The sequence below is a fragment of the Henckelia pumila genome, chromosome 3 (assembly GCF_033568475.1).
Source record: "Henckelia pumila isolate YLH828 chromosome 3, ASM3356847v2, whole genome shotgun sequence".
NCBI lineage: Eukaryota > Viridiplantae > Streptophyta > Magnoliopsida > Lamiales > Gesneriaceae > Henckelia > Henckelia pumila.
Window position 1 is genome coordinate 118,744,705 of NC_133122.1, and position 72,089 is coordinate 118,816,793.

The following is a 72,089-nucleotide window of genomic DNA, read 5'->3' on the forward strand; positions in this document are numbered from 1 at the left end:
GCTCAAGCTAATTGGCATTGGGGCCGAGGAAAAACTAAGATGGTAACGCATCCTTTTGTACTATGGCTCATAGGCCGACCGACTGAGTTAAGATTGGTTCTTGACATAGTCATGAGCATAGATACATAATTGAGAGAGTTAAGCATGCTCTATATTATGAGGGGTCAGAGATGCTTGGTCTGATGCGACCACATGGTTTGGGGTATATGAATCGAGATTTGGAGTTTGATGAGTTATGTTAGTTTGGTAATTGACTTAATATAATTCTCCTCAATGTTTGTTATCGTTCGGTCTCACGCTTTACTCCCTGTATGATAGAATGTGCCATAATACGAGAGAATGTGTTGAAGCGAGTGATTTTCACTTACTCAAAATGTGTATGAGTGGGAGTTATTGAATATTATTGTGATCTTTTATATATTTGGTATTTTAGATATACCATATTCAAAAGATTAGATATATCAATATTATTATCCCATAATATATAATTTGATATAGAATATTTGATATATCAAAGTGCATCCACAGTTTGAGGTGGAGTAGAATTCTAGTCATGCCATACTAGGTGTCCTATAAATATAGGTAGCCTTCAGTTGGTAGATACAAGATGAAGTTGAAAGAATTCACAACACAATACACAACTAAATATTCTTTCTGGTAATTCTTGGAGCATCGCCAGAAATCTTCAAGGTTTTAAAGTGTGCACGTGATCGAAATATTCTAGTAATATTTCGACGACCGCAAAAGGAACTAAAGATTGTTCGTGGAATTTGTTCGAGGGATTGCTTGTAGATCGAGTCAGAGATCCAATAATTGTGTGCCTTATTTTCCGCTGAAAAGGTACACACGATTTATTGCTTATGAGCATTAAATTCTAACAATATGTATTCAACTTCCACCAACTCAATGCATCAAAATTTTCTTCTGGATCATACAAATGGCACCTTTCCTCCAAATAAACATCCAATTCAGATTTTTCTGGCTGCACCAATTTAGTTTCTCTTAAATAAGAAGAAAACTCAAACCATCCTGAATTTGAACTGCTACTATCTTCAACATTTCTCCTAACTTGGTTACTACCTTGAGATTCCAAACCATTTCTTGATTCTTGCATGTTTTCAATGGTAGCATCCACATATTCCTTGTAAATCAAGGACAAAGTTTTCTGAACATTTGTGATATTCTCCCGTGCCTCGACATGGGAGTAGAGTTTTGGAAAAATAAATTCAAGTACTCGCATTTTACACCTTGGATCCAAAACACAACTGATGCACATAAGTAAATTGCATTCCCCCCAATATTTGTCGAACTTGGTTTTCATTCTTTGAGTCATTATGCGAATATACTCTTCTTCATCATGAGATTTGTCATCAAATATCATCTTCACTCTAAAAACCTCATTCAAAAACAAATTAGAAGTGGGATATTCTGTTCCAGAAATTACCTTTATTGCACCATGAAACACCTTTAAGATACAAAATATCTTTTCCAATCTTTCCCATTGGTCATCAGTATGACAATCAACATAACTTGGTTCTCTGTCCTTGAATCTTGGAAAAACCTCTTTGAAAGATAATGCAACTTTGAGCATCTCGTACGTGGAATTCCACCTTGTTTTAAAATCATCAATCAATTTCCTTTCATATAAATTTAGATACTTCACAATCTCAGCAAATTTAAGGAGTCTAGCATCTGTTCGCCTTATAAAATCAACACTTCGTCGAATATCATCAATAATATCCTTGATTTCAGTTAGGCCATCTTGAACTATGAGGTTCAAGATATGTGCACAACATCTAACATGAAACAATTTTCCTCCACAAACAATATTATTCTTTATCCTAGAAAGGGTTAATGAGATCCTAGCACATGGATAATACCCAAATCATGTATCCAATTGCTCGTATTTTTACACATAAGCGTAATTAATTATATATTGTTGACGTGACAAATCATGGGACATTAGATCTATCATTGGGATAATACTCATGTGCTAAGTTGAACCCCCTAGAAAGATCATTCAACAAATTTCTTATCGCAACATCATTGACACTTGCATTATCAACTGAAACAGTAAATACCTTACTCTAAATTCCCCAGTCTCTTGCACACTTTAGAATGGCATCAGATATTTGAGGGCCACCATGAGGAGGAGGAATATTAAAAAAACTAAGAACTCGTTTATTTAATTTCCAGTTTGAATCAATCCAATGGGCAGTGACCACCATATATTCAATTTTTTGGTTCTTTGACTTCCACAAATCAGTAGTTAGGCTAATATTTCTTGCTGCTTTCAACAAACTAGACAATCTTTTTCTCTCTGATTCATATATCATAAAACAATTCTTTCTTGCAGTTGCTCTTGATATACTAGTCCATTCAGGCGTTCCACGCCTACAAAACATATTGAATCCTTCCTCTTCTACTATTGGAAATGGGTGGTCATGCATCAAAATCCATGTCGCAGCAGCCTCTTTCATTTTCTCCATACAAATTTTTCCATCATGGAATGGTGGAAAAATGTATGATCTACACCTATAGGCCCAAAACTAAGTTGTTGTTGTCTTAGTTTATCCTCATTCTTCTTCTTAACTTCCAAATATTTTCCATAATTTTTAATGACGCATCAAGTGTGTTGTGGTCCATGTTTTGATTTTTGCTAACTGATTATGACAATGTTTGCACTAGTACCTGATATCACCATTCGAATCCAGAATTTTTGTCATTTCTGGCCATACTTCAGATTTTTTTTGCCTCTTAGGTTTATGAAAAGGATTTTCATCTTCATTCTCCACGGGCAAGTTTGTGTTACACCCACCATTAGGCCCTTGTTGAACCTTATCAGACATTAATGTTGGACTTATTGAATTTTCCATTGAAAGAGAAGTAGACATGCTAAATAAATAAGTTCCCTACAAATGATAAAAATTAAATTAAACTAACTAAAATCATTAACAAATCTTAGAAAATAAATGAAAACCATAAACTATAATATCTACATTGAAAACAAAAATATCGCACGGCAAAACAAAATGCCTACAAATAAAAAACTTTAGAGAAATTTTTTTTGAACTCTTCGTAACAGATATTATAAGAAATTACAGTATTACATCGGAAGAGAGAGTTTTAGACGAAGATTAAGTTGTGTCTTCTTAAACACTTAAGCAAAAATAGATCAGTTTTAAATTTAATCAAAAGAAATATATATCAAAAGAGAAATATATTACCCTTATGTTGTTCGATTCAAGATTCAGTCAACAATAAGCAGCACCGAAAACCAAATAGTGGAAATATGGAAGAAGGTGAGAAGGAGCAGCGTCTGGCGAAGGTAAGGAGACACGATTAGGATACGAGGATGAGAATAGAAATGAAAGTCTTCAGGCTCGAAGCTGCGGAAATCTGAATGTTAGGGTTACGAGTTTTAAATATAATTATGATACTTTATATAATTTATACATATATATATAGTATTAAATAAAGGATATATATGTTGCCCACCTCCCGTGCTCACCTTCATGCCCACCTATGAGGTGGCACTCGTCTATTGGATGAACCATTTGTATATGATTCATCTCATCTATGGGATGATTGCCACCTCATAGGTGGGCATGGAGGTGGGCACGGGAGGTGGTCAGCATAGCAAAACTATATATATATATATATTAAATAAAGTCTCGCGAACTTTAGAACAACATAATTTATGCTCGAGTTCGGCTCGAAAAGTAGTTCGAACATGTTCGAGTTTGGCTCGAGTTAGAAAAATTCAAATCCGAATAAAATATTTGTTCGAACAAGCTCGAAAAGTTCGTGAACAGGTTCGGTTCGTTTACAGCCCTAACCCCAAATGACCCAAAACTTTTAATTATTATAATTTTTATATAAAATTAAGACAGATTTACTATATTTGTATATGTTGTATGTTTGAAAAAAAAAACTTATTGTATATTGATATAATAAAATTTCATCATTTAATGTTTATTTTGTTTTTAAAAGACCTAGGCTTTCCAAATTAATCCTCTTAGCCACTATTTTTCTCACAATTTCATTCCAACAAGTAAAAGAGCACATCTCAAGATTCGATTGAATTCATAAATCACTTTGAAATTTCTTTCTAGCTCAAACTCCAATATTAGCAACATAGCAGAAATCTTAAGCCATAAAAAAAACCTATTTTGCAAGAAATGAAACCATTGAGCAGAAATCTAAGCATTAATCTGACATTATCAATTGCATTAAGCAGTTAAAACGCACACACCCCACATCAATCCATACCAGTTTTTTCTTCAAAGATTAGGATATTCCAAAATATTCACATGAAAACTGAAAAGCAAGAGGAAAAAAACGATCAATGGACCGCAGACAGTGAAGCGATATCAATTTTTTTCTTTTAAATTTTTTTTAAAAAATTTACCTTTCAAGTATCAATTTCTCGTCCTTGGTTCGAAAGTCAGTGAACAGAAGAAATCAAATGGAACCGCAGACAAACGATGAAGTTTGGAGTTAGAGGGACAATCAAAATTTGGTTTTTTTGTTGGGGCTTATAAAACTGGGTCTTATATAAAGCCCAACACAACAAATATCAAGTTTGGAAGGGCCCAATAGAGATTATTAGGGTATTTATCTCATATTCTCACTTGATTCGTACACACATTTGGAACATCACTAGGTATTGGAATGTGCAGCTAAAAACATCTCCGATCATTGTTGTAATGTTTTTTTTTTACAAAAACTTTCTCTCTGCAAGAATGTATGCTTATATATATAAAGAAGTTTTTACTAATATTTTTATTGTAATATAATGTGTCCATAATTTGAAATCTTAAAAAATATTTTTGTATGTGTAGGTAATATATGATGCACCAATAGGGTGTTATCGGGTTCAGGTTCGGGGATTTTTTAAAATACCCGTAGTGGATTGGGGTGGGTACGAGATGCTATCCCCATCCACGATAGACCCGATAATAATAAAAATGAACAAATTAATATTTATATTTTAATTATATTTAAAATATAGATTTGCATTTCACGTATCTACTGAAAACCTAATACCCAAATTTCATGTTATTCGCTTGCTTTCTCACCCAGCGCCCTCTTCGTTCATTCCCTACGACTCCCAGTCTCCCAACCACATCCTTTTTCATTTTTTTTTTTATTTTTAAGAATAAATTTAATATTTTGAGTAGGGCGTGGATGGGGACGGGGACGGATTTGGGATTTATCCCCATGGGTTCAGGGATTCACCCTCATCCCTGCCTCATTTCCATCTGCATAGTGGGGATGGAGACGGGAATGAGGGTTCAATCACCATGAGTACGGGTTCGGGGATCCCTCAAAGCCATAGAACTGGGACGAAGACGGAGATGGAGGTGGGCTTTAATTTTGGGGACGAGGATGGGGACGTCAAACACGTTCCCACCCCGCCCCATTGCCATAAATGCCATCCTTAAGCACCAAATGAAAGAAGATAAAAAGATGTCCGAAAAATATATTCTAACCCACACTATATTAATTGTGGGGAGTGTTCGAATCAAACAGTAAAGCGGATTGAAAATAATCAATGGGAAGGGTTTGGGTTCTTAGGATTTATCGCCTTGAAATTTAATAAATTATTTAAATAATTTAGGCTGGTTACTAAATCGAGAAGCGTCGAAGCACCGGTGTTATATGTGTGGTTAGAATAAATTAATTTAAAATTATTATAATTTTTTCAATGTCTTTGATATTTATTTTATATCTTTAAGTATTTTAATATTATTGATATCAAATAAATCATCATTAAAGATAACTCATAAATGTAAATACTCGGGTGTCAGAGAGCAACATGATAAGGGGTACTTCTTTTCGTTCTCTGTTAATATCCATCAAATATCAAACATTCTATCATATGTTATTTTTATTTTGGCATAAGATGTTTAGAAGTTAATTACTATAATTTTTTTTATGATGATATTACAATTTTGGCTTTAGCAAGACTAGGCATTTTGAAACTTCAACAAAATTAAGAAAGGGTTGACTTATTTACGAATGGTACAAATGAATTTTTATGTTATATTTTATATTTGAGATGCATTTTTTTCATTGATTTTTTTATGTGTTAGCTTTGAGATTATCTTATTTTGAAAGAACAATATAAATATAAATATATATATATATATATATAACAGAAAAATAATCGATTAACTTCGTTCTTGTCAATGGTGTTTAGAAATGACAATTTTCTCCATTGGTTTCGAGATTATTTACAATCGTCATTGTAAAATCAGGTGGATATGAGGATGTTATCCCCATTGCCAAACCCATCCCGATGGCCTCGAAAATAATAATAATAATAATAATAATAATAATAATAATAATAATAATAATAATAATAATAATAATAATAATAATAATAATAATAAATAATTAATTTGATATTTACACTTCATTTTTTGTTATTTTTAATCCATTTTGACTAAATTTGCACTCTATTTTACATTTGATGTGAAGTGTGGATAAAAAATAGAGTATAAATATCAACTCCTTAGTAGGAGATTAGAAATTTTAACGGTGAGAATATAGATGATCATACGTTTTACCATATTTAAAGCTCGTATATTTAGTTTTTTTATTTGTGAAAATAAACAAGTAAATGTATTAGATAAGAACATGATTTATACACGCATATATATGGTAAAACGAAGAATTGAATTTATTTTAAGAATATAAACTAAGAAAGAAATGAAAACACTTATATGCAATAGAAGAACAAAATGAATTCTCACGTAGATATATTTATTTTAATATTTGATACTCAATTTTGAAATGAACTTTTTAACTGTTTATCCAGGCTTACTATATTATTTGTTGATATTTATTGCATTTTGCATTTTTTGTATATGTGTCAAAACTCAACCCAACCTGCCAAATTGGCACGATTCGACCCAAAAAATATCACATTAAGGTTGGGGTTTTTTGAATTTGGGTCAAATCAAGTTGACCCGAAAGCTAACCCAACCAAATGACCCAAAACTTTTAATTATTATAATTTTTATATAAAATTAAGATAGATTTACTTTATTTTTATACGTTGTATGTTTGAAAAAAAATTATTGTATATAATGGTTTCATGTTAACATTTTTTACTTCGTGGCTTTTTGCAAACAAAATTTCTAAGAGTGAATAATTAGATAATTTCCTAGCTGTTTTATTTGTGTAAATGAAAGAAGAACATATATTTCTATAAAAAAATTAGTATTTGTGTAAATAGAATTATTAAATCTCTCGTTTAGTCTATGATTTTTTGGGTGTGAATATTATATGACTATTTTAGTTACAAATAGTTTTCCAAATTTTTCTTTTGGATGTGAACATTGTTAGAGCACGTTGACTCTTATTACTTGTTTGGACCACACTAGTCTATTTCATCAATTATTTATTCCACACAACTCATTAAGTCAAATATCAATAAACTAAATACGTTTGTTTTTCATACCAAATTTTTTTTAGACGAGCTTGTTGTCAGCAAAGGTGGGCAGGGGACATGCATTTAATGCATGCTCCAAAGTCTTCAGAGGCAGCAGAATTATTGGAGGAATCGGTCCAATTTGGTGGCAGTCATCCAATGAAGAAATTTTGTAGGAAAGAGTGAAGGAAACTTCATTCACGTACGAGGGGAGGGAGCTCTATAAATAGAGCTCCCCTTAACCATTCTCATCATCCCTCAGCCTCAAGCATTCTTCTGTTCTTGAGTGCATTTCTTCTCTCCCTAGTTATTTCTATATATTTGTAAGATAGGTTTTCTCCTGTATTAAGAGAGTAAGTGTCTCTTTGGAAACAAAGAGAAGGTTGTAATTCTCCAAATATTATAGTGGAATTTTTGGTCTTGCCCGTGGTTTTTACCCTAATAATTTTTTAGGGGTTTTCCACGTAAATCTTGGTGTCTATTTATTCTTCAATTTACATAGTTTCTATCTCGTGATGCCGCACCTGGGACCAACAAGTGGTATCAGAGCCTTGGCATAAAATTTATTAAAATTCTGAGTATGCTCTGTGGTTGCAGCTGTGACTGATCTTCCACATCAAAAAAGATTTTTTGAGATTTTATAAGGCAGGATTATTGTAGTCAAGATGACGGCAAAATACGAGATAGAAAAGTTCAATGGGAGCAATTTTTTGTTGGAGATGTGCTTGATTCTCAATCAAATCTCCAAGTGGGAGAAATGTCAGCAAAGGTGGGCAGGGGACATGCATTTAATGCATGTCCCAAAGTCTTCAGAGGCAACAAAATTATTGGAGGAATCGGTCCAATCTGGTGGCAACCATCCAATGAAGAAATTTTGTAGGAAAGAGTGAAGGAAACTTCATTCACGTACGAGGGGAGGGAGCTCTATAAATAGAGCTCCCCTTAACCATTCTCATCATCCCTCAGCCTCAAGCATTCTTCTGTTCTTGAGTGCATTTCTTCTCTCCCTAGTTATTTTTATATATTTGTGAGATAGGTTTTCTCCTGTATTAAGAGAGTGAGTGTCTCTTTGAAAACAAAGAGAGATGTTGTAATTCTCCAAATATTATAGTGGAATTTTTGGTCTTGCCCGTGGTTTTTACCCTAATAATTTTTTAGGGGTTTTCCACGTAAATCTTGGTGTCTATTTATTCTTCAATTTACATAGTTTCTATCTCGTGATGCCGCACCTGGGACCAACACTTGTTTCATAGAGTTATTCAATGTGATATACCCAACTAACGTGATATGCATGCTTTTATGTTATCTCGAAAATTTATTCGGTACACATCGATAGATACCAAATACAACTTCCATTATGAAAAAAAAAACTTAAAAACTTTCCGAAACTACTTAAAATTTCGTGATTAGTATACCATTTTAAAACTTGCATTACAACATGAAAGGAGTCTAACATCTTAAGCGTGTTCCTTACGAAAACAAATTTACATACATTTCTAATTAGCACTCCTCATCTGAACTTGTCCATTAATTACCCTCTCTCTTCTTTTCCTTCAATGCCCTCGTCACCGCCGCTGTCCTCCTCCACTGGAAGAAAGTCCCGAACAACAACTCCATTTCTCCAACGTCTTCCCTCGAGTCTCGGGGAATAAAGTGTAAAAGAACACCCATGCGACGCACGCGATTGCGGCATACAAAAAGAATGCCCCTCCAATGGTGATAGCGTTGCTCAAGGATAAAAATGTCATGGAAATCACTCCACTGGTGACCCGATTCACCGCCACTCCAATACTGCACCCTTGGGCCCTCAACTTTAAGGGGAAAATCTCCGAACTGTAAACCCATGTAATCGGGCCCATCCCGATCGAGAAAAGGGACACATAAGTTAAAACCGAGCCTATACACAAAGCTATGGCCCAAATCAGTCTTGTGTTCCGAGTTGGAAATGACAGTCAGCCCAGTACCCAGGCCCACTGGACTCAAAATCATTCCGGCCACACTGGAGAGAAGCAACGGCCGCCGTCCGATCTTATCCAACATAAAAGTGGCCACCAAGATGAACATGGTCTTGGTGAATCCGACGGCCATGGTGGCGAGTAGGTTATCGGTGTCTTTCTTTATCCCGGCGTTCTCGAAAATGTCCGGGCTGTAGAGCACCACGGAGTCGATGCCGCTGGCCTGTTGGAAGAAGTGTATCCCCACGCCGCAAATGAGGATGTGGCGCACGGCGGGGGTGGGGCGGAGGAGGAGGTCGCGCCACACGCCTTCGCCGTGGTGCTTCTTGGGGACCGAAACGACGTCGTCGTGGCAGTCCTCGGGTATTCCGGCAGCCTGTTTGATGTCCGCCAGCCTCAGTTTGGATTCCTCCGGCGAATCGGCAATCGGCATAGTTTGGATTCCTCCAGCGAAGCCTATATCCCGGCCTTTTCGTTTTCTTGTATTGCCTTTTTCATGATTATTATTTACTTTCCAGAGATGCGGATCCTTGAAAGATTACAGAACATAGATGGGCTTCTTTCTTTCTTTTATTATATTTTCTAATGTTTCCTGTGAAAGATAGGATTTTTTTGATATTCCTTCTCATTTGGTGGGCTGTGCTGTGGGTTTTGTCTGTGCCAGGAAGATTGAGCTGAATTAATTCCAATGCAGACTGGTATAATATCTCCTAGCAAGTTGAGGATGAAGCTTATTGGTTCACAAAAGAAAAAGGAGTAATCAAACTCTAATTCTTCGAGAACTCTCCTTCTAGACATGAGGATTCAGAATTTTTCAAGAACAGTTTGCTAGCTGAGGGTAATGCAGATTTTGGGGAGAAAGGTATGAATTCTTTGCCTTGTTTTGTGCTTTTTCCATCAGCTAACTGTCCTGCGAAAATGAGACTGGAATATTGTTCTTTGAACTGTCTCTATTGGCTGGCTCAGTAGGAATTGGTTGTGGATTTGTAGTAAATACCAGAAGTCATTAGTTCTGGACCGTAAATGTGTATAGAAGTCATTCCTGATCTTCAGTCTGTTCTGAGCACATAGATTTACTTTCAAGACTTCAGATTTTCTATGATGAAAATAAAAACCATTGTTGCTAAAATCAATCTTCTGTTTAATCCATGTTTCCCTGTCAATCTTTTGCAGCCTCCGGTGTAAATGTAATAGAAGTTCCTCCTATTAAATATGATAGTTCCAAGTTAGATGCAAGCCAACTAGATGGTGTGAATTCGAATCAGTTGAAGGATCCCGAGCCCGGAGAAAATGGGGGAACCGGGCAGTTAAGAAAGCAACTAGTTTCCAAGACTGATGACACCAATTCGAATACTGTATATCCTGTTAGAACGTGTGAAGAAGAAAATCTAGATTACGATAGTACATCGAGCTTCGAGTTCTATAAAGGCGAGAGATCACTGCACCATTCTGCGGCAAGATCTTTATCAAGGCCAATGTGATCGAAATGGAACGATGCGGAGAAATGGATTATGAACAGGCAGAATATGCAGTCCAATGCATCAAAGAGGACTAGTCTGCATAATCAAGCAAACCGTGGAACAGCGGTGAATCTGGTTAGAGTTGCCCCGGAGTCTGCTACCTCTGTAAACAAACCATCAGTGAAACGGGTTGATTTCTGCTTACCGGCTTCTCAGGTGGGGCTCGGAAAGTTTGCTTATGCTTCACACGGAGCTGCACCAGTTTCAGGCCAAGCCCAACTTATGGATTTGACAGGGGCTGTGGGCAAAGCAGGGTTGCTGTTTACAAAGAGCGTTACAGAAGATACCATAGGTGATTTATTCATTGAGAATACTTAACCTTAAGGTACCATGGATAATTGGTAGGTATGATGGGATAAATAATTAATAGATAAGTAATATAATATAATCAATAAATAAATAAATAAAAAATGATAGTAAATATAGTATTTGATTTGATTGATGGATTATAGTTTATTATTAAATTTTATATAAAAAACCCTTTTAACAATAAATAAAATATGAATAATATTATTTATAAGGGTTAATATAGTAATTTCAATTAAATGATTTGATTGATATAAGATAAATAATTGATGATTTGATTGATGTAAAATAAATAATTAATAGATGGATAAATAATATGATGAGAAGAACGTGAGATTGGATAAGATAAGTTATAGCCATATTAATAATATAGGCTACCAAACGGAGCCTAAATGTATAAAAGATGTTAACGACATGGAAAATTTGTAGGTATTCCTGGCATAAGATCAGTGTCAATGAGAGACATGGGAACGGAGATGACACCTATTCCAAGTCAAGAGCCTTCAGGGAGTGCCACCCCTGTTGGTGCTACAACTCCCCTTACCTTCTACTCCTCCAAGAGGACCAGTACCAACACCAGCAGGAAATTTAGGCGATGCGACCCAAACTCTGGCTGATCATAAGAAAGATAAATTGTCAGAGAAAGAAATTAAGCTCAAAACAAGAAGGGAGATTGTTACACTTGGAGTTCAGCTTGGTAAGATGAACATTGCTGCCTGGGCAGTAGATGTTGATAAAGAAAAAGGTGGATCTGGAAATAAAACCATCGAGTCAAATGAGTTTGAAAGGATTGAATATGCAAAACGTGCGGCTGCATGGGAAGAAGCTGAGAAATCTAAGCATGCTGCAAGGTTTCTTTAACTAAAAAGACTATGCTGATTATTTCGTTGAACGATCAGCTATCTTATTCAGTGTCAAATTTGAACAAATAATTCCTTGTACAGGTTTAAACGAGAATTTTTAAGCATGGGAGAGTCGACAGAAAGCAAAGCTTGATGCAGAAATGAGGAGAATGGAGGTAGAGATCTTCACTCCTTTTTTATTCGTCCAGTATATGTTTGGTGAAGTATTAAATCATGAATGCAAGTTTCGACTTGCCTCAAAGCATTTTGTTCAATTTATGATTATGAGTTTCAGTCCAAAATTGAGCAAATGAAAGCAGAAGCTCAAGCAAAGATGCTGAAGAAGGTAGCATTGTCGAGACAAAAATCAGAGGAAATGCGAAACTGCGCTCAAGCCAGAAGAAATAGTCAGGCCGAAAAAACCACAGCACAGGCAGAGTACATTCGCCCAACCGGTCGAATCCCATCATCTCCTTTTATCTGCTGTGGTTGATACAGATATGATACTTAACGAGATTACCAACTAGGCAAAATAAAATATTGAGGAGATGCAGTGTGCCAAGTTCCATGGGCGCATTTCTCTGACGAGCCCAGGAAATATGACCCGAAAGTTTGAATATTTGGATTGGATGGTAACACAATCCTGTATAGCTCGAATTGGACATTTTGTGGCGTCCCCAGTTTGTTGTAAGCTTGTTAAATGTTTCCCCAATTGAAGTTGTTTCTTGTTTCACCTCCTATCCTAAATTATTGCGTCTTGAGTTTGAAATTTTCGATGATGAATAAATAAGTTGGGACAGGAAATTGTTAAATGCTATGCTACATTTACTTTTTATGATTTAAGGAACATAGCTTCTACTTAAAAAGCTCGTGTTAAAAACACAAGTTTTCTTTTCCCTCGCACATACAGAAACCAACATTAATATTACAAGCATACAGAACTGATTTTTTAAAGGAATCCAATTAGAAATCAAGAGTGCCAACAGATGGTATTCCAGAACCCATGTTTCTGGCTTCCTGCTGTCCAACATAACCATCACAAGTGCCATTCTGAAGGGGCGACCTCTGAAGGGGGACAGAATTCAGGAGCTCAACCCCTCGTTTTCCCATCTCCTGTACTTCTTGCGGCGACAGAATTTTGATACACCATACGCTGTTAACAAATTCCCTGGAATATCGTGATGAAAAAATTGTTCATCAAACGTAGAATGGATATACCAGTGATCTCGTTTGCAATAGATGTATAGAAGAAAAGATGGAAAACTTACGGCCAGGGGTCATCGCCTAGGAGAAGAACATCGTTCTCTCGGTCCACAAATACAAGCTGCCAGCCTGATCTCAATGGGTCTTCAAGTTGGCCTTCAAGACCAAACATCTGTGCAAGTTCACCGCGTAGCTCGTGATAGCTGCTAAATTTGCTTATGTCGAGTGACCTTCCAAAGGACCCTGCCTTGTAAACCTGTTGACGAAGAAATATTCATTTATGATACTAACTTAAGTACATATATTTAGCTTGTTCTTATGCATAATAGCATCTCCGTTTTGACTGCTTTGAGTTATAATCTCAACCTAACCTTAACAAAGGCTCTGTCAAGTGGGTTAGCCTGAGCCACCATATCGGACGATTGTAAGAAACCTGACTCGTTGACGCATTGGCTTGAAGTCACAATCGGGAGCGAATATTCTGCACCAGAGCTACCGATGTAGCTGGAAGAAGCATATGCCATTGTTGTGTTATCACTATCACTTCCAACACCTCGAAGATTTGACATCCCATTTTGAATAAGAAGGGAGGAGGAATCTATATTAACCCCAAACAGAAAGTGGTTTTGCGCATCGTTGCTACCTTCTTGCTCTATCAGACACTCCCTCCCAGGAAACGGAGGCAAAGAAATGGGATTCGGAGATACATTTTGGTATGATGGTCCCAAATTATCTGTTTGGTCTGAAACACCCGGTGACACACTTCCAGAAAGAAGAGGATCAAGAGCAACCCGTTTTGTTGGCCAGCCATTGGAAGATAACAAGTTGTTGGATCTGTGCATATTGAGAAAGTTTGAAGCCTCGTCCTGGGTGACTGAACCCAGTAAATTGTGTAAAGGAGAGTTAATATCACTAGCAACTGATTTGATATTTGAATCAGAATAGTTCTGCCGCATAGTAGGCATGGATTGTAGCGTTGGAGACTGGACTTGAGGGTTTGAAGACAGTTGAGAGAGGATAGGTGCGACACTCGTAACCTGTTGATGATCAACCATGTGATGTGATTGCGGTAGTGGAGTATGGTGCTGATGCTGGACGTGCATATTATTGAATGAGTTCTGATGGTGCAAGTGTTGCTGAAGATTAGCATGAGATTGCTGTGCCTGCCCATGGTCTACTTGTATACTCTGAAAAAATGGAGCCAGGGGCTGAGACTGCTGTAATATCTGAGGTTGGACCAGAGTTCCAGGCCTGTTGCTGGCAATAGCTTGGGGTTGCTGGAATTGCACACTTGGAGATAGGATGGGCTGTCTCGAAGGATCTACAACCCTCATTTCTTGAAGAGCAGCAGCAGCCATAGCTTGGTATACGTCATTTTGCATACCAAGCATTGATGTATCCAGCCTTTGTTGCATCCATGGTGAGACCCCCATTCCTTGAAAGTTGATAGATTGCACTCCTCTGTCCCCAACTTCTCCTCGGAGCCACATAAGGTTAGGGTTTATTCCCATTTCATCAAGTTTCATCCCTATGGTGCAACAATAAATACACGCTTCGTTGTAAAATTAACAACGTAATAGATTTCTGTCGTTACCGCCCAATGGCATGTATGGTATAAGTAGCCAAATGAATTCAGTAAAATAACAGAGAGTGGGTTCCTACCGCTGAAAGAGGGGAGCCCTGGTGGCCATGGTCGCTTCAGTCTCAGAGAAAATGGTGATGGATACATTGGGAATGTTGTTAAAGGTTCAATTTCCCACAAAGACACTCTTGGCTGCCTCTCCCCAGCAGTAGATTCGTCCCAGCCAACCTCCATTAAACAAGTTAACATTCAATTTCACGACAAGAATTAAAAATGAATAAATTATGTTCGGTATCATTGGATTCAGACCAACCAAGAAGAACAAAAAAACATAACACTCTAAACTTTTGTAATATATATGAAATCAATGGGCAGGAACATTGTATGTGTTATATACCTTAACTGAACGCCAGTGTGAATTTGGCCATCTGGTAGGATCTAAATCACCTATCCCGGTTATTGTGCCCATGTAACTGAATCAAGAAGAGGTCAGAAATCTCACAAAATTATGCAGCTTGAACATCTATCAACACCACAGGGAACTCACTATACACAAACAAAGGAGGATGGACAGAAAATAGAATTGAGATAAATAAACATACCGTCGAACACTAGATTCTTCGGTTTCAAACAGCATCCGGAAACGCATGCCCACAGACACTCGAGTGTGATAAACGGCTTTTACATATTTTGCCAAAGGTATGACAAATTCGGATGGACTAGCTCTGAAATTTTTTAAGTTAGTATAATAATGAGATATTGCATACTCTCCTAGGTTGATGAAATTTTTTAAGTTAGTATAATCATGAGATATTGCATATCTCCTAGGTTGGTAGAATCATGCGATAAAGGCAGCACATGCACACCTTGGTAGTGTTGGAAAGAACAAAGTTACCTGGGATTATAAAATATGGTGAAACGGCTATTTGTTGCAGCTGCATGAGCAGCAGCAGCAAGAAGGCCGAGATGCATACTATCACTCGATAAAACTGATGAAGGCATCACAGTTTGTGGTCGATTAGCACGCCTTATACCGAGAAGCAACTGATTCTTCTCATTCCTGATAAATGCCCAAAAAGCATCGCATGGTTCAGTACTGATCAGACGTAGCACTTGAGGAAAAAGAAACTCATCACTTTTTTCAATGTTTGACAAGGCCTAATCAATGAAATTTATTAGGGGACCCGCAACGATATTCCTGTTAAATAAAATGCCTACCATATAAAGAGAACCGAATCACCAGCAATCAGTCTTTTTGCACTCACAAAAACACTCCATCCTGTTGTGAGAAGATGCCTCTTGGGCTGGCCTGATATAAGAACCAGATAAATCAGATTAAGAATCTGTAGAAGTAGTTGCTGCAACTTGATTCCTCAAGTTAAATACATGTCTAAAATAGACCTCTAAAAATATGTCTGAACTTCCACTCATTATTATGCAGATCCCTTGCGACCAATTCTTGAGCAGGAGGTTGCAGGGAAAAGTCCTATAAATTGGGTGGTTCCAACCAAGATGCATTAGAGGCACATAATTGAAAAACAGGCACATTTTTTTACTTGGAAGCACCCGAAATGACATTTACCAGTGGCGGAAATACTTTTTCAGCCGCACGGCGAGGAACTGAAAATCCACCATGAGTACTGGTGTCACTGGCAGTCAAAGTTTTGCAAAAGTAATTTGTTGGTTGTTTACTGGGGGTTCCTAAATCTGCCGGAAGAAATGAAATCTCTTTCTGCTCTTGCTGCAAAAACAGTAATAAAAGAATAAAAATAACCCGAAAAAAAAAAAAAAAAAAAAAAAAAAAGTGACTCAGAAAAGAGGAAGAAAAAGTTGATGAAAATTTAGTGAACATACTGGGCTCAGCGGTTGCAAGGTCATTTGGGCGTAAACCTCGTCTGTCTCTAAATCAGCCTACTTGAATAGAACATTAAGATTCTACAAGAGAACTCCAATAACTGCAATAAGAACACAACAAAACTTGAAAGAAAAAAAAGCGTACATGCATTGTCACGTTATGAAGCTGGCAAATGAGTTGCGGAGGCAAGCTAGGGTAATTAGGTATCTGTGCATCAACTTCCTTGTTGGTAGATACAGCAACCTGTGCAGTAGCCATTATGTATCAAGAAACAATGACATTCAACAGAACTTTCGCGTGTAGGATATCAATCTCCTCATTACTGAACCAGAGTGCTCGAAGTGAATGATAGAATTCGAATCTCCATACAAAATACAGGGGATTTAACAATTGCAAATCATGAAGAGAGAAATTAAACGCTCTCAAAATTGGATGTGGTAAGATAAGCTGTTTCTTCTTTGTAGATACAGTCATAAAAACAATATACCTCCCAATTCATTGTCAAGAAATAAGAAAAATAACGAAAAGAGTTTGTTATTTACACAAACTACAATTGAAATACACAAGCAAGAATCAAACCTGTTCACTGTGACCCTGAGGAAAATACACTACATGGCTTCCAATACCAGGCAAAGAAACAAGAGGACCCGCACAGGCATGCCAAAGTTCAGAATTTAGGCAGTTCTTGTCTCCTGCTAATCAAATTCGAACAAAACTATTTAGTTCGTGTTAAAACAGTACTAAAGACGCGAGAATTAACCTTAATTCCAGTTTCTCAATTGCCAGACTGAGGCCTAACCACTTTTCCAAATCACGAGGTGTATAGTCAAGAATGGCAATATAACACACTCTTTCAAGAAAATGACTTGCTGGCACTTACAAATGGTTAATATTCAACTTATACGCCCAAAAACATACTTAAATTCAAGAAAAGGAACAAAGTAAGTTTACCGTCAGGAGATTGCTGGTTTAGACCAACCGCGGAGAGTTTCATTCTGCAGATTCGATAAGAAAGAGGTTGGAGCAGAAAAATTACAGCCAACAACTACACTTTTGCATCACAAAATCCCCAACCTAAGATTCCCAAAAGCAAAGCTGCTCCATTTGCCTCAATTCTACCCCCAAAATAGCACAATATCCACGCCCTGTACTCTTGAGTAACCCACTAAAATCTAAAGCATGAGCTGGATTTCCGTGCTATCCACATCCCTTTATCAACTCAACAACTACGGGGTTAGAAACTTAGAGAAATAATGAAAATTGAAGTATTCATAGAGGATATCGAAGCTAAAGGACCCAAATCCACCCTCCAAAGTGTTCGACGTTAACCTACTCCACTACAAAACACAAAAAATTTCAGCTTCATCAGCACTCTCTCTTCTTGACCCAAATATCCAGGACCATATACTTACAAGCAATAAATTTATACGCCGGCCAGCTTTCACCAAAAGACCACGGCATTCAGCTCCAGACGGCAGAAGAATATTAATACACACGCAATCTTGTAGTACAAGATAATCCCAGAAAAACGAACTCCTGCAGATCTCAGCTTCACTCGACAGAATCAACAAAACTGCAGTAAAGATTCAATCTTGAGCTTCCAGAACCAAGATTCACCACTTATCAAAACTCCCAACAACGCAAAACCCAAGTTCCCCGTGACAAGTTGTACAACTTCAGCCCGTGGATTGAGCACAAACTACGCCAATATATTACTTCAATCAGCACAAATGGTCTTCCATTCCACTATCAAATTCAAAGCACAAAACATAATATCTGCATGCGTGGACGGCTCCAACTGATCATATGCAAAGAAGTTAGTACTAAGATCAAGAGGTGAGCTAGTAATAATGCAAATGATGAAACTGAGATACGGTACAGTGTTTGCTCTTTCTCGCCACTACTGTACAAAAATTTCTCTCACAAACTCCTCTCTCTCTCTCTCTCTCTCCCCTCACAATAAATAAGTGCGGTGGTAATACAGAATACTTTATACGCAGGAGGTCCATAAAGTGTATATATTATCTTTCTTCCCTTCAAATCATAATTACCCCCTTTTTTTTCTTTCTTCTTTTTTATGCCATATACGTCATTTAATTTAAGCCAGGATAAGCGAGTGTCTGTCAGATATTTTTTTTTCAAATACCAAATCTTGACTGAAACTTTATTATTATTTTTTTAAATATAAAATCTTGACTGAAACTTGGTGCTGCACTCGGTGAACTGAATTCGGTGCGGAAGTAAATAAATAATAATATATATACACGGCAATATCTGTGCCAGTACAGATATATATTAAGTAGTATTTTGCTTTCCCCCAAAATGTTCATTCTCCGCCACACCCAAGTTTTCAAAGAAAGAAAATAAATATTTAAATTTAAATATTTACTTCGAATTAAAAATATTCTGACATTATCTTACATATAAATTACATCTTATATTAAAATTCAATAAATTTGCATGTGTCATTGTTAAGATATTATGGTTTCAATTTGTTTGAATAGATTTGGTGAACTATGTGTCCGATAATTAATATTAATATCTTGAAATATAATTTTTTTTGTTTTTTTTAAAGATAAGTTGTGATATTTATATATATATATATATATTATTTGTGTGGGGGGTTGGAGTGGGAGCAATGGCAATGGGGCCATGCCATGCAATAATTAAACATCTTAATAGAATATAAAATGACAGTTACGCCCTTGGCACTTTTGAATTGAACCTTTCTCAGATAGTCAGATGTGGGGGGTGGGGGGGGGGGGGGGGTGTGTGAAAGCGGGAGGTGGGGGCATTGGGAAAATAAATGCCGAATGAAGGTGGGGCTTGCGAGGAGTAGTAGTTGGGTCGCCCATTTATGGGCAATACACAAGAGCCCAGCCCCATTAATTTACAATTATTTCTTCCACTTTTATTTGGGTTGTTTTTAATGTTGTTTTCTGACAATAAATTGGTGGGATGAAAAGCAAATTTCGGATGGATATACTCCATTCTCATAATAATATATATATTCAATTCTTAATTAGTTTTTCCATTATTGTATGTTTTTTTATGCCAAAAATATAAAGCAATTTCCCTCCCCCACCCTCCAAAAAAAAAATAAAATCAACCCCAATATATGATTCAAAAAAAAAAATACACTTTGCAATAATTCCAAGAACACGTTAACATTTTGGGCAAGTTTGGCATTCGACTCTTGTTCGTAAACGGAAGAATGAATGATAAAATTCTAAACCACTCAATTATTTATTGGGAATTCAGTATCTGTGCGGGGCTGGGTCTGCATTATTAAATATTAATCACACATGCACTGTTGGGGGAAATTTTTTTCCGAGTGTCCCACTCATTACTTATTAATTGCGAGTAACTCTAAAAGTAGATCGGTCCATGAAAAAGGTCGTAGGTGCATTGGGATATCTCCATCGAGATGAGTCGGTAAATATTTTATAAAACAACTTTCATAATTTATATTATAATATTTTAAATATACTATTCACCTTGAATATAATAAGTACATTTTCTTTGTTTTCTTGATCTATATATTGGTCGATGAGATTGAGATATCACTCTAATGATCGTAAAAATTATTTATCCATATATACTTGTAATGTTGGCTTTCTTATCTAGCTATTATGACCAATGAAAATGAAGGATCAAGGAAGTGCACAATACCATGCAAGAATAAGATGCAGGAGATCAGTACCCTCTCAACTTCTCCAACTAACTCTAACTGATTGATTCAATGAGACTTGCATAAGAAGAAAAGAAGACTGAAGCAGTTAAGATACAGATATTACGAAAGCTGCAGAATTATTCTTGTTCTGATCTGGATTAATTCTCTTTGAAGGGGTTGGAAGTCTTCGATTTGTATAGTGGGTGATTGTATCAATCTTTGTGATTGTATTTCTTGATTTTCTCTTCATGTTCTTGGTCGGATAAGCATTGAAGATTAAAGCCGATGCATTGTAATCTTTGATACACTTTGTGATTGATTAAAGTGAAAGAGCTTTGGGCCAAAGTGGATGTAGGGTAATTCATATCCGAACCACTATAAATCATCGTGTCAATTTTCTTTGATTGCATGTTATTCGATTGCCGATTTGTTTTTGAATCGTGTTCATGATATATCCAAGGAGCTGGAATCTTGTTAGTTTCACTGTATATTATCAAGATTACTTCAACAATACTTGTAGGGCAGTGACAATGGAGGAGAATATACCAGTGATGAGTTTGATGCATTTTGTCAGCATGAGGGCATCAAAAGACAGTTCACGACGGCGTACACACCTCAGCAGAATGGAGTGGCAGAGCGGATGAACATAACTTTGTTGGACAGAACAAGGGCCATGTTGAGTACTGCGGGTCTACCAAAGTCATTTTGGGCAGAAGCAGTCAAAACTGCTTCTTACATCATCAATCGTTCTTCTTCAGTGGCGATTGATTTGAAGACTCCGATGGAGGTGTGAACTGGCAAGCCAGCTGATTATTCTCGGTTACATACATTTGGAAGTCCGGTGTACGTGTTGTACAATGAACAAGAAAGATCAAAGTTGGATTCCAAATCCAGAAAGTGTATCTTCTTGGGCTATGCTGATGGAGTAAAGGGGTTTCGCTTGTGGGATCCTACTGTCCACAAGCTTTTCATCAGCAGAGATGTTATCTTTGAGGAAGATAAAGTAAAGGGAGACAAAGGCACACCGAATTCAGAAACTACTATCATTCAGGTGGAAAATAATACAGACAAAGATCAAGTTTCTTGTGAGGCAGTACCAGAGCACGAGAAACAAGAACCAGTTGAGTCAGAGGTTTTCAAAGTGAGGCAGTCAACTCGAGAGAGAAGACCACCAGGATGGCTTTCAGATTATGTCACTAAAAGCAACATTGCATATTGTCTATTAACAGATGATGGTGAGCCATCGAGTTTCCATGAGGCTATTCAAAGCTCGGATGTATCTATGTGGATGACAGCGATGCAGGAAGAATTGGAAGCATTGCACAGAAATAAAACATGGGATCTTGTTACACTACCACGAGGGAGGAAAGCTATCGGTAACAGATGGGTCTATAAGATCAAGCATGATGGCAATAACCAAGTAGAGCGGTATCGTGCGAGATTGGTTGTCAAAGGGTACGCTCAGAAAGAAAGTATTGACTTCAATGAGATATTTTTTCCTGTGGTTCGACTTTCAACAGTCAAGGTAGTATTGGCATTGTGTGTGGTGTTTGACCTACATCTAGAACAGCTAGATGTGAAAACAGCATTTCTTCATGGCGATCTTGAAGAAGAAATCTATATGCTCCAGCCAGAAGGTTTTGCAGAAAAAGGCAAAGAGAACTTGGTTTGCAGGTTGAACAAATCTCTATACGGTCTCAAACAGGCGCCGAGGTGTTGGTACAAGAGATTTGATTCCTATATCATGAGCCTTGGGTACAGCAGACTCAGTGCAGACCCTTGTACGTATTTCAAGAGGTTTGGTGATGATGATTATATCATTTTGTTGTTTTACGTGGACGACATGTTGGTAGCAGGCCCCAACAAAGATTGGATCCAAGAATTGAAGGCACAGTTGGCTAGGGAATTTGATATGAAGGACTTGGGACCAGCAAACAAGATTCTAGGGATGCAAGTTCACCGAGACAGAAGCAATAGGAAGATTTGGCTTTCCCATAAAAATTATTTGAAGAAAGTCTTGCAGCGCTTCAACATGCAAGATAGTAAGCTAGTTTCAACCCCTCTTCCTATTAACTTCAAGTTATCTTCTGAGATGTGTCCTAGCAGTGAAGCAGAGAAGATGGAGATGTCTCGAGTACCGTATGCATCAGCGGTGGGAAGTTTAATGTTCGCCATGATTTGTACAAGGCCAGACATTGCACAAGCAGTGAGAGCAGTCAGTCGGTATATGGCGAATCCTGTACAAGAGAATTGGAGCACGGTTAAGAGGATCCTTAGATACATTAAGGGAACCTCGGATGCTGCATTATATTTTGGAGGATCAGATTTTACACTCAGGGGCTATGTGAATTTAGATTACGCGAGTGATACAAATAAAAGAAAATCTACTACTGGTTATGTGTTTACAATTGCAGGAGGTGCACTAAGCTGGGTTTCAAAACTGCAAACAGTTGTGGCGTTATCTACAACGGAAGCAGAATACATGGCAGCTACTCAAGCTTGCAAGGAGGCAATATGAATTAAAAGGTTATTGGAGGAGCTTGGGCACAAACAAGAAAATATTCCTCTATTTTGTGACAGTCAGAGTGCCTTGCACATTGCAAGAAATCCAGCCTTTCATTCCCGGACTAAACACATTGGAGTTCAATTTCATTTTGTACGAGAAGTAGTAGAGAAGGAAGGAGCGTGGACATGCTGAAGATCCATACGAAGGATAACATAGCTGATATTCTGACCAAGCCAGTTAGCACAGAGAAGTTTGAATGGTGTAGATCCTCAAGTGGCCTAGCAGAAACATAAGCAGCATGGAACGGCAAGATTGAAAGGATGTGTGGAGATATGTTTGATTCTCAATCAAATCTCCAAGTGGGAGAAATGTCGGCAAATGACACATGGGAAGCATGCATTAAATGCATGTTTATATATTCAATTATGGTTGGCCAAAGTGGACGACAAGATTGAAGGAAATTCATAATGACTTTCCTTTCTCATGTGTGTTCAGACGAGAATCCCCTACTATAAATAGGTGCCTCCGCTCGTCAGTTTTAGCATCCCATCTCAAGTTCCTTCTTCTGATCTTGAGTGTTCTTCATCTCCCTTAAGTATTTGTGAGATAGGTTTTCTCCTGTATAAGAGAGTGAGTGTCTCTTTGGAAACACAGAGAGAGGTTGTAATTCTCCAAATATTATAGTGGAATCTTTTGATCTTGCTCGTGGTTTTTACCCTAATATTTTTGGGGGTTTTCTACGTAAATCTTGGTGTCTATTAAATTCTTCAATTTCCATAGTTTATATCTCGTGATGCCGCACCTGGGACCAACAAAAATGAGAGCTTTGTTGGTTCAGAATGGCCTCGAGGATGCTTTGCTTGGAGAAGAAAATGTCCCTGATAAGGTCAGGGGTATGGACAAGAAAGACATCCTTGAGAAGGCACATAGTGCCATAATTTTGAGCCTTGGAGACAAAGTCTTGCATGAAGTATCCAAGGAAGGATCGGCTGCTGCGGTTTGGTTAAATCTTGAGCACTTGTATATGACAAAGTCTCTAGCTAACAGACTTTTTCTCAAGCAGAAATTGTATACCTTCAAGATTTCTACTGGAAAATCGATTGAAGATCATGTTGATGATTTCAATAAGATCATCTTGGATCTTGAGAACATAGAGATTAAAGTAGAAGATGAAGATCAAGCACTGCTATTATTGAGATCTCTTCCGGATACTTATGAGAATATAAAAGATACCATGATCTATGGTAAAGACTCTTTGTCACTTGAAGAAGTACATGCTGCTCTAATGTCTAAGGAGTTAAATAAGAAATCAAGAAATGGAAATGATGATCACAGTGCAGGACTCTATGCAAGAGGAAGATCAGAAAAGAGAGAAACAAAATATAGAGGCAAATCCAGATCAAAATCCAGACAGAAGTTTGTGAGGAAGTGTTACTCATGTCATAAGGAAGGACACTTCATTAAGGATTGCCCAGAAACAAAAAGAAAACAAGCAGAAAAATAATCTAGTTCAGGAGATGCAGCTATAGAACAAGATGGCTATGAAAGTGCAGATGTTTTGATGGTCACAGTTGATAAATATGAACTAGATTGGATCTTAGACTCAGGCTGCTCTTTTCATATGACTCCTTGCAGGAATTGGTTCAGTGATTTCGATAAGGTTGATGAAGGAAATGTCCTTATGGGAAACAATGTAGCTTGCAAGATTGAAGGCATTGGATCCATCAAGCTCAAAATGAATAATGGAACAACAAGAACTCTGTCAGAAGTTAGATTTGTTCCAGGATTGAAAAGAAACTTGATATCACTTGGAATGCTAGATCAATCGGGCTATGAGTTTAAAGCTAAGGATGGTGTCCTCACTGTTACTAAAGGAGTAATGGTTGTGATGAAAGGAATAAGACGCAATGGTTTATATGTCTTGCAAGGAGGATCACACAATGACCCTACTGTTTTAAATGCCCATATTAGCTTGGATAAAACCAAGTTATGGCATGCCAAGATGGGACATATAAGTGAAAGGGGACTCATTGAATTTCACAAACAAGGTGCTTTTGGTAAGGATCAAATCAGCAAAATGGATTTCTGTGAGCATTGTGTTCTGGGAAAGCAAACAAGAGTCAAATTTAATAGAGCTGAACATACAACCAAGAATACTCTAGACTACATACATTCTGGTGTATGGAGGCCATCAAGAAATCAAACACATGAAGGATCTAGATATTTTATCACCTTCATTGATGACTACTCAAGGAGAGTATGGTTGTATACAATGAAGAATAAAAATGAAGCCCTAAAGAAATTCATTGATTGGAAATCACTGATCGAAAACCAGACAGGAAGAAAGATCAAAAGATTGAGAACATACAATGGATTGGAGTATTTGAATAATGAGTTTGATGAACTGTGTAAGAAGAATGGCATATCAAGGCACTTGACAGTAAGACATACTCCTCAGCAGAATGGACTTGCTGAGAGAATGAATCGAACCTTGCTGGAAAGAGTTAGATGCATGCTCTCAAATGCTAAACTACCTGTTATTTTTTGGGGTGAAGCAGCAGCCACAGCATGATACCTTATTAACAGATGTCCATCTGTGGCTCTAAACTTCAAAACACCAATCGAAGTTTGGTCTGGCAAGCTAGGTAATTATGAAACACTAAGATTATTTGAATGTACTGCTTATATACACACTAATGATGGAAAGCTGCAACCAAGAGCTAAGAAGTCCATTTTCCTTGGATATCCAGAGGGAGTTAAAGGTCATAGAGTTTGGCTCTATGAAAATGGAATTGGAAAAGCTGTGATAAGCAGGGACATTACCTTTGAAGAGGATAGTGTACTCAGACAAACATCATCTCAGAATGAGCATAACAAAGATAATGAATTCTACAAGGATGATCACATTGTGGTGGAGTCACAAAAGGATACACATCCAGAAATACATGAAATCACTCCTTCAGCACAAGGTAATGACTTGACAGATTATCATCTAGCAAGAGACAAGGTCAGAAGGGAAATTAAACCTCCTGCTAAATATGGATATGCTGATCTAATAGCATATGCTTTGAGTGTTTCTGAAACCTTAAGCAGTGAAGAACCAAGTTCATATAAAGAAGCTATAAACAGCAAGCATAAATTGAAATGGAAAGAAGCTATGCTTGAAGAAATACATTCCCTTGAAAAGACTAATACATGGGAATTGGTGGAGCTTCCAAAGGGCAGAAAACTAATCGGAAGCAAATGGATTTACAAAATAATGGAAGGGATTCCAGGAGTTGAACCACAGAGGTTCAAGGCAAGATTGGTGGCAAAAGGCTTCACTCAAAGGGAGGGCATTGATTTTAATGAAGTATTCTCTCCAGTGGTAAAACATACATCAATTATGATTTTATTGGCTTTGACAGCAGACCAAGATTTAGAACTGGAACAGATGGATGTAAGAACAGCTTTCTTACATGGTAGCCTAGATGAAATGATTTATATGAGACAACCAGAGGGTTATGAAGTTCCAGGACATGAATCAAAGGTTTGTCTGCTCAAAAAATCCTTATATGGTTTGAAGCAGTCATCAAGACAATGGTATAGACGGTTTGATAGTTTTATGAGCTGTCATTTGTTCAAGAAAAGTGATTATGACAGCTGTGTTTATCACAAAAGGACTTCAGAGGGGTATACCATATATTTGATGCTCTATGTTGATGATATGCTGATGGCATGCAAAAGCATGGATGCAATTCTGGAATTGAAAGAAAAACTCAAAGGGGAGTTTGAAATGAAAGATCTCGGTCCAGCTCAAAAGATTCTTGGGATGCAGATTACAAGAGATAGAGCTAAAGGTATCTTATTCATAAACCAGCAAGATTATCTTAAGAAGGTTGTATCCAAGTTTGGAATGATGAATTCCAAGATTATTACAACACCTTTGGCTGCTCATTTCAAGTTATCTATAGAACAGTGCCCTACTACACCATATGAAGAGTCTGTCATGAAGAATGTGCCTTATGCCAATGCCACTGGTAGCCTAATGTATGCCATGGTATGTACAAGACCTGATTTGGCATATGCTACAAGCCTGGTGAGTAGATTCATGAGTAGACCAGGTAAAGAGAACTGGGAGGCAGTAAAGTGGGTCTTGAGATATCTTAATTCCACTTTGAAGATAGGTGTGATCTATGGCAAACAATATGGCAATCGAGAAGGACTCACAGGATATATGGATGCAGATTATGCTGGTGATATTGATAAACGAAGATCAAAAATTGGATATGTTTTCACATATAATGGAAATACCATCAGTTGGAAAGCAAACGTGCAACCTATAGTGGCGCTGTCAACCACAGAAGTAGAATATGTTGCAATTACAGAAGCTGCAAAGGAATGAATTTGGTTGAAGGGTATTTTAGCTGAGCTAACTGGACACAAGGTGGATGTCAAACTCTTCTCTGATAGTCAAAGTGCTCTACACTTAACAAAGAACCCAATGCACCATGAGAGAACAAAGCACATTGATATAAGGTTACATTTTGTTAGAGATTTGGTGGAGCATGGAAAAGTTCGAATGGGGAAGATAGCCACCGAAGAGAATCCAACTGATATGCTGACCAAAGTCATTCCTAATGTGAAATTCAAACATTGTCTCAGGTCAATCAATGTTGGAGAAATAGATCCTTGTCCTTAGCTGCTGTGATGATGGTCCAAAGCTTATAAGAAATCCAAGGTGGAGTTTTGTAATGTTGGCTTTCTTATCTAGCTATTATGACCAATGGAAATGAAGGATCAAGGAAGTGCACAATACCATGCAAGAATAAGATGCAGGAGATCAGTACCCTCTCAACTTCTCCAACTAACTCTAACTGATTGATTCAATGAGACTTGCATAAGAAGAAAAGAAGACTGAAGCAGTTAAGATACAGATATTACGAAAGCTGCAGAATTATTCTTGTTCTGATCTGGATTAATTCTCTTTGAAGGGGTTGGAAGTCTTCGATTTGTATAGTGGGTGATTGTATCAATCTTTGTGATTGTATTTCTTGATTTTCTCTTCATGTTCTTGGTCGGATAAGCATTGAAGATTAAAGCCGATGCATTGTAATCTTTGATACACTTTGTGATTGATTAAAGTGAAAGAGCTTTGGGCCAAAGTGGATGTAGGGTAATTCATATCCGAACCACTATAAATCATCGTGTCAATTTTCTTTGATTGCATGTTATTCGATTGCCGATTTGTTTTTGAATCGTGTTCATGATATATCCAAGGAGCTGGAATCTTGTTAGTTTCACTATATATTATCAAGATTACTTCAACAATACTTGTAGGGAGTCCGTCTCAATCTGCATGTGTAAGGCCCGGGATTATTTAATTTAATCCGAGATTATTTAATTTTGATTCGAGTATATTTAATTTGGGAATATTTAGAGTTTCGATTTAAATTCTAATATTCTTAAATTATTTAGGATTGAAATTGAATTAAAATAAGGGTCGAGGACTGAATTGTAATTTCTGAAGACTTGAGGGACTAAAATGCAATATTGCTTGAAAGTTATCAGATTATTATTGAAGTGTCAGCATGTATACGTGTATCTCATATGAATATTCAGAAATAAGAACAGAGGAGCCGAGATCCTTTCTTTTCTTTTGATTTTATAAATTTCAAATCGCTGTATCTTTTGATCCGATCGTCCGATTTCGATTCCGTAAAGTGTTCTGGAATCCTTACGACGAGGGCTTCGATCTAGTGTAAGTTTTACTTCTTTCGGCATGGTTTGAAGTTTGAAAGTTGGTAGATATCAGATATTGATGATATGTATATGTTCTTCGACGTTTATGTATTCCGATATCGAAACCGGGTTGATGAATTCGTGTTGCTTGTACTTAATCTTGATTTCAGCTTGTGTCTGAGGGTTAGAGCTGCTGTTATCTTGATCTTTGAGTTATTATGGCTGATATGATATACGTATGAATTGTATTCGAAGTCGGAAATGGTTTCGATATTTCGTCGGTTACGGATTTTCAATCACTACGCCGTCGATTTGTGTTTTACGATCGTTTTGATAGTCGATGATTAAGCTGAGATGTTATGTGATATGTTATTGATGTTGTAGCAATGTTATTTTCAGTTTCAGAGTTTATTCGGAGACTATTGACTCAAGAACCTCAACTTCAAGTTGAAGGAAGAAGTTACGAAGGTTTGAAGTGGTTTTGATTGACGATTCTTGATGATTTTGGATTGATTCTGAAATGGTAGACTTGAACGAAGTTTGATATGTGTCTTTTGATATTGTGTTTCAGATTTGAAGCATTTCGAACTGAGAAATACGAAGGTATAAGACGACATCGCGAGTCAGGGATTTAAAACTCGGGAATGATGTTTCTTGAGTTGTCCCACAAAAATCACATACTTGATTATCTTTTGATTTGTTTTTAATGTTGTTGATCCATCTCAGGTAGTGGATCTTTGAGTTTGAGTCGATATGATATGTTATTGAAATGATTCTATGTCGAGTTTAATGTTTTTATTAGTACTTGTCGTATCTCTCTCAATATTATTTTGAATTTCATATAATTAATTACACTCTACTATATCTAAAAATTTAAATCATATATATGAAATCGTATATAATTTAATTATAAGTAGCATATCCTAGTAAAATAATAATATATCTTTTATTCTTTTTGTTATAAAAAATATCAAACATGGAAATGTACGCATTTCGTTGTAAACTAATTACACTGTGTAGGGAAGCGAGTCTGCAGCTGTCATTGGATTGAGATTTAATTATCTGTGGACGCGTCGGCAACCATTAAAGACAGAAACTACACACGTAGCTCTCTGAACTATAGGATATATATATGATAGAATTGTGAAAAATGGAAACACTTTTTATTCATTTCATCATGGAGGCTCCAGATTGGGACATTCTAATTACATATATATTATATATAATGATTCCCCCCTTTTTCAAAATTTATTATTTATTTTTATTGCAATATTTGCATATCAGGGAAAACGGGACGTTTTTTTGTTTCGTACGGAAACCTAGTACGTACGGACAACTCCGTAGCATAGGAATGTTTTGTTTTCGTTTTCTTCGCTGACTCAATCAACTGCCATCTCTATGCGTTGCGTCGTCTCTTTTTGAATAATAATAATAATAATCTGATAAATCAATAGTCGTTTTCATATTTCAACGAGTGATCATATTTTATGATCTCCTACTTTAAAATATATATATATATATAATTTTGTAGTGTAAATTTAATATATCTATTGATTTTTTATGACTGTGAATAGGGATTTAAACTGGATATTGGCTTCTTTATTTAAGGATGATGTACTGTATATATATCACATTTACAAACGGTACGAACAAGAGACTTTTTAAAACTGATGTGATTGCTTCTTAAAAACAAAAAAAATTTATTGTTCATCAATGATAAATATTTGAATGATGTGAGCTCATGCAATAATTCTGGTTAGGTGAAACGTCGTGAATCACAATTCACAAACTGAATAATTATTTATTAATTAAGCTGAGAGCGTGTCCAATTTTTATGCTAATTGTCAGATATAACTACGATATTAATGATATATCATTTAATTTACATATAATTTGGTCCATTCCCCGGCCTCCTCCAGTCCTCCTCCATAAATCATACTCTATAAATCATAGTAGATAATAAATTGATAATAATAATCATCATCATCATCATAAATTTTTTTTAGAAAACAAAAAAAAAAATGAAATATAAAAAATTGATGGGAAATGAAGGTTGAGTGGGGATGCATCCAGGAAAAGAACAGCTCATGGATTAGATCTTTGGACCCAACTCCTAATTTGCATATCTACATTTTCTCGCCGTGGGTCCCATCCCTGACGATTTTTTTTAGCCGCCACTACCAAACCTTTTTCAAATCACAAAAAAAAATTGGTTAGAACGTCCGTGTCATCGATCGACCGATTTTATGATATTGAATTTTTTTATTTAATGTATAAAAAATAAATAATTTTTAGTTTTAAATATATTTCTTTTTCGCTCTATATATAAACGAGGGCGATATATTTTTACAAATTTATAATCATTTATCGTCGGTTTTTATTTTGTTTGTCATCACATCTACTTGTAATTATATAAATTCATCACAAGTGACGTGTTGTAAAATTTAATTAGAGATTGATGTTAAAAATACTTTTTTAAAAAATAAAAATAAAAATGCGAAACTAATATGCTAACCGTCTTCATATGTACATGCATATTCATCTTCATGATAATAAGGTATAAATAAGCACGCGCCGAATTAATAGTGATATTGATCAGGTAATTAGATTACTTTTAATAAGCTACATCGATTTGTATTTGACTTTTGGGGTGCACAAATGATCATTAATCGTGCTTAAAAAGATTGTGATTAGTGGAGCCCAAATGTTGCTAATGATGTTCGTGTGAGGCAAGAAAATGATAATCTTTTTGACCAAGAGGAGATTAACGATTCTTAGGGAATAAAACAATTGTTAACTCATGATTAGTGTCTCTCTTAAAGTTGATTAATTAAGGGTTGACCGAATGTTTTTGTTCTTGATTCTATTACCTATAACATGATTGATATATATATATATATATAATATTAATTTTGTTTCTCTGCACACTAGTGTGCAGGAGTTTTGTGTGCACCTCGTGATGTTCGCGTGAACATCTGAGATGTTAACGCGAACATCTAATTTTTATTTCAGATGTTCGCGCGAACATCACGTGGTGCACACAAAATCCCTGCACACTGGTGTGCAGGGGATCAGTACTGATATATATATATATATATAGTCACAAGAAAAAGGCAGACAGAGAAACAAGAAAACAAGTCATTTGTTGCTTCTTTTTTAAATTATATGTTGGTTCCAGCACTATCCACAAATTAATTACAAATAAATAAATGAAACCAAATTTTTTACTCCCTCCATCTCATATATGTTGTCTTGTTTTAGTTTTCATACGTATTAAGAAAAATTTATTGGGAAAGTAAATTTTATATAAACTTCCTCTTTTATCCTTATTTAATGTATTAAAAAATGATTGCACAATTTTCAAGATGTAGTTAATAGATATATATTAGTAAAGAAGTGTAAAAAAGTATTACTAAATATGGTGTATGACTATATATTTGAAACAAACAAAAAAGGAAACGTGAACAATATAATTGGGGCGGAGAAAATATTTTTATACCCGACCTCACTAATCATTCCTACATCATCTCTCCACGATGTAAGGAACAAAGGGGTCCTTGATTTTTCATTACTCCAAAGTATATGTTTTTCTTTATGAAAAGGAAACAATAATTCCAAGTTTTCCGGAAAATGGTGCTTACAAACTAACTCGGACAACCTAATAATTTTGATTAGGGACGAATGAATAAAAACCTAGTTTCTTGAAAAAGATTTTGTCAGAGCATAGCCTAGATTTTTTAAATAATGCGTAGCATCATTTGGGATCTATTATTCAAACGATGGGGCCAAATTATTATTATTTTTCCATGTATATTAAAAAAAACCCATCTAAATGTAATGCATATGGTAGGGCTTGACATGCAATAAATGGCATTAATTCTGATATAGTACCATTTATTAATAGAATAAAATTATTATAAAATACTAAAATAATTCAAAAGAGTTGGAAAGAAAAGTAAAGATATACAAGAAAATTACATGTGAAGCACTTTTTAAGATCGCAAAGGCATCAAATAGATAGTGTAGGCCCTTCGGTAACAGTGTTAAGATAACGTATACATGTTGGTTGGCTCCTTATAAAGAGGGAAAATTAAGTATTAAGAGCAATCAACATCTTAAAATTAACTCCTTTTAAAAAAAATATCTTAAATCATTAATAATTTATTACACAAAATTTCCCCACTAATTGATTTGCATGATTCGGTTCATTGCAAAGATAATGAAGGCATAAACGAATACAATTAATAATAGGGTAAATTTCAAATCAATACCTAAACTTATTATTAACTTATATTTTAATACCTACTACATTAAAACTTATTTTCGACTCCCTGAAAAGAGAAAATTTTGTTTAAAAATGTCACTTCTACCCTTATCCATTATCTTTCACTTCAATCACTATTACAATACAAAATCTAATAATAATAATAAATAAATAATAAAAAAAATGAGAGAATGGAATCTAAAAACAAAACAAATCCAAATAGTTTTTATATAAAAATTTAAATTAAAATTAAAGAACATAAACCATATCATATACATGATTATGTTGATACATGAGCAAGTATGTGTCTAGCAAGTAAACACATACTCCCAAATCATTATTGGAAGAAATATGATAAAAGGATTAAAAGTTCGAATAGAAGATGGATCAATAATCATGCTTGATACAGTAGCAGAAAAATTAAAAATAAAAATTGAGGAAACAAAATTTGTAATACTCATTATATACCAAATAGAATCAGGAATGGACATTATAATAGAAAATAATTTTTTAAGAGAATATCTTCCTTTTACACAGTTTGAAGATCACATAACTTTAAACAAAGGATCATCAATGATTTACATTCCTAAAATACGAACAGCATTTCGTGTAGGAAATGAAGGGTTTACAAAGAATTTTCATAAACGAAATACAAATCCAATAGAACTAAAAATAGAAAATATTTTAACGATTAATCCTGAAAAAGAAATCATGAAGAAATTTCATGATATTTGTTCTGAAAATCCTCAGGACAAAATTAAGAAAAAAAACAATTCATTGCTTCAATAAAACTCAAAGACCCTAATATCACAATCCGTGAAGCACCAAGAAGATGCAACATGGATGATGTAAAAATATTCGAAAAAAAACTTCAAGAATTATTAAAACTTAAGATAATCATCCCTAGTAGAAGTTCACACTCTTCACCAACCTTTTATGTTAGTAAGAAAGATACTGATAAGAAAAGAATGGTAATTGATTATCGAAAAATAAATAAAACAACAATTATGGACGGATATTATATCCCAAATAAGAATGATTTACTATCTTATATAGGAGAAATGGAATATTTTTTCAGTTTAGATTGTAAATCAGGATTCTGGCAAATTCAGCTAGAACCATAAACACAATTACTTACAGCATTCAGTTGTCCAAAAGGACAATATCAATGGACTGTATTACCTTTCGAACTTAAAGAAGCACCAGGTATCTTTCAAAGATATATGGATGAGTCTTTTAAATCATATGTAGATTTTTGTTGTGTTTATATAGATGACATATTAATTTATTCAAAAACACTAGATTAACATTATAAAGACCTCATGACAGTATTAGATATTTGTCATAAAGATGGAATTATACTTTCTGAAAAGAAAGCACAATTGTTTAAAACAAAAATAAATTATTTAGGATTACAAATAGAAGATGGAAAACATTGTTTACAACAGTATATACTTAAGAAAATTCACGATTTTCCTAGTGAAATCAAGGATAAAAGATCAATTAAGAAGATTTTTAGGATTATTAACATATTCTGGAAATTACATTAAGAAACTTGCAGAAATCAGAAAACCTCTTCAGGCAAAACTTAAACAAGACTATAAGTGGAAATGGTCTAAAAAAAATACTAATTATATTGACACTATTAAAAAGAAGATAATTAGTAATCTTTCCGAATTATATTTTCCTTCAAATAAAGACATAATAATAATTGAAACAGACGCCTCAGATGAATACTGGGGAGCATGTTTGAAAGCTTATACAAGAAAAAGAAATTTAGAAGAACTTACTAAAATAGCTACGAGGAATAACGAAGAATTATGTAATTATACATCAGGAACTTTTCAAGGTGCACAATTAAATTATCATTCAAATGAAAAAGAATTATTAGCTTTAATATTCACAATTAGGACTTATGAAATTTATCTTATTTCTAAACCGTTTTTTAGTAAGAACGGATAATATGAATTTAACATATTTCAAGACAAGAAAAATATCAAGAAATGCAGGGAGAAATGCAGCAAGGTTAATTAGATGGCAATTGGAATTGAACCATTATCAGTTTGAAATCCAGCATGTCAAAGGAATGGATAATTCATTATCCGACGCATTAACCAGAGAACTTCATCCAAATTATACTATCCGTAGTAACGGAATAATAAAAGAGATCCTAAGAGATCCAGACAATGACCTTGAGTCATCCGAACATGCCTTAGAAAGCATGGGAAATATAAATTGATGAGATGAGATTTATATTCAGATACATAAATTACTCTATGAGTAAAGATTCGATTCTTGTAAAAGAATCTATAAATGCAATGATACGCATAATAAAATTATCCGAATTACTCATGAAAAAAGTTATTTTACTAACCATTATATATATAAATATGTTTTCTTGTGCAGAATATAATCAAGATGGAGCAACTAAGTCAATTAAAAGAACAATTGATTGAATTACAGGAAGAAATTCAAATTCTTCAACTCAAAGAAAAGAATTTGAGTAGAAAAATTCAAAGGACAGAAGAAAAGATGACAACTTCATCATCATCATCCTCACCAAGAACACCAATCAAAATGGCAACTTCATTCGACAAAATAATGGAGATAAAAATAAAAGCATTCAGTGGTCACAGCCAACACTGACAAAGAAAAATAAAAAGAAAATGGAAAAGAATTGGTGGTCACAGCCAGCACCGAGAAAAAAAAAAAAAAAAGAAAAGACGTTTAAAAGTGCCCTTGAAAAGAAAGAAAGAAAGATGGTCAATTTACGACCACAAAATCCAATTTTTGAAAAAACAAATTTTTCAGAAAAATGCAGGACTGAATTCTTTGAAACATTAAACTATTTGAGAATGGCCAAACCATCTGCAGGATCCTGGCTACAAACTTGTGACACACAGAGCATATCAAGAGCAAGAACACTGCAAGGTACTTCAACGCATGAAGTCGCAAGATTCTTTTCAAATGGATTATTAAGCGGATTGGAAGTCAGTCCCAACAATCAAGAAATAGAACTATTTCCATATCAATTAAGAAATAGTATCATCCACTTAAAGAAAGCAGTCTTTAAGGACGATCCAGTATTAACATTGAGTATTCACTCAACCCTTCCAGATTGAGATAATAACAAATTCTATCAACCAATGGTATATATTCAATGTCGAAAACAAAAAGATAAGTTCTTATTCGAAGGATCAAATAAAGTGTAAGGCCCCGAAAATATTAAGTTATTAATTACAGAATTAGAGATTTAAATTCCGAATTTTGGAAATGATTAATTTGGAAATTATGAAAATTAGAGATTTAATTTTCGAGCTGAAAATATTTAATTTGAAAATTTACGGATATTGAGATTTAAAGTCCGGGATTCTTAAATTAAAAGTTAGAAATATTTGAATTAAATATTTATGGGATTAAGATTGAAATTAAGAGTTTGAGAATTAAAGAGGATTTAATTTGAAGAAGAAACTCGAGCAGGGACCGAATTGCAAATATTGGACAATTCGGGGGCCAAAATGCAAAATCAGATTTTGAGTGGGACACTTGTCATTTGGCCGTATATGAACGTGTAAATGCATGTTTTATCATCAGATTTCAGATTTGTTCAGCCAAAACAACCGAGAGCTTCAATTCTTTATTGGATTTTCATCTTCAAAATTCGATTGTTTAAGATCCGGTTGTCCGATTTCAAAACCGAGCATAGTTTTGGAATCCTTGCAAGAAGAGCTATCCATTGATGTAAGTATCTATAAGATTCAGTAGGTCTCGAAATTATGATGTTATGATGTTGGAAAAAATCAGAATTTGAGTATGTGTTAGTGTTCTTGATGATATAAGCTTTCCGATATCGAAGACGGAACCAAGAACGGACAACATATGCAATTGTTATGATTTTCAGAATATGTTTCGAATGCTTGAACCTTCTGATATGCTGGTATAAGTTGATATATAAGCTGATATGAAGTGGATATGAGTTGTTATGATTGAAAGTTTTGATAGTTTTAAGTTTCGGTTACCGAATTTGTACCGTTACGCTGTCAATTTATGTTTGATAAATTCTGGAAATATATGCTGCTGGATTTCGAAATGAAGTGATGAAATGATATTGATATGAGTTATATATCAATGTTTAGATGATGTTTGAATTGTTATAATTATCGGTTTCGAACCGTTACATCGCCGGTTTGAATTTCGATCAAATTAGCAAGCCTTGAGTTGTTGAGCTTCGGAATGAGTTGAATGCAATATTGAATGACTTGATATGAATTTCAGATTGTTCAAAAATATATCGAGTTTGATTTAGCACAAATTCGAATCAATTGAAGATTGGTCAAGGTTTGAGTTGCTAGCTTTGATATTTCTATCATTCTATCTAGTGAGTTGATACAAGCTTGGTGTGTATTGTAGCTTGATGATTGGAGCTACTTAGCTATCACGATTGGAATGTATGATTTGACGATGACCAAATCAGGGAATGAGCATCGAGATGTGTTTGATCTCTCGATCCCTTAAATCACACAATAGTTTCTATTTTATGTGTTTATGTGCTTTACTATGCTTTATGTGAGTTATGTGCTTTGATTGCCTTACTTGAGTTCTTGAGTGATGGCATGTTTATTAGGCTATGTAGGAGGTGATTGTGTATGATGTCATCCCGTTGATCCTAAACGTTCTTCTAGTTTTGCCTTGATATCGTTGATGAGTTTTAAACATCAATATCGTGTATCTGTGATGAGATTCAAGCATTGATACCTAAATCCGGGTTTATAACATCAATGAGGAGTTCTAGCATTGATGGTGAGTGATGGGTTTTAGCATCTAAACTGGTGTCGCCTTTGAGCCTTATTCCTTCTTATCCATTTAATTTATTCTGCATTTCATAAGGTGTTATTTATGATTTGAAATGCATGTTATGGCTACTTGTGATTATTTATATGTTCCATCTTTCATACTAAGTCTTTAGACTTACCGGTTTTTCGGCTGTTGCTTTGTTTTTGTGTGTTCTTTGCAACGGGTGTTTTAGGGCCAAGTTATAGAAGGCCATGAGCATTGAGAAGAGTTTAGAAGTGGTGCTTCGGGTTGTGTTGTAGCTTGTTGTGGGAAACTTATTTTTAAACATGTTGAGTTTGGATAGTATCCAACTTTTGTATTGTATAGCTTTGCATAGTCTAGAATTGTTTAGATTATGTGTTGTTGGACCATGGTTTTGGGTAAGTGTATATAGCATTTGTATGTTTGGTATTGTTTACCTTGAAGTCTAGGTTATAAGATAGCAATAAAGGAGCAAAGGACAGCACAAGAAAATCTGCAGAATTTTCGAGCAGACATGCCCGCTCGATCTGTTGAATTGCACCGATCGAGTGAGGCCAGTTTTTCTTCAACCCGAGAGCTGGGATTTTCTTGGCCGCTCGATCGGTCAAGTTTAACCGATCGAGCGAGGCCCTCTTTTAAAAAAAAAATTTAGTTCTTGTGCTGCTTCTTTTAAATACTGTAATTCTTTTAATATGGTATTTTTAGTAATTGAGCCCGGGGTCCCACATTGTTTGGTATTAGAGCTTTAAGTTGCCTTGAGTCGACATTAGAAGCTGAGAGGGGTAGATTGAGTCGCATGAGTTCATTATGCATGAGTTTAATGCATTGTTTGATTATGTGAATTCGATGCGAGCATGTTTCTACCTTTTGAGAAATTATCTGACTATATGCTAGCATGTGTTTATCTTTTTGATGTTGAATGTGCTGGCATCAAATTACATGCTTTTGTGTTGAAAATTACATGCTCATGTGTTTATTGAGTATATTTCTATAATTGATAAACATATAAATAGAAAATGATGTGAGAGGAAGACAAGGGTACGCTCATGAGTTGATGAGGAGCTGTGTGCAATATGGAAAAGGAGATGATTCAAACTATATTTAAATTGTATACTCATGTGTTTTATGAGTAGGGAATCGAGCAATACTCAGAAGACTGAGTATGAGGTATTTCTCCTTGTCAAGCAAGCAACGGTATGCTCATGGAGTTTATTGAGTTAAGAAATGCTGGAACTGAGAATATGATTATGATGTATTGATGTTGTTGGTTGTATGGTCTCAGTATAACATGTACGTCTCCTTGTTACGCAAGAAATTGTATGCTCTTCAGCTTAAAGAGTAGCGCTGGACTAAATCATGGTTATGTGATAGCTACGGTATATATAGAGAATTGATTGTGGTTTATCATGACCATTGTATATCTGCATGAGATTTTGATTGCAGGATTCTGTATGAGATAGATACGGAAAAGCCATGTCAGAACTGGATGTGTTTGGCTAGTGATGTTATGAGGTTGAAAGGACAGAGATGAAATCTATTCTCGAGGGGATTAAGTTATCATTCCCTAAGACCTGTTGTGGCCGGAATTGAGTGAGGTAAGATCTGATATTGTGATGTCTATCGATGATTGAATTGATTTTATCAGATAACCTCAAGCAAAACAGAGATAAATCCTCGATATGATAGATTTCAAATTAGTCCAGGAAATTGATCAGATTAGATCAGTGATTGAAATATGGCGATAAGAATTCTTGAGATTAGAATTATATGGTTTGAATTCGATTTCAGGAATGGGTTATAAGCTTTGTGCTAGTGTGGTAAACACTTTGAGATCACAAAGCTAGAATTGTTTATAACCTTCTATTGGTAGATGAATCGATATAGCAGTAATGCTAAGTTTGATTCATTGATCAAGTAGAACTGATTTAGTGATCCAAATGTACCCTATAAGAACATTGAGTTTATAACAGAGTAAAACGTGCGGAAACATAATCCATAAATTACATATCAGCTTAATAAAATATATCTAGGCTTAATACTGTAGTGATACAACCATATCAAAAAACTTAAAAGTAAACATTATACAGCTATATCGAATCCTGCTGTATAATTAACTCATCAAGGCTCCTGCTCCCTAGTCCTGCCTTGAACTACCAGCTCCATCCATCCTGCGACCTACCCCGTGGAATATGGTGTTCAAGATAACAACTAGGACGTGAGCGCTAACGCCCAGTACATAAACATGAGTAAACATATGTATATAATGCATGCAACATGATGACTGGTAAAAGGTCATCTGAAAAGTCATGCTCAGTACCGGCGCCACATGAGTGCTGCCACCGCACGGATCAACCTCTGGGTGCAACCACACTCATCTAGTACACCAGAGTAGTCAGACATATATGTCCCCGCCGTCGTGATACTCTCAGTGACAGACTATCGAGTATAGAGCTGAGCGACTCTATAATCAGGTATAACAAGGTAAAGGCTCAACGTGTATATGCACATGACATATGAATATGGAAAACGGTAAATCATATATCATGCCATATAATAATGCCAAATAAAAGCAACATATAAACATGTATACTCGCTAGCAATCTCAGTCAATGTGTGCGTACCTCTAGGCTAGTTCAAGTATAGTAGATCCTAGGTTCCAAGCCTATATTCAAAAGTTCACCGTATCACTACACAAGTTCTATAAGCCTTAACTAAGCTAATAAGTACTCCCAAAACTTAAATAGATTACCGAACCATACCTTCGTCCTTAGATAGCCCTTTGGAGTCGTTGGTCCCGGATGACTATAACCACACCTTGGTTATTTCAAAACCTTGATTATAACTGATAGGGCCCTCAAGTGTATAACTCACACTATAAAACTGTAGAAGGAAACTCGGAAATTTGTAATTCAAATTGAAATCGAATGAGTCCTATTTATAGGAAAATTTCTGGTCGAGTTCGGGCCCTCCGAACTGGGGTTCGGATCGTCCGTTCCATCTCAATGCATGCATGCAAGCCACGTCGGATTCGAAGCCTCCAAACTTAGGTTCGGATCGTCCGAACTTCTCTTCGTCCGACACTTGTCAAAGTCCATGGCTGAGTAATCCTGCTTGCATGACATGAGGGAGTTCGGGCCGTCCGATCCTTAGTTTGGATCGTCCGAACTTACCTTAACTCCGAAGTCAACAAGCCATCTTCGAAGCCCCCGAGTTGTTGAGTTTGGCCGTCCGAAGTTCTCTTCGGACCATTCGAACTGGCTCAGAAAAAATGAAAATCCAATTCTTGATTCTGAAGTCCGATTAAACCCCGAAATTGGTTAATAACCAACCCTTAATCATGTTTAACATATTATTATCTAAAAATGGAATCTGGGTTACTACAAAGAGTATGCTAATGGCATTCATGTTTTGGGATTCAGAATTCAGTTACAGTTGAGCCTTCCTTCGATTATTTTGCTGATATTTGAGTTTTATCGTAGTCATGTATTCTTGATTCACATGACATTGAATTTTATGATTCTTTCCATTTGATCTCGATTGTTCTCTGAGTAGGAACTTGGGAAGTTATATTCTTGATATTTGAATTTTTAGTTCTGGACCTTGATATTGAATTGGGTGAATTTTTATTGGATTTCATGGTGATCTACTTGTCTTTGTGCAATAATTGAGAATGCTTAGAACTCTGTTCTAATTGATACGCGTATGTAGATATCGCATCATAAAGCCACGCTATCAACCCTGATTTGGGGTATTGTATAATATTGCATTATTGATGAATTGGTCACCAGTTATGTTTATTATTTATTGGTCGTATTCCTTAGTTTTCGAGCTTGCATTGAAGCATCCATCCTAGTATTGAAATGCAAGTGAGTTGTTTCCACTTTGCAACGATTAGTGTCCAGAATTTCCTGTATATTGATGATCATGATTTGACAAATTATCTGCGAGACTATCTGATGTTGAATTAGATAATCATATACTTGGAAGTGATGGCTCGTAACTGATAGAGATTGCTAGTCACAGAATATGTTAGACCGGGTTTTTTCTGCTTTGAAGTTTTTCTGGTGCTAGTTGGTAGAAGGAAAATGGGTCGATGAGATTATATTTCGACTATAGCCTATTGAACACGACTACAGTAAAGTAGAAGTATCTTTTGCAGTACATAGACGATTTGTTTATCAATGGTATGGTGCTTTTGTCTACTCAAAGATTGTTTGAGTTAGATATCATCAAGTGAAAATCAGTGAGGTAGTTGTGCCTAAGACCTGATTATGATGTTGGTGTGATGAATACTCAGCGATGTTCATGAGTTTAATGAACAGAATCTGTCAAAGATTTATTGGTGAATTTATTGCGTTATTTAGCGATGATATCTTGAGTTAGTTGATGAATGAGCCGAAGTAAACAGAGCAAGTGTATGCCAAACTGTCCAGGTGTGAATTTAACTGGATAGAGTTGTAATTCTTGACTTTATTATGTCAAACGACAGGATTGTGATGAATCCTAGCAATGTTGAGACATTGAATAACTAAGGTCTTAGCAAAGATTGTTAGAGGGTTTTCATGTAGTGCAAGATTATCACCCAATGAACCCTGACAGATGTGAAACTGACGAGTTGAGTAAATTTGCTGGAAGAGTATTATCCAGACAGATGTAATGTAACCACTGAAGCTTAAGTAGAAAAATGTGCGATTTGATCTTATCTGCTATTGATGTGGTTATATTGATCAAGAATTATCGTGCTTTTAGCATGGGTTTTTGTGTTAGATTTGCAACTGAGTAGAGTATTTGCAATCCAAGCTAAGCCAGTATTGATTGTGAGGGTTACAGAAGCACGGAAATCCACTCAGATTATGTGAAACTCGATAGAGAAAATCAGACTTAGACATGAGTTTGGGTATCAGTTGAGTATGGATGAAGTTTGGTGTTTGCAAATACAGGTATTATTGTGCACAGTATTTCAGAAGTGAGACAATAAATTCTGAAAGAGGCACATTACAATAAATTTTATATCTATCCAGATCAGAGTATGAGAGCAGATATGATAGAATTTGTGTTCCGATGCCTAAACTGTCAGTAATGAAAGCAAAATGAAAGCGATCATGTGGTCTATTGTACAGTTTAGCATGTTTAGAATAAGAATGGGATCAAAACACGATGAAATGTGTCACGAAACTACCGAAATCCTAGAGAGGATATGATGCAATAAGGTAGTTTATGACAGATTGAATAAATCTGATGGAGTATTCCTTATCAGATGCTATTCCGACATGACCATCTGATCACTTTGTATGACAGAGCTGTTGTGAAAGGGCATGTTGTGCCGACGTTTGCTATCTCTAAGTGAGATCCTCGATTTATTTTATATTCTTGGCACAGTCTGAAAGAAACATTGGGTACTCGTTTGCTTGAGAGTACAATGTAACATCCTCAGATTTATTGACAATTAAGATAATTGATCTAGATTCGAGAGGATGTATAAACTGGCTCTACTTATATTCTCGCATCATTGATGACGAGTTATAGCATCGATGATGAGTTTATAGCATTGATACCGTGATTTCGAGATATGAAATCCATGATGAGTTATAGCATTGATGTCAGGATGCTGAGTGTTAGCATCTACATGACTCAGCGAGAGAATTTGATGTTCAAGATTTGTAGCGACCCAACCCGGATCCACTATCTAATCAGAGTTACGGTAAAAGCGCACGCAATAAAAGCTTAAAGCGTAAAGTGCGGATAATTAAAATACAACAAATCCAATCGGCAGAATACAACCGATGATAACACAAGTGTATAAGTACTGTTATACAACCAAATCGAAGGTTCAGGGTAAATAAATCCCTACTCTCTACAACTTCACACTCTCCAAGCTCTATCCTGCTGAGAGCCACCTGGAACCATCCAGCCTCAAACCTGCCCCGCCACAAGGTACGCAACGAATACCCAAACACAGGGGCGTGAGCTAGAATGCTCAATACGAAGCAATGATATAAATACAAATATGCGCACACAAATGATTTAAAACTCAAGTGAAAACACTTGCTCATGGCGCCGAGAATATACAGTACCGACTAGAGAGAGACTCCGCGGGGTACTCGTATACTCCATATCAGGGCTGAGCCAACCCCATCCTGACCCGAATCCAAAACAGGATACAAGCCCCATATGTAAACTGTCATACCTGACTCGAGTTCAAAATGAGATCATTGTTCCCTATGGAAACTGTCAATGACTCACATCTCTTCGGATGCAGTCACACGTAAAATCATGTATGTGCTAAGACGGTAAAACATGCTAAAACATGATAAAGCATATAGCACATACTCATTGCAACATACATGCAAATATAACATGTCGGCTATCTCGTTCAGTACTTACGTACCTCTAACACTGCCGGACAACCTAGCTCCACTGGCCTATACTCCAAGCGTACTATTCCAGTCTACTACTACTACAATGCAAATATCCATGCATCAACAATTAAAGCTCTAAAAGCCTTAACTAAGCTAAAGCGTACTCCTAAATATTTTTAGGATGTCAAAGCTATAACCTGCGTCCGTCGTTAGCCCTTTGCTGTCGATAGCCTCAAAAATAGGCCATAGCTCCGCGACGACGCCTAGATCACTAAGTCACTTTCGGATTCCCCGTAGGACGCCTAGATCTCCCTAGAGCTGAGTTAGAAGGCTTAGGAATCAGAGAGAAGAGAAATGAGCGAGTCACAAATGAACCTCGGCTCCTCTATTTATAGACGACATTCAGGCCATCCAAACTAGACTTCGGGCCCTCCTAACTGGTTCGGATCCTCCGATCATGACTTCGGATCGTCCAAACTTGATCGGATCGTCCGATCCTAACTTCGGGTCCTCCGAAGTCCCATCAGTGACGTCAGCCATGATGTCACCTTGCTGACGTAATTTATGACGTAACCCTAACCCTGTTCGGGTCCTCCGATTCCACCGACGGAGCCTCCGATCCTCTTCGGATCTTCCGAACTCCTATTCGGATCGTCCGAACTCCTCGGGCCTCCGATCTTGACTCCGATCACGTTCGGGTCCTTCCGAACACTAGTTCGGAGTGTCCGAACTTCCCGAGCCATGCCCACCATGTTCGAGTATCCTGGATCTATTTCTAGGAGTCTGTTAGTTCAACAGGACATCCCTAATCATGTATTAAGAACATGATCATGTGATTAATTACTCATTAATCACTAATTCGAGATGCGGGTTACTACATTCTCCCCCACTTAAGAAATTTTGTCCTCGAAATTAGAGTCAGGGGAAAAAGTACGAAACTTAACATGAATGTTCTTTATTACAACTGAACAAGTACAACTCAATACAAAGAAGTACAAAATCTCAAAATAACTCGGGGTGCTCGGCTAACATCCGGCTCTCCAACTCCCAAGTAGCTTCCTCTGTCCCTCTGCATTTCCACTGTACCATCACCAACGGTATACGCTTGTTACGAAGTACCTTGTCCTTCCTATCAAGAATCAACAGGGGTTTCTCCACATACGATAGATCCCGATCTACCTTTACCTCGGTCGGATGCAAAATATGTGACTCGTCCGCCACATACTGCCTCAACAAGGACACGTGGAACACGTCGTGGATCTCCGAAAGATCGGGTGGCAAGGCCAGACGATAAGCCATATCCCCAACCTTCTCGAGAATCTCGAAAGGACCAATAAATCTAGGTGTCAGCTTACCCTTGCAACCAAACCTCATCACCTTCCGGAAAGGTGACACACGCAAGAAAACATACTCCCCTACCTCAAAATGAAGTGGCCTGCGGTGAGTGTTCGCGTAGCTAGCCTGTCGATCCTGGGCTGCCTTAATCCTGCATCGGATCAACTCTACTGCATCAATCATCTGCTTTGAATCATCTGAGGACCCTCAACCTGACGCTCGCCAACCTCGTCCCAAAACAAAGGTGTACGACAACGGCGTCCATAAAGAGCCTCAAATGGTGCCATGCCAATGCTGCGATGGAAACTATTGTTGTAGGCTAACTCCACCAAGGGTAAATGATCATGCCATGCTGGACCAAAATCCATCACCACCGCGCGAAGCATATCCTCTAGAGTGCGAATAGTACGCTCCGACTGTCCGTCCGTCTCTGGATGATAAGCCGTACTCAAGCTCAAAGTAGTACCAATGGCTCGCTGGAAACTACCCCAAAATCTCGAGGTGAATCTCGGATCTCTATCGCTGACAATGCTCAATGGAATCCCATGCAATCGAACAATCTCCCACACATACAATTGCGCCATCCTATCAAAGGTGTAATCGCGGTTATAGGGAAGAAAATGCGCTAACTTCGACAATCGATCCGCGACAATCCAAATAGCATCACAATTCCTAGAAGACATAGGCAAGTGGGTGACAAAGTCCATCGTCACATGCTCCCACTTCCATTCAGGAATCTCTAAGCTGTGAAGTAACCCTCCGGGTCGTCTAAACTCTGCCTTGACTTGTTGACACACAAGGCATCGGGACACAAACTGATAGACACTGCGCTTCATCCCTTTCCACCAAAATCGAGTGCGAAGATCCTTATACATCTTCATGCTGCCTGGATGTACAGAGAATCGACTGCGGTGAGCTTGTGATAAGATCTCATCCCTCAAAGTAGAGTCCTCGGGTACCACAACTCGACCAGAAAGACATAACAGACCATCTCCCTGCAAATGGAAACCAAAAGTATTATCACCCTCAGCCAAACGGGTTAACTTCTGCGTCTTCAGATCAGAATTCTGAGCTTCTCGGATTCGTCGATACAACGCTGGCTCTACAAGCAAAGAAGAAACATGAATCCCTTGCTGTTCTTTCTTATGATGGAATGTGAATCCTGAAGAACAACACTCTTCCACTGCCTTCCGTACCGAATTGGTACGAAGGGAACTCACATAGACTTTGGCGACTAAGCGCATCAGCAACAGGATTTGAAGAACTTGGATGGTACTTGATCTCACAATCGTAATACTTCAACAGATCCATCCAACGATGCTGCCGCATGTTTCAACTCAACCTGAGTGAACAAATACTTCAAACTCTTATGATCGGTGAAGATCTCAAATCGTTTCTCCGTACAAATAGTGACGCCATATCTTAAGAGCAAAGACAATGGCTGCAAGCTCTAAATCATGTACGGGATAGTTCTACTCGTGAGTCTTCAGCTGTCTGGAGGCAATAAAACGATCACGTGGCCATTCTGAGTCAACACACACCCCAAACCCTGGAGAGAAGCATCAGTGAAGACTACAAAACCACCTGATCCAGATGGTAAAGAAAGAACTGGAGCTGTCGTCAGACGTCTCAACTCATGAAAACTGTCTTCACAAGCATCAGAACAAGCAAAAGAAACGTCTTTCTTTGTCAACTGAGTCAAAGGCTTAGCTATCTGAGAAGAAATTCCTCCACAAAACGACGATAGTATCTTGCTAAATCAAGTAAACTACGAATCTCAGAAGTTTAGTCGGACGTGACCAATTCAAAATAGCCTCTGTCTTGCTAGGATCAACAGATACGCCCTCTTGAGAAATGACATGACCAAGAAACACAACTCGGTCAATCCAGAAGTCACACTTACTCAGCTTCACGTACAGATGTCCTCTCCATCAAGACTTGTAGTACATTATAGAGATGGTAGGCATGCTCATCCATGCTGCGAGAATACACCAAAATGTCATCGATGAACACCACCACGAACTTATCCAGAAAGTCATGGAAAAATCTGTTCATCAGATCCATAAAAACAGCTGGAGCATTCGTCAAACCAAACGGCATCACTAAAAACTCATAGTGTCCATACCGCGTACGAAATGCTGTCTTAGGAACATCCTCATGTCGAACTCGCAACTGATGATACCCAGACCGAAGATCAATCTTCAAATAGACAGAAGTACCCTGCAACTCATCAAAGAGATCATCTATCCGCGGAAGAGGATACTTATTCTTCACTGTCACCTGATTCCAACTGACGGTAGTCCAATAACACAACCGCATCGAACCATCCTTCTTCAGAAAAACAGTACTGGGGCTCCCCATGGAGAAACACTAGGTTCGAATATAACCCTTATCAAGAAGATCTTGCAATTGCTTCTGTAGCTCTTTCATTTCTGAAGGTGCCAATCGGTAAGGAGTTCTGGAAATCGGTGCAGTCCCTGGCACTAACTCAATGCCAAACTCAATCTCCCTTACTGGTGGCAAACCTGGAATCTCCTTCGGAAACACATCTGGAAAGTCACGAACCACTGGTAATCTCTCGGATATCTGGCTCTCCTAAGGATGTGTCAATGGCGTAGATAAGGTAGCCTTCCCCCGCCAGACTCTAAAGCACGCCGGGCCTTTAGAGCTGAAACCACTGGCATCGGGGGTCGCGCTCCCTCACCATAGAAATACCATGACTTCGTCATCCTCTGGACGAAACTGAACAATCCTCTGATAGAAATCCACCATCGCTCGGTAGGTAGTTAATAGATCTATCCCAATGATGTAATCGAAATCCTCTATTGCTAGAATTATCAGGTTAGCACTAAGTTGATGTCCCTCGAAATCCAAAACACAACCCACAACTAGACTCTTGGCTAAAACCTCGCTCCCCATAGGAGTAGAAACCACTAGAAACACGTCTAAAGGAATAAATGGCAATCTATACTTCTTAGCAAAACGTGCTGAGACAAAAGAATGCAATGCACCGGTAACAAACAAAACATATGCATGAAAACCACATAAACTATAGATACCTGCAATCATCCAATCATTGTCAGCCTCTGCCTGCTCCTGGTTAAGCGCAAAGACCTGACCCTGTGCACGTCGCCTCAAAGAAGAATAACCCCGAGAAGGAGTCAGAGTAGGCTGTCTCTGAGACTGCTGTGGCTGCTGGCACTGTTGCGAATACTGCTGCTAGAAAGGTGGTTGCTGGTACTAAGGTGGCTGAACAGATGCCTGAGAACCTCCGGAACCACTCAATGCCCCAATCAGCATAAGACAATCTCTCTTTATGTGACCCTCCTGGCCACACTGGAAACATGCAGTGGTCGATCGACCACATTGTCCTGGAGGATGCCTGCATCTACACTGACTACATCGGTTCGGTCTCTGTCCACCAACACTATGCACTCCCCCAGATCCAGAGGAAGAAGAAGAAGAAGTACCTCCTGGCTTCTTGAAAGACTGCCTCCTAAGGCCCAAAGCACTAGCACTCGCTGACCTGGAAGAAGAAGGGTAAAGTCCCCTGTTCTTCCGAATACTGTCCTCGGCCTGGCGACAACGGTCCACCAAATCCTCGTAAGTCCCATTGCCGCCCACAGCAACCATCCGATGAATATCAGGGTTCAACCCTTGAAGGAAATGATCAAACTTTGCAATAGAACTATCAGCAACATGAGGACAAAAAGGTAACAGATAAAAGAACTTCTGATGGTACTCCTCGATCGTCATCGTCCCCTATCGCAAACTCAACAACTCACTGCTTTCACCTGATGAAGAGCTGGAGGAAAATACAACCTTTAATAAGCAGTATGGAACTCAACCCACGTAGCTGCACCTCTAGCTGCTATGAATGGTGCGGAAGTAGATCTCCACCAATTTCTTGCTCTTCCCTCAAGCATAAAGGAAAGAATCTCCATCATATCCTCAGCCGTGCAACGGAACTCCTGGAAGCACTGCTCCATCCTGTCAAGCCAATCCTCTGCCTCTTCAGCTGTCTCACCTCCCGACAAAGGCTTCGGGCTAACCTCCTTGAATCTGCACATGCTCACTCGCTTGCGCTCCTCAGGCTGTCCTTGACGACTTCTACGATCATTCGGATCGCCCCAACGACCGCCGCCTCCGCTATCGTGGCTCTCATCATAATCTGCCATCGGTTACATAAGAACAGATAACTACTTAATCCGCTATACGATATTCCCAGTGCAATGCGTCGCTCTAATACCAAAAATGTAGTGACCCAACCCGGATCCACTACCTAATCGAAGTTACAGTAAAAGCGCACGCAATAAAAGCTTAAAGCGTAAAATGCGGATAATTAAAATACAAAAAATCCAATCGGCAGAATACAAGTTCACACTCTACAAGTTCACACTCTCCCAAGCTCAATCCTGTTGAGAGCCGCCTGGACCGTCCAGCCTCAAACCTGCCTCACCGTAAGGTACACAATGAATACCCAAACACAGGGGCGTGAGATAGAACTCTCAATATGAAGCAATGATATAAATACAAACATGCGCACACAGATGATTTAAAACTCAAGTGAAAACACTTCCTCATGGCGCCGAGAATATACAGTACTGAATATAGAGCGACTCCGCGGGGTACTCGTATACTCCATATCAGGGCTGAGCCAACCCCATCCTGACCCGAATCCAAAACAGGATACAAGCCTCATGTGGAAGCTGTCATACCTGACTCGAGTACAAAATGAGATCATTGTTCCCTATGGAGACTGTCAATGACTCACATCTTTTCGGATGCAGTCACACGTAAAATCATGTATGTGCTAAGACGGTAAAACATGCTAAAACATGATAAAGCATATAACCCATACTCATGCAACATACATGCAAATATATCATGCCAACTATCTCGGTCAGTACTTACATACCTCTAACACTGCTGGACAACCTAGCTCCACTGGCCTATACTCCAAGCCTACTAGTCCAGTCTACTGCTACTACAATGCAAATATCCATGCATCAACAATAAAGCTCTAAAAGCCTTAACTAAGCTAAAGCGTACTCCTAAATATTTTTAGGATGCCAAAGCTATACCTGCGTCCGTCGTTAGCCCTTTGCTGACGATAGCCTCAAAACTAGGCCATAGCTCCGCGACGATGCCTAGATCACTAAGCCACTTCTGGATTCCTCGTAGGACGTCTAGATCTCCCTAGATCTGAGTTATAAGGCTTAGGAATCAGAGAAAAGAGAGGAAATGAGCGAGTCACAAATGAACCTCGGCTCCTATATTTATAGACGGCGTTCGGGCCGCCCGAACTCAGCTTCGGGCCCTCCGAACAGGTTCGGATCCTCCGATCATGACTTCGGATCGTCTGAACTTGATCGGATTGTCCGATCCTAACTTTGGGTCCTCCGAAGTCCCATCAGTGACGTCAGCCATGATGTCACCTTGCTGACGTAATTGATGACGTAACCCCTAACCCTGTTCGGGTCCTCCGATTCCACCGACGGAGCCTCCGATCCTCTTCGAATCCTCCCAACTCCTCTTTGGATCGTCCAAACTCCTCGGGCCTCCGATCCTGACTCTGATCACGTTCGGGTCCTCCGAACACCAGTTCGGAGTGTCCGAACCTCCCGAGCCATGCCCACCATGTTCGAGTATCCTGGATCTATTTCTGGAGTCCGTTAGTTCAACAGGACATCCTTAATCATGTATTAAGAGTATTATCATGTGATTAATTACTCATTTATCACTAATTCGAGATGCGGGTTACTACACCCCAAACTAGTGGGAAGGTTGAAGTTTCTAATAGGGATCTGAAAAGAATATTGGAAAAGACTGTGAATTCCAATAGGAAAGAGTGATCCAATAAATTAGATGATGCTTTATGCGCCTATTGCACTGCATTTAAAACACTTAAAGGCACATCCCATTTTAGGTTTTTATATGGAAAAGCATGTCATCTTCCTGTTGAACTTGAACATAAAGCTTTATGGGCTACTAAATTTCTCAATTTTGATGTTAATGCTACAATAGAGATGATGCTGCAATCGAATGAGCTCGATGAGCTTATATTGGATGCATATGAGAGTGCGAGGATTTATAAGGAGAAAACCAAAAGATGGCATGATCAGAATATAATCTCCCATGAGTTTTGAAGCGGGACAACATGCATTATTATTTAACTGATGTTTGAAGCTTATACCAGGTAAATTGTGATCGAGGTGGTCAGGACCATTCACAATCACGCAAGTTCTACCTTATGGCACTGTAGAGATTACAAATCCTGCAACTGGAGAATTTAAGGTTAATGGTCAAAGGTTGAAGATTTATCGTGGTGGAAATATGGATAAAATCGAGACCACGATCGATTCATCGGACCCAAAAAATTGAAAGGGAAGTACAGTCGGGCTATAGACTATAAATTTAGCGCTGAATAGTAGGCAACCCAGTGTTCTTTTCCTTGGTAATTTTAATTTTTGCATTATATTGTTTATGTTTAATTTTTGATTTTTTTTAATTTTTGTCTCGCCCGAGCGGCAACTTCTTGCGCTCGAGCGAGAACGGTTTTGCACTTGAATTTTTTTTTTGCATGAAATCTCGCTCGAGCGGAAAATTCTTGTGCTCGAGCGAGAATTCTTCTGGACTTCATAAGTTTGGGGCAATTTTGTCTCTCTCGAGCGGCAATTTCTTGCGCTCGAGCGAGATGAATTCTGAGTCGTATTTATCAAATAAACATAGTCTCTCATCTCACTTTCTATTATTCCCCATCATGAACCCTAGCCCAAATTTTCTAAATCTCTGAACCTAACTTTCCAATATCTCAATTTCTTTAGAAACACAAGTGATGGCCTCGTTCTCGTCACCATACGCCGCCTCCCTTGTTTACTGCCGAACATATTTCATCCACAACCACACACCGTTCGCCGCCCCTGTTGTCAATCACAACCATGTCCTATTCTTCGCCGCCACACCTTCACCACATCGCCACCGGATTTTTCCTATATGCCATCGCTATGCCGCCAAAAAAATCTTGGTTAACAGGACAATCGTAACAGCAACCAGCTGTCTCTTTCTCTTCTTTGGGTATGGCCAAAAAATTTGTCTCTTTGTAGGCAAAAAAAAGGTACGATTACGCAAAACTACATCTTAATCCTATTCCGGATCATGGTGTAGAGACTACATTTAGAGAGTGTGGTGTTGCAGCTGGTATTGCCGATAGAAATTGGGAAAATTTTTGTTCAACTCCAAAGGACGTGGTAATTTTGCTTGTTAGGTAATTTTTTGCTAATTCCGCGAACTGTGAGGATGGCAAAGCATTTGTTCGGGGAAAGATAATTTCATTTGATGAAAATGTTTTGAATGCTTTGCTCGAGACTCCGGTTGTGGATGACAACCTCTATCAGAGCTTGAAAGAAGATCCGGATTATAATGAAATTATAAGCTAACTCTGTTATGAGGATTATAATGAAATTATAAGCTAACTCTGTTATGAGGGTGCAATGTGGCACGACCCGAACACTTATCAGAATTTCCTTGAATGTTTTTTGCAGCTGGACCCAACAATTTGGTACGCTTTTGTATCAAGAATAATGATTCCGGTCTCCCATTCCAGTGATGTGCATACCGATCGTTCAATATTAATTTATTCACTAGATATGGATTGACCGATTAATTTGGGTCGGGTGATACACTCAGAGATTAGACGCTCAATTTACACTCAATCTGTGGGCTTGTTCTTTCCATCGAGTATTTCTGAACTATGTATTCAAGCCGGAGTGTCCGTTTGTTCAGATGAGGAGTGGCTACAACCATCGAAGCCCGTTGATATGGTCAATGTTAATACAAAAAAGGCAAAGAGAGATGAGGAATTCCCTCAGGGAGGTGCAGCTAGTTCTAGTGCCACCACAGCGCCACCACATCAACCTCATCGTCGCTCCCTCCCTGATTCTATCAAAGAGTTGACTGCTTTTGCTTATTATAAAAATGAGTACATGGCTCTGACTACTGCTCACCTCCAATCTGTGGAGGCCATGATTCATGGGATAACCACTCAACATGGCCTTGATGCATCCGTGTTCCCTGAACCTCAGTCGTATCCACCACCGTTCCGTTTTCAGTATGATACCCCTTCTCGTGCATTTCGGAGTACTGCCTCCCCACTAGAGGCCGAGGAAGAGGAGGAGTAACCCAGGGGAGTTTCGTTTTTCCTTTTTCATATTTCATTTAGTTTCATATCATGTTTCTGTTATCATTCTATTGTTATTTTGTGCATTGAGGGCCATGGTTTGGGTTAAGTATGGTGGGGGGGGGGGTAGTCTAGCATTTAATTCATTGCATTTTGTGTTGCTTATTTCTCGTTCTTGCATTTTTTTGTTTTCGTTGTATGTAAGGCCCGGGATTAATTAGAAATTAATCCGAATTTATTTAATTTTAATCCGAGTATATTTAATTTGGAAATATTTGGAGTTTTGATTTAAATTCTAATATTCTTAAATTATTTAGGATTGAAATTGAATTAAAATAGGGGCCGAGGACCAAATTGCAAATATTGAAAGAATCTAGGGACTAAGTTGCAATTTCTATTGAAAGTTATCAGATATTGAATTGATTATCAGCTTTTGCACGTGTATGAAGTAGGAAAAATTCAGAAAATAAGAACAGAGTCCGTCTTCTTCCTCTTTTCCTTAGAAAGTTTGATTTTCGATTTGCCATAACTTTTGTTCGGTTTTCCTATTTTGATTCCGAAACGTATTTCTGGAATCCTTAAAACGAGGGCTTCAATCTCGTGTAAGTTTTATGCTGTGTTTTATGGATTTCGAAATCATTATGGAGCAGATATCAGATTTTTAGTTGTTGATTGTGTTCTTGCTATTGTATCGCTTCTATTTTCGAAACTGGATCAAAGTTGGATGATTGAAAGGATTGATTATGATTTGTAGCATGTATATCGATGACTATAGCTGCTGATAAGATGTTTTATGACTTATTTTTATATGATACATGCTGATATATGAATTGGAGTTACAAGTTTCGAAGTCGGGATTACGTCGGTTATCGATTTTGAATCGCTACATCGTTTAATCGAGTTTTGGAACTGTTTTGATAGCCGAATTCTGAGTTGAAGTTGTTATTGAGATGTTATGAATGTTATAGTATTTTTATTGTTCAGTTTCAGTCAAGTTTGGAAGGCCAACAACATGAGACGCCGACTTTGAACCGAAGAAAGTTGATTAAGGTTTGAATTGGTTTTGATTGATGAAATCTTGATGGTTTTGACTCGTTTCTGAAATGATAGGTTGAAATGAAGTTTGATATGAGTATTTTGATTGATATCTTTCAGATTTAAGAGTTCAGAATCAACATCAAAGAAGGTATAATGACGACATCGCGAAGTAGGGACTTTGAAACTCAAAAACGATTATCTTTGAGTTGGCCCGCAAAAAAATCACATACTTGTTTATGTTTTGATTTGATCACTACAAGAAAAACGGCCAAAGACAACGCTTTTTCCGCGTTGTTAATGTCCCCAAAAAAGCGTTGTCGTAGCCAGTGTTGTAAAAGACTACGCTCAAAGACAACGCGGAAAAAGCGTTGTCGTTTCTGGAAAAGACAACGCTTTTTTAAGTGTTGTCGTATCTAAAAACGACAACGCTTTTTTCGCGTTTTCTTTGTCACAAAAAAGCGTTGTCGTAGTTCAAAAGCTTTTTAAGCGTTGTCTTTTTTAGTAACGACAACGCTTTTTCCACCTACGACAACGTTTAAAAAGCGTTGTCTTTTCTCAAATAAATAACAAAAAAAAAATATAATTCACAAATTTTCAATATTATAAATCACTCAATATTCAAAATTTTTGAAAATTAAATCTAATATACAATATTTCAATTTCAATTATATAAATCATTCAAATATAACAAAAATCATTCAAATTTAACAAATAATCGAATTCTCCATGTTCATTTCGGTCATGTGCGCTATGCTTTCTGCCTCAAACCGGAGTCGACGATCAGACCAACTCTCAGAATGCTAAATCCATTTGGAGGACTGGGAATGCGCTGAACAATAGCAACAAACATAAATATAATTTCAAAGCCATGGTTATAAGTTGATGCATATGATCAGCAACAAAGAGATTAGCAAAAAAAACTTGATATCAAATTATCAACCAACCTCCCATGATCTCATTGAACTCTCGCTCTTCGCTGCCCAATAGGTACCCTTTGTACAGCTCATGGTTGATATCTGAATAGTTCATCTGCCACAAAGACCAAGCTGTAGCACATTTTATACCTAGAATCAAGACAAAAGTAGCACATTTTATACCATCAAGAAAGGCTATGCATTAATATCATTCTCCACACGGCAGGCAGACACCATCAAATTCCTCAAGGCCGAAAGAATGCAACCTAAAGTATTAAGAATCATACTCGAACTATAACCTATATTTGGGGTTTAAAAGGTAAACCATTTCAATTCTTACTACAGTTAGATCCGGGTATGTTTTATTGTTCACTTTCAAATATTGTTCAAAGTATGGGAATTCTCCAACCTGATTCATTTTCTGTGGAAACAGGGAGCATAGATTTTTCCTTCCATGATCATCAAATATCTTTTCCAACGGTATGTCTTGAAGAGCAACCAACGTCGTCTCAAGCATGTCAAGATCGGCTTGGTTCGAAAAAGTAAAAACCGGCAATGCCTGCAAAAGTTTAGAAGTTCCAAGCTTAAATGAGACCAATCAAAACATATGCTATGCTCTTAACATGTATTATGAGACCGGATGCGCTTAAGAGCAAGTAGAGAAAGTTACCTTCACTGAGCAGCACATAATGGCATCCAAGTAATGCCAAAGATCTTTGAGAAGCAAGCTGTTACCTTCACCGCTAAATTTGAGCAGCTCAGTACCCATATAGTTTCTACCAAGATAAAGAAAATGGGTAAGTTAAACAGTTGCAATAAAAATACAACATGATTGTAAACAGATATTTGCTCCATTAATATGTTAGTTATAATAGCATAGACGGATACAGAAGCCACGACTTGAAAACAAACAATTTAAGTAGGCTGGGTACTTTTTCCATAAAAGAAAAAGTAGTTTCGATTTTTTGCTACAAATGTAACAGTAAGAATGTTTTTTTGTTTTTTTTTTCCAAATAATTTTTAGGGAAAATCTAAAACTGAAGGCTAGAATTTCATGCTTTTTTGCAAGGACGCCTGCGTTCAAATCTCACTTATGTTTAAATTGTTTTAGATCCTAAATCCAAAATACTGGTTTATATCAAGTGGGAGAGTTCAAGTTAACAGCCACCATATTGGAACTCAGTTAGGTTATATTCCTATAAAAGTAAAGTCGCCTTGCAAATAAAAATCATACATAAATATTTAGAAATATGGCATTCAAATATTGTTCACTTTCAAATATTTTTGTATAAATAGTTGTTGAGACAAAACACAGCACCCTCAGTCCAAATAAATTTGTCCTGCCTAAAGGGTTTGGACCATTCCTTGAAACATTATTAGCAAGGTACAAATACAGTGAAACAGACTACAACCTACAAATATAGAAACAAACTTAAATACCTCGGAATCTTGAGACTTAGCAATATCTACAAGGATCTTTGCAGCTGGATGTATAATATCAAGAAGCTTCATTATGGTAGCTCCATCATATGAAATGGTGGTGTTCCCTTTCTCATCATGGATCAACTTGTCCATGCCTCTTGGACCAAGAGTGGTCCTCACAACATCAGCAACAACCATACATGCATTTATGTTGCTTATTAACTGTGGCTTCCCCTGAGATGTATCAGTCCCTTCCTTAAGCAGTATGATTTGGGGTTGCTGTAATTTATCACCATCACCACCAAATAATGTGTTGATTTGGATCAGTGGGAAATATAACTCACTCCATGTGACTCGTTCTTTAGTTTATTTAATCAAAAAAATCTGATGATAACAAGAAAAAAATGTAAAAACTGGATTTATCGTACTAACATTGAGCATGCCTCATTTATCGGTGAAAAGTTTCCTTCCTGTTCATTTCCAGCAATATAGCTACAGAAAAGAAATTAAGTTAGTAACTAAGTTGATGAAAATGCAGCATAGAACATAAAAAAGTGAGACCCTTATACGTACACTGTACCAGAACATTTGCCCTACCACGCCACATCCTTTTGTTTCTCATCTTTCATTTTGTCAATGACCCCACCTCCTAAACCAGCTATGGGCAACTCAGTCCTCCAACCATCTCTTCTAAGTTTTTGCAGAAGCTAACTTCCACGAACAATACATGCAACAAGGTCAAAACCGAATTCCAGATTTGTAGTAGCCCGTAACCAAAATTAGTAATTAAGGAATTAATCATAATTACTTGGGTAGAGTTCGGAAGCTCCGAAGGTGAGTTCGGAAGCTCCGATCAGGATCGGAAGCTCCGAACAGGATCCGAAGCTCCGAACAGGATCCGAAGCTCCGATCGGTATTACGTCAGGCATGACGTGTGGCAAGATCGGAAGCTCCGATCAAGACCGGAAGCTCCGATCACCCCTATCCGGAGTCAACAAGTGATATTTTGACACATGGCAGATCAGGATCTTCGGAAGCTCCGATGGCAGGATCGGACGTTCCGATCGAGGTTCGGACGTTCCGATCAAGGATCGGAAGTTCCGATCGTTGTCTATAAATAGAAGGCCGAGGCTTCACTTTCATTTGCCGATTACGAGTTCTCCTTTCCTTTCTAGTCCTTTTGGAGCTGTTTTAGTCTTCTCAGGCTTGGTCCGGAGGTCGACAAGGCGTTCGGTAGTCGTAGCGGAGTTGTGCCCAAGTTCTGGAGGCATCGACATCAAAGGGCTAACGACGGACGAAGGTATAGCTTTTGCTTCCTATAAATATTTAGGAGTATGCAATAGCTTAGTTAAGGCTTTTAGAGCACTTTAATGATAGTAATATCATTTGGCAGTGTAGAGCAGACTATAGGCGTGGACCTAGAGTTGGTAGAGCTTGCACTGTATTGAGGTACGAAAGTACTGTTCGAGATATCCTGACTGAGTATGCATGTATTATGTGACTGCATGATTTATATGCCATGATATTATGCTGCATTCATTTGCATCTTGCTGTATCTCTTTTGAGATGTCTGTTAGTAGGGTTGTACCCTATCCTGTTAGTGGATGGACTTCAATCGATTTGGGTCCGGCGTATCCACGGTTATCTCGGTATGGGAGCCGCCTCCTGAAGCGACGGCACAGCGTGCTACATACCAGGGCCCGGTCTGTCTCTGTTATCTGATCCTTGACCTCGAGTCTATAGGGAGTTCACTTTGCATGCATGTATATTCATACTCTCGCACTGAGCGTTTTATGCTCACGTCTCGTACTTTGTATTTTCTGGACACCCTATTTCATGGGGCAGGTTTGCGATTGGACGAGGAGGGTGGATCCAGGAGGGGCTAGTCAGTGGTTGGCCAGCTGGAGCTTCGCTTAGTTTTTATTACTGTTGTTTTGGGTTTATACAGCTATTCGATTTGGTTGTATATTATTGGATAAATTATAGATTCCTTTATTTGGGATTGTATATTTTGTTTATGGATTCCGCAGTTTTATTCTGATATCTGTTTAATTAAGTTAATTGCATGCCTAAGTTCTGTTTAGTAGGTGATCCGGGTAAGGGTCACTACATTTATGGTATCAGAGCATGCAAAATAATTCTTGGGATTTAGTCTCATCATGAGGTATTTTTGTGGATGGCAAATCATGATGACTGGAGTTCTCATGGCAGTGTTGGTGGGCGTTGGGGTGATGCCGACCGGGAGCCTCGTCGAGAACGGCGTCATCGTCATCATGACGACGAGCGTTTCACTGTGCGCCGATTCTTAGCTATGGGTCCTAAGCCCTTAGTTGGAGGTGAGTCTCCGGAGGATGCGGAGAACTGGTTAGACCGCATGGAGACGACTTTTCAGACTTTCCAATGCACCAAAGAGCAGAAGATAGAGACCCTTGGCTATCTTCTGGATGGGCGTGCGCGCAGGTGGTGGAGGTTTACTTCTGCACCTTTTGTTGCGGCGAGAGGAGTGGCCACCTGGGCCGAGTTCCGCACAGCTTTCCAAAAGCGGTATTTTCCTCCTGCACTCCGTCAGTCGAAGGCAGGCGAGCAACTGAGTCTGCGACAGGGAGCCATGTCTATCAATGAGTATCAGCAGAGGTTCTTTGATCTGCTATCCTATTGCCCCGAGATTGCTGATAGCTCAGAGATGAAGTATAATCTGTTCCTTCAGGGCCTTAACCCTGAGATCCATGACCGTGTGGCGGTTGGCGACGACATGTCCTACGAGGGTTTGGTGAGCCGTTGTCACCAGGCGGAGGACAGCATTCGGCGGAATAGGTCTTTCCCTCAGTCGAGGCCTGCTAGTTCTTTGGGTCCCCGTGCCCAAACTTTCAAGAAGTCTGGATCTTCTTCTTCCTCTGGTTCTGGAGGTGTTGTTCGTTACGGTAAGAAGGACAAGTGTGATCACTGTGGGAAGAACCATCCATCCGACAAGTGCCGCAGAGCTTCTGGAGCTTGTTTCCATTGTGGAGACTGGTCATATCCGAGAGAATTGTCCACTGTCTGGGGGAGTCGGTTCTGGTTCCGGTTCAGGATCGGGTTCTAAGGCCACCGTACAGCAGAGGTCGCAGGGACAGTCTGCTGGGAGTTCTCATTTGAGGCCACGAGCTTCTGGCCAGGTGTTTGCCCTGAGACATGATCAGGCTGTGGAGGAGAATGAGAAAGTCATCGCAGGTACATTTCTGCTTTATGGTATACCTGCTCTTGTACTTATTGACACTGGTGCATCTCATTCCTTCATTTCTGCACGTTTTGTTAAGAGGCATAAGTTACCATGCATTGCACTAGACGTAGTGATGTCTGTTTCTACTCCGACGGGCCAATCTGCTTTGGCTAAGCGTCTAGTGATGGGTTGCCCTTTAGAGTTCGAAGGGAACATTCTGTTAGCAAATCTCATGGTCCTGGCGATGGACGACTTTGATTGCATTCTGGGAATAGATATGTTGACTACCTATCGAGCTTCAGTGGACTGCTATCAGAGATTAGTACGCTTTCATCCGGAGGGGAGTGAGAGCTAGTTTTTCTATGGTGAGGGAGCGCGACCCCCGATGCCTTTGGTATCAGCTTTGAGAGCCTGTCGAGCTCTGGAGTCTGGCGGGGAAGGCTACCTTATCTATGCAGTTGATTTGTCCGCTGAGAGTATTGGGATAGAGAGCATTCCTGTTGTGGATGAATTTCCAGATGTGTTTCCTGATGAGATTCCGGGTTTTCCTCCTTCTAGGGAAGTCGAGTTTGGCATAGAGTTGATGCCGGGTACTTCGCCGATTTCTAGAGCACCGTATTGTCTGGCTCCGTCAGAGATGCGTGAGTTGAAGAATCAGCTACAGGATCTTTTGGACAAGGGGTACATTCGTCCTAGTGTGTCTCCTTGGGGAGCTCCTGTTCTCTTCGTGAAGAAGAAGGATGGGTCGATGCGGCTGTGCATTGACTATCGGCAGATGAATCGAGTCACTGTAAAGAACAAGTATCCGTTGCCTCGTATTGATGACTTTTTTGACCAGCTGCAGGGCACGTCAGTTTACTCCAAGATTGATTTGAGATCTGGGTATCATCAGTTGAGAGTCCGTGATCAGGACGTAGCCAAGACTACATTCCGTACTCGCTATGGGCATTACGAGTTCCTAGTGATGCCATTTGGTTTGACTAATGCGCCATCTATATTCATGGATTTGATGAACCGTGTATTCAGGGAGTACTTGGACAAGTTTGTCGTGGTCTTCATTGACGACATCTTGGTGTATTCACGTAATATGGAAGAGCATGTTTCTCACTTGAGGTTGGTACTACAGACTCTTCGAGATGAGCAGTTGTACGCGAAGCTGAGCAAGTGTGAGTTCTGGATGGATAGAGTGGTATTTCTTGGCCATATCATATCCAGGGAGGGGATTTCTGTTGATCCAAGCACTATTGAAGCGGTACTTAATTGGTCGAGTCCGACGACGGTTGCTGAGATCCGTAGTTTTCTGGGTCTAGTAGGGTTTTATCGTCGCTTCATTCTGAACTTCTCTCAGTTAGCTCGACCGTTGACGCAGCTTACCCGCAAGGGTGTGGATTTCGAGTGGTCCTCCGAGTGTGAGGAGAATTTCCGTGAGCTTCAACGGCGGTTGACTTCTGCGCCGGTGTTGGCATTACCGTCAGGATCTGGAGGGTATGTAGTTTACACGGATGCTTCTCTTCAGGGGTTAGGTTGTGTCCTGACTCAGAATGGGCATGTGATCGCATACGCTTCTAGACAGCTGAAGCTTCACGAGGACAACTACCCAGTCAATGATTTGGAGTTAGCTGCCATTGTGTTCGCTTTGAAGATCTGGCGTCATTATCTGTATGGCGAGAAATTTGAGATCTTCACCGACCATAAGAGTCTCAAGTATTTGTTCACTCAGGCAGAGTTGAACATGAGGCAGAGACGTTGGATGGACTTGCTTAAGGACTATGATTGCGAGATTAAGTACCATCCAGGAGCTGCTAATCTCATCGCTGATGCTTTGAGTCGCAAGGTGCGACTATCCGCACTTCAGACTTGTTCGATGTCTAGTGCGATCAGTGACTGTTGTACTTCAGGTTATACCTTCAAGCATAAGAAAGGTATGCAGAGTATCCAGATGTTTGCGATATTATCTGAGCCAGCCTTGTATTCGCGGATTCGAGATGCTCAGATGTCTGATTCGAAGACCCAGCGTTTAGCTCGTCTAGCTAACGAGGGTAGCTCGTCTGGGTTTCATTATCAGTCAGATGGCTTTCTATGTTTGTCTGGTAGGCTTTTGATTCCGCAGGATGAAGATTTGCGAGAGGAGATTTTGTCTCAGGCACATCGCACTAAGTTGAGTATTCATCCTGGGAGCAACAAGATGTACAAGGATCTACGTACTCGTCTGGTGGAAGGGAATGAAACGCAGTGTTTATCAGTTTGTTTCGATATGTTTGGTGTGTCAACAGGTCAAGGCAGAGCATCGACGACCTGGAGGATTGCTTCACAGTCTGCCTATTCCTGAATGGAAATGGGAGTTTATCACAATGGACTTTGTGACCCATTTGTCGGTATCCCCGAGGAACTGTGATGCTATCTGGGTTGTGGTGGACCGACTCACCAAGTCAGCGCATTTCATTGCCTATAGCCGAGAGTACTCTGTGGATCGCATGGCACGGATGTACATTCAGGAGATCATCCGACTTCATGGAGTGCCTGTGAGCATTATCAGCGATCGGGACCCCAGATTTACTTCTAGATTCTGGGGGAGTGTTCAGCGTGCGATGGGTACTACTCTCAATTTGAGTACAACCTATCATCCGGAGACTGATGGTCAGTCAGAGCGCACTATCCGTACGTTAGAGGATATGCTTAGAGCGTGCGTCATGGATTTTGGTTCAGCCTGGCAGGATCATTTGCCGTTGATCGAGTTCTCTTACAACAACAGCTATCACACTAGTATTGGGATGGCACCTTTTGAGGCGTTGTACGGGCGACGTTGTCGTACTCCACTCTTCTGGGAAGAAGTGGGGGAGAGACAGGCTGAGGGACCGGAGTTTATCCAGCAGGAGATAGACATTGTTGATCAAATCAAGAAACGGATTAAGACTGCACAGGATCGTCAGGCCAGCTATTCTAATATCAAGCGTAGGCCCTTGCAGTTCGAGGTCGGGGAGAAAGTGTTTCTGAGAGTGTCACCTTTCCGCAAGATTCACAGATTTGGCCTTAAGGGCAAGTTGTCTCCCAGATTTATCGGTCCGTTTGAGATCTTGGAGAGCATTGACGATTTGGCTTATCGACTAGCTTTGCCACCGCATCTGTCCAGTATTCACGACGTGTTCCACGTATCTCTGTTGTGACGGTATGTGGCGGATGAATCTCATATTCTGCAGCGGTCTGAGGTTCAGGTAGACAAGGATTTGACTTATGTTGAGAAACCTCTTCGTATCCTGGATTATAAGGATAAGGTTTTACGGAACAAAGTCATTCCTTTGGTTTTAGTTCAGTGGCAACGCCGAGGCACTGAGGAAGCTACTTGGGAGCTTGAGGACAGGATGCGTAAAGACCATCCTGAGTTGTTTTGATTCTTTAAGTTGTATTCAGTTGCAAACTCTGTAAACGTTTGATTTGAATAAAGAATGTTTCTGATTTCTGTATTTTGCATTCGGTACTTAAGATCTGATTTCGAGGACGAAATATCTTAAGTGAGGGAGAATGTAGTAGCCCGTAACCAAAATCAGTAATTAAGGAATTAATCATAATTACTTGGGTAGAGTTCGGAAGCTCCGAAGGTGAGTTCGGAAGCTCCGATCAGGATCGGAAGCTCCGAACAGGATCGGAAGCTCCGATCGGTATTACGTCAGGCATGACGTGTGGCAAGATCGGAAGCTCCGATCAGGACCGGAAGCTCCGATCACCCCTATCCGGAGTCAACAAGTGATATTTTGACACGTGGCAGATCAGGATCTTCGGAAGCTCCGATGGCAGGATCGGACGTTCCGATCAAGGATCGGAAGTTCCGATCGTTGTCTATAAATAGAAGGCCGAGGCTTCACTTTCATTTGCCAATTCCGAGTTCTCCTTTCCTTTCTAGTCCTTTTGGAGCTTTTTTTGTCTTCTTAGGCTTGGTCCGGAGGTCGGCAAGGCGTTCGGTAGTCGTAGCGGAGTTGTGCCCAAGTTCTGGAGGCATCGACATCAAAGGGCTAACGACGGACAAAGGTATAGCTTTTGCTTCCTATAAATATTTAGGAGTATGCAATAGCTTAGTTAAGGCTTTTAGAGCACTTTAATGATAGTAATATCATTTGGCAGTGTAGAGCAGACTATAGGCGTGAACCTAGAGTTGGTAGAGCTTGCACTGTATTGAGGTACGAAAGTACTGTTCGAGATATCCTGACTGAGTATGCATGTATTATGTGACTGCATGATTTATATGCCATGATATTACGCTGCATTCATTTGCATCTTGTTGTATCTCTTTCGAGATGTCTGTTAGTAGGGTTGTACCCTATCCTGTTAGTGGATGGACTTCCATCAATTTGGATCCGGCGTATCCACGGTTATCTCGGTATGGGAGCCACCTCCTGAAGCGACGGCACAGCGTGCTACATACCAGGGCCCGGTCTATCTCTGTTATCTGATCCTTGACCTCGAGTCTATAGGGAGTTCACTTTGCATGCATGTATACTCATACTCTCGCACTGAGCGTTTTATGCTCATGTCTCGTACTCTGTATTTTTTGGACACCCTATTCCATGGGGCAGGTTTGCGATTGGACAAGGAGGGTGGATCCAGGAGGGGCTAGTCAGTGGTTGGCCAGCTGGAGCTTCGCTTAGGTTTTATTACTGTTGTTTTGGGTTTATACAGCTATTCGATTTGGTTGTATATTATTGGATAAATTATAGATTCCTTTATTTGGGATTGTATATTTTGTTTATGGATTCCGCAGTTTTATTCTGATATCTGTTTAATTAAGTTAATTGCATGCCTAAGTTCTGTTTAGTAGGTGATCCGGGTAAGGGTCACTACAAGATTCGTCAGCCGATAGTGTAAAAATCATATTTAATTCATTTCTCATTCAAAAATAGTTCTATAAATTGGAAATGAAATCTAACTCATTTTGATACATTTCATCTTCATAAAGATTTTCCAAATAAAATCATCTAATAAGCCTAAATCTATCTGCAAGAACACACCTGAAACGCAAACATTATTTTTTTTTGCAGATTGGAGCGAGTTCAGTAGAAAATTTATATAAAATTCATTTTACATCAGAATGAGTTATAACTTGTGGCAAATCAAAGAAAACACAATTATCTACAAGTTTTATGTGAATTTCAACCTCAAAATATGCACTGATCAATACCAGATTTCGAAATGACAGTAGGTGCAAAAAATTATTCTTCATACAGTGCAGTTTCAAAAAAATGGGCATTTCTCTTTAAATTTTAATTCAAATGACCTGTTTTCAGTGCCAAATCAAAGACAACACAGAGCACTACAAATTTTTTTCATAATGCAGATTCAGAATCTGTACTATTCAAGTTCATTCTACTTAATTTCTAAGCTACACGAGCGCTAAAGCTGCTGTCAAAGCATGAGAGCAATCAGATCAATTCTTCAGCGCCAATATCTGCAAATTATTCTCGAAACTGTTCAAAACGTGATATATATTCTAACCAAAATAGATCATTTATGTCATTAAAAGAACTATTATTTTATGTTAATTGTGAAATGCTCAAGTTTAACTATTGTATGCAAATACACAAATTAAAAATGAAGTTGAAATATTATAAATTACCCGAGAATGAAGTTTCTGATCAAGCACATGAAAAATATTGGGCCCAATCCTCTACAAAATCTGGCCACACCACTGTCAGCAAACAAATTTTTTTACCACTTATCTAAGTGTTGGTTTTTTCTCATGCCCCATCACCTGGAGTACATCGAGTCAATGTTATAAAATCGAAAGACCTACTGGAATGTGGTCCCAAATTTATAAATAAATCTTTTAAAATAACAGAATACCAACAGCCAAAAAATTTGAATATACTTGGAACCATGGGATTTTTCAGTGTAAGTTTAGGCATCAAAAAAAATTGTTACAAACAGATAAATGACTATTAATGCCATGCATATATGAAATGACTTAAGAGTTATTATGTAATGGCCAATAAAAAGTGCACAAAAAATTAGGAAACATTCAGAATTAGCAAAGTTGAATATGTGCTGCAACAGAATTTGAACGAGTATGCATCACCATGGAGGATATCACTTACATGCATAGTGTGTGTCTTTCCACTACTTGTAACACCATAAGCAAATACTGTTCCTGCAAGACAGCGAATCAGTGTTAGTTTGCAGAAACTTGTGACTAGTGTTGTCATCCACCTAAGCCATAAAGGTCAACAATGTGAAAGTCTAGGGTGCTTTTATTACATTTAATCCATCGCTAACTGTCACCACCATGCAGCCTACGTTGTGGATTAGCATCACTTGACAACATGGTTATACATTTATTCATCATAGTCCGCAAGTACATCAGAAGCAGTTCATATCACAAATAAATGATGTAAAAGTAAAAATAGCCAGTTTAGCATACCATTTACACCTTCCATTGCAGCCTTAACAACAGGTCGAGCAGCTATGTCATACCCTTCTGGAGTGCTTGCGTCAGATCTAAAGACCCTATATGTTATAGGAAATCAAACAAATAATATGTCAAATTCCCTAGTCAAGTAAATAAGACGCCAAAATCATAATTCTGGCAGCATGGTACGCCATTCATTAGTTTATATTTATTTCAACTCCCCATAAAGTATTCATAGTTATAGTGCCAAAATCTAAAATTAACCACACAGAAGAAGATTGAATGCGAGTTAAGAGTACATATATCCTCGATTAAAACAGAAACAAGTATGAAATAGGCAAGGAGGTCAAACCAAATCCATAGGCGGTAGTTGGATTATATTCATTCCGCAAAATCTTGTCATCACCTGCATACTACGCTATCTCATCACCTCGTTGGTATTCTCTATCACTGCCATCATACAATGCAAGTAATATGAATTAATCCTGCCAATTTTTCCCACCAGCCGCAGCTTCCTCCATTTTGCAAAATTCGAAATTTAGTAAATCCATTGAGATCTACAATTTTCCAAACTCACCTCAAAGGTCGAAATTGTATAGTAACTAGTATTCTATCCCCTGATCTCGATGTCATCTCGAGTGGCTCCCCAATCAGCTGCTCGTCCATCGCAGGAAAACCAACAGGAGATCGATCACTATATCTTTGGGAACGATCTCCTCCGCTTCCGCCAGGCGTCATTGATCTAGAACCATATGCGCCGCCTCCTGCTCCGTTACCCGAACCACCATAAAACGAAGTCGCAGAGGAAGAGCAAGACCGCTGCATCAAGCGAACATTCACAAATGAAGATGAAGAAGAAGTCGAAGAGTACGAGCTCGAAGGCTTCACAAGATGGAATGGTGAGCTGCTCCTCCCCCTGGAAGACAAAGCCACCATTGCTGGAATTCAGTCAAAAAAGCAATCGGCACTGTGATAGTATTCTCAAAAATCAATCGGCTTAGGGTTCAACCAATTTCTCTCGAAAGTTTTGCCCGATACCTTTATTAGGTTATTTTTCATTATATTTATTTATTATATTATAAAGAAATAAATAATAAAGAATAAATAAAGAATAAAGAATTAAAAAAAATCTGAGTCTTACTAAAAAAAACACGCTAATCCACAACCCTTATTTATAAGTGTTGTGGTTGACACAAAAAGCGTTGTGGTTGACTATAAAATGTAAACAAAGACAACGCATTCTTGTAAAAGCGTTGTGGTTTTGTTTTTAACAACACTTACTGTAAAAAGCGTTGTCTTTTCACTGTTGTGGATGAACATTTTTGTTGTAGTGGATTGTGGTGTTGTCGATCCATCTCAGGTAGTGGATCTTTAAATTTGAGTTGATATGATGTTATATCGAATTGATTCTAAACCAAGGTTGCGGTTAACCTTATTTGCGAGTCGTTTACGAATTCGTTAGATGGATATCCATGTCAAGATCAGTTATGAATCTTGATGGCTTCGAAGTTATGTGAATCAATTCGTATTTAAAGCGTTTGAGTACTCTATTTGTTGAGTCGAGTTTGAAATATAGTTAATATGATTTATTTAACGCTTTCGATATGTTGGTTATACTGAGAATTATATCTCACCGGAGTTTATCCGGCTGTTGTCTTGTTTTGTATGTGTGCATGACAACAGAGAGGGCAGGAGCTGATCATCGACGTCATTGACAGCTGGAGAGAGTCTAGCACGTGAGGGCTCGGGTTGTAGATGATGTTTTGAATGTTAGAAGCATGGAACCTTAGAACTTGTGGGTTTTGGAATACATGTATGAAACTTGAGATAGATTATGTCTTTTATCATTTCTTTAGCGACTTGTGCGATGTAATAAATACATGTATAGATGCTTGAGACCTTGTTTATATTAATATGCATGATTTGGATCTTTTATATCATGTTTTAGACTTGAGTTTGATGAATTGGAAGGAGTTGAAGGGATCAATTTTGCGGACAAAGAACAGGGCAAGTTTCTGCTCCAGGAGGCGCCCCCGCGGTAATTTTTGACGGCTTGCGCGCAGCCTGGAGATTAGCCTACTATTTTGGAAAAAAACAGGGGCGCCCCCGCGGTAGTTTTTGGCCGCGGGGGCGCACCCCTTTTTGAAAAAAAAAAAAAAAAATTTTTAGATCCTTTCTTTCCTTATTAGTTTAATGATGCTTATTCATTAAATGCCCTTAAGATTTGAGATTAGCAACCTGAGGCCCCACAACAGGTGGTATCAAAGCGTTAAGTTTCTCGGACTATGACTAGATGAGCGGGGTAGATCGAGTCTTCTATTATGATTTATTTATTGCTTTCATAATTGTATGGTATATGATTTATTGATTACCGATATTAAATTGTCACATGATGCTGTGCTAATTTTATGAAGATTATGCTGTACAATGTTGTGAATTACATACTATTTAGTTATTTGATTGAAGTATACATACTATTTAGTTATTTGATTGAAGTACTAGCATGTCTTATGAGGAAGAATTGAAACTCGATCTACGAAGGCAATGTGGATTGCAACAGACTTGATGTATTTGAGATTGAACTGTAAACTAATCTGTTTGATTATCAGATATGCCTCCCCGACCAGCACCGAGAGTTAGGCAGACATTGGCTACGAATCAGCCTGAACAGACAAATGCTGCACAGGTCCCAGTGACAGTGTATTAAGATGGACAGGGTAGTACATCTACTGATGAGTTCAGTGATGCTAATCCGATGGAGAAACTTTTGAAACGATTCCAGTCATTCAAATCATCGAAGTTGCAAGGAACAGAGAATGCTATAGAGTGTGAGAACTGGCTGGAAGATATTGAGCAGTTATTTAAGTCCATTGATTATACAAATGATCGTCGTGTGAGATTGATAATTCATCAACTGTGTGTCCTTGCCAAGAGTTGGTGGATAGCGACGAAGAGAGCACTGGAAAACCAAGGTACTGTTATTACCTGGTCTGTATTTCGAACTGCTTTCTATCAGCGTTTCTTTCCTGTGTCTTATCGCAAGGACAAAGGAGCAGAGTTTGCAAGTTTGCAACAGGGACAGTTGAATATTGAAGAATATGTTGCCAAATTCACTAGCTTGTTGAAGTTTGCACCACATATCGCTGTTAGTGACGAAGCTCAAGCCGATCAATTTATCAATGGCTTGATTTATTGAAGGATTTTGATTGTGAAATCAAATACTATCCGGGAAAATCTAACGCAGCAGCAGATGCCCTGAGTAGAAAAGTATGTGCTCTATCTTTATCTACTATAGGTGTATCTAGTTTGATTGAGAATTGTTGTGTTTCTGGGTATGTATTTGAGACAGATAGAAGGCCGATGAGAGTGTATGCAATCAGTGCTGAGCCAGAGTTGTTGATTCATATCAAAGAAGCACAGAAAGTTGATCAGAATGTACAGAAATCGATTGAAATGATCATATCAGGACATCGGTCTGAGTACAAGCTTAGTGACGATGATATCTTGTATGTGAATAACCGAATAGTTGTTCCCAATATTGCAGACATGAGATAGAATATTCTGAAAGAAGCCCATTGTAGTTGCTTTAGTGTTCACCCTGGAGGCAGAAAGATGTACAACGACTTGAAGAGTCAGTACTGGTGGAAGCAAATGAAGTCTGATGTGACTAAATTTGTATCTAAATGTTTGAATTGCCAACAGGTGAAAGCTGAAAGAAAGAAACCGGGTGTCTTATTACAAAGTTTATCAATTCCTGAATGGAAATGGGATCACATTTCCATGGACATTGTAATGAAGTTGCCGCGATCATCTTGAGGATGCGATGCTGTTTGGGTGATCATCTTGCGGATCTTTATATTCGAGAAGTGGTAAGACTTCATGGTGTGCCAAATTCGATTGTTTCTGACCGAGATCCGAGGTTTACTTCGCACTTTTGGCATAGCCTACAAGAAGCTATAGGTACGCGTTTACATTTGAGTACTGCTTACCATCCTCAAACCGACGGTCAATCTAAACAAACAATTCAGACGCTTGAGGATATGCTTAGAGCTGTAGTACTTGATTTTGGTGTTACATGTCAAAATTCTATACCACTCGTGGAATTTTCTTATAACAACAGTTATCAGATGAGTATAGAGATGGCACCATTTGAAGCTGAAAGAGTGGGTGCCCGGTGAGCCAACTTGTGGCTAAGGGCTTTGATGACTCTTTGTATAAATAATCTTTTGTTTAATATAATTTACACTTTTATTAATGGCAATGACTTTATCTTTCTTCATATTGTTATATTGTGATATACTATTGTTGTTTTGATAAAGACCTTGAATATACTATAGTGTATGTAAGATGTGGTAGAACATGGAGATGTCTATCATGAAACACATCTTATAGTCACTGTATATTCTAAATTGTTCATAGTCGATTGAGCCGTCCAAAAATAAGGATAAGGATCGCTCGAGTTTGAGACTAGCATTTGCGATGCAGAGTACCACGTTTCATTGGTAAGGAACATAGAGATGTTCGAAGAATGCAAATGGATATTCATACGATGAATGATCAAACTACCCTATCCGGACTTTCCAAGTGGTTATCACTTATCGAGTGGATATAGTCCGCGGTTTTGGTTGTACACCATTAGTCCTTACTACTTGAAACATCATTGAGACTCTATATGCTAGTACTGTGCTTTGACTCGTTTACCGACTCTATTGGGGTCATCAGGTGTCGGGATTGGGTACAGTTACAACACATATAGGAGTCAATGCTTTGTTGTCAAGGATTCACCACATACTTGCGAGTGTGGATATCCTATGCGATCTGAGGAGATATTAGTGTGAAGAATCTCTGGCCAGAGTACATGATGTGGTTTAAGAAATGGTTTCTTAGTAGCACATGCGATGTCACTATTTGATCTTCAAGATGTATTGCATAGTTATTGAATCTCGAACGACTCTCGATATACCAATGGTTGTTGATTTGATCGGGATATATGGATGAAGGGACCGTACTGTATGCTAACCAAAATCTATTGGTTCTTGTAGGCACTATCAGTGATACCTAGGGAATCATGGGGCGATGTTGCTAGACGCTCTTACCATGATTCGATGGGCAAGTCGGAAATTGTTGTTCCGAGTCACAAGGAGTTGTGAGCCCACGGCTAGCTCTATCCTTGAACCATTGAGGGTCACACAGTGTAATGGATTTTTAATCCCCGTTGAGATAGTTAAATTTAAAGAGTTAAATTTAATGAACGAAGAAGTTGGACTTCTTATTTAAGAGTAGAGGAGTAAGATTTCCTAAAATGACATAGGGATGGCCATTTTTGGAAATCACTGAATTCGGATTCAGAAAAATTTATCTTGACTTTAAAAGGTGCAGAAATGGTTTCTGTGTACATTGGTGAAATCGGTTTATCAATCGGAGTCACGATGAATTTTATATTAATTTCTGAACATGCGGGCTTTGCTTGTCGGGCTTGAACTTATGACTAATGGGCCCTAAGCTTTTAGTGGCCTACATTATAAATAAGTTATTGCAGTACAGAAATAAGTTGACTGGCGCAAAC

The 72,089-nt window shown here is 38.2% G+C and overlaps 2 protein-coding genes and 2 pseudogenes across 2 annotated transcripts; 1 reads left to right on the forward strand and 3 right to left on the reverse strand.

Moving 5' to 3' along the window:
- Window positions 1–874: 874 nt before the first annotated feature.
- Window positions 875–2,849, reverse strand: LOC140889381 (zinc finger BED domain-containing protein RICESLEEPER 2-like). Its single transcript, XM_073297094.1, has 2 exons — window positions 2,692–2,849; window positions 875–1,862 (listed from the first exon to the last, which is right to left on the reverse strand). Exons 1-2 carry the CDS (start codon window positions 2,847–2,849, stop codon window positions 875–877), a joined length of 1,146 nt encoding a protein of 381 aa, XP_073153195.1.
- Window positions 2,850–7,751: 4,902 nt separating this feature from the next.
- On the reverse strand, window positions 7,752–9,837 carry LOC140887294 (polyol transporter 5-like; annotated as a pseudogene).
- Window positions 9,838–10,118: 281 nt separating this feature from the next.
- On the forward strand, window positions 10,119–12,797 carry LOC140887292 (uncharacterized; annotated as a pseudogene).
- A 71-nt stretch (window positions 12,798–12,868) lies between these two features.
- Window positions 12,869–18,692, reverse strand: LOC140887291 (auxin response factor 6-like). The gene is made up of 14 exons (XM_073294456.1): window positions 17,656–18,692; window positions 17,284–17,396; window positions 16,849–16,947; window positions 16,704–16,760; window positions 16,432–16,590; window positions 16,251–16,335; window positions 16,068–16,158; window positions 15,745–15,909; window positions 15,452–15,574; window positions 15,247–15,322; window positions 14,930–15,077; window positions 13,639–14,795; window positions 13,333–13,523; window positions 12,869–13,232 (listed from the first exon to the last, which is right to left on the reverse strand). Exons 1-14 carry the CDS (start codon window positions 17,696–17,698, stop codon window positions 13,028–13,030), a joined length of 2,712 nt encoding a protein of 903 aa, XP_073150557.1. The 5' UTR covers window positions 17,699–18,692; the 3' UTR covers window positions 12,869–13,027.
- Between the last annotated feature and the right edge of the window lie 53,397 nt (window positions 18,693–72,089).

Excerpts from the sequence above, each read along its gene's own strand:
- LOC140887291 (XM_073294456.1), bottom strand. The coding sequence starts at position 17,698 with ATGAAACTCTCCGCGGTTGGTCTAAACCAGCAATCTCCTGACG. Across the intron at positions 16,336-16,431 it reads AAAAAGTATTTCCGCCACTG|GACTTTTCCCTGCAACCTCC; the intron begins GTAAATGTCATT and ends CCCAATTTATAG. Across the intron at positions 15,575-15,744 it reads ACCATATTTTATAATCCCAG|AGCTAGTCCATCCGAATTTG; the intron begins GTAACTTTGTTC and ends AAAAAATTTCAG.
- LOC140889381 (XM_073297094.1), bottom strand. The coding sequence starts at position 2,849 with ATGTCTGATAAGGTTCAACAAGGGCCTAATGGTGGGTGTAACACAAAC. Across the intron at positions 1,863-2,691 it reads GATTCGAATGGTGATATCAG|GATCTCATTAACCCTTTCTA; the intron begins GTACTAGTGCAA and ends TCCATGTGCTAG.